The 72,089-nt window shown below is 38.6% G+C and overlaps 1 protein-coding gene across 2 annotated transcripts; it reads left to right on the forward strand.

Annotated features, from left to right (window-relative positions):
• Nucleotides 1-1,542: 1,542 nt before the first annotated feature.
• LOC126825419 (protein FAM221A) lies at nucleotides 1,543-33,615 on the forward strand. 2 transcript variants are annotated; one of them, XR_007681941.1, is made up of 9 exons: nucleotides 1,543-1,658; nucleotides 22,675-22,753; nucleotides 25,340-25,434; nucleotides 26,473-26,663; nucleotides 28,680-28,892; nucleotides 29,369-29,479; nucleotides 30,006-30,121; nucleotides 30,256-32,558; nucleotides 32,597-33,615. XR_007681941.1 is itself a non-coding variant. In XM_050555105.1 (8 exons), the coding sequence occupies exons 1-8, from the start codon at nucleotides 1,582-1,584 to the stop codon at nucleotides 30,358-30,360; spliced, it is 987 nt and encodes a 328-aa protein (XP_050411062.1). In that variant the 5' UTR covers nucleotides 1,543-1,581; the 3' UTR covers nucleotides 30,361-33,615. The 2 variants fall into 2 exon arrangements, 1 of the variants encoding a protein (XP_050411062.1); XM_050555105.1 differs by having other exon boundaries at nucleotides 30,256-33,615.
• The last annotated feature ends 38,474 nt before the right edge of the window (nucleotides 33,616-72,089 follow it).

Below are 72,089 nucleotides of genomic sequence, written 5' to 3' on the forward strand. Positions count from 1 at the left end.
CATGATTGGTTTTGAAAGATTATCAAAATTTCTTTATAATTTATGTTATAGAAGCTGAAACAAGACCCTGTCAGTGGATCTTCAATTATATTACCGTATTGTTTTTACAAGCCGGAAACAAGGCCCTGTGGTTGAATTTATATATAAACAAATAACATTATAACTTTAATATCATAAAATGATGGAAATATAACGTTGACGATAATGTCGTAAAGATTATGTAAAATACAACCATAAATCTAACCCAAAAATAACGGGTAGATTTTGATCATCAAATGACATCACTTTAAAGTGGCAAATGCAAATTTTCAAGTTATATTTTTAAAATGTATTAAAATTTAGCCTTAAAATAGATGGTATCCATAAACAGTCCTATCTTGTTAAAGAATGATCCTATTAATCGCTATTGCCAGCTGACAAATTGGCAAAAATATCATTTTTAACTTCAGATTCCAACGTTGGAAAATGGCTTCCCCATGTTGTCAATAGCAAAACAGGGGAGGTAATTGTGTTGTTATTTCCTGTGTCATAGATTTTTAAGGGTGGGAAATAATGCCCATGATCGTATAATAGTGATTTGATAACCTATTGAGCAAAAGACATAGAAATAATAATTATGTTTTGACTTTCTTAGAAAATTTGAAATTCTCGCTTTAAGGTCAGAAAATGATGGAAAAACAAGCCAACAGTGAGGCTGGTGTCCCCCGCCGAAATCCCCCCCAAAATAGATGACACATATTAATTAATTCCACATTATCTTTTTAAAAAGCATCGGGCAATCAAACTGCTATTCTGACTTCAATATGCATGTCAGAAAAGGAGTGACGTAAAGGAGCGAGTCTGGCGGATTAGAGCAGGTTATCCAGTCTAATACAAATGAGCTGTCAACTATGTAGACTGGGTAACCTGCTCTAAATCAGTAAATGACGTCGGGCTGGTTCCTACGTCACTGCGCTATTCTGACTTCAATATATGCAAGTCAGAAAAGGAGTGACGTAGAAGCGAGTCTGACGTATCAACTATGGGATTTATCGGTTAATGGGAGCTAACTCTAATTAAGAAATAGCCCTCGATTGGCCACAGATCACGATTTCCCCATTGACTTTTATGCCAATTCTCGTCTCTTAGACCGGTTCTAAGTCTAACTTTTTCTCAAATTTTCGTTGGGTAGAACGCTTTCTGCCACAGGTGGAGCAACATGTGACAAACTCTTGCCCAAAAGCATGTATGAGGTTCACCATGAAAAATTTGAGATACACAAGCTGGAAGTAGAGACAAAAAATAAAACATGCAATTTTCGGCCCTACATTTCAACCTAACCAACCTCTCAACTCTTGTATCCTTCCGCCTCAGAATCATGAATATTCACCAAAACCTGGCAGAAAATGTGTTTTCAAACCCTTTTTTCGATTCTACACCAAAAGGCCAACAAAAATCGCCATGCGAAAGGGGAAAAAAGGGAAAGGGAGAGAAAGACTAAAAATAACTTTCGCCCAGCGTAGAAATATTTGGTGATCTGTGTCCGTTTACTTCCGTTTGAAACTAAGGTAAACAATGTCAATGTAAACAGTGTCGACAAAGATGGCCGACCGACAGTATCATCTGAAGTTCGATTCGTCCAAAGCTGCTGGAGTAGATGCTTATTTGGAATATAAAAGGTTAGGATCTAAGGATACCGTCACTAAAACTTGGGTATCGTGTAGACTAATCAGGTTGTCGAAAACAAAATGGCATTGTTGTATGTACCACTAGTCACTACCAACCAAATTTTATTTTTTGAGCAATTGCTTTGAAACACAAGGCAGAAATAATTGCCCAAACATTAGAATTTCAAAACCGTTTAACAAGGGGCGCGAAGAATGAAGCTAGACATATTCCACATGTCGTGTGAAACGGTAACGGCATATTCTTATCTACTCCAGAGTGCCTTGAGGTTTCGTTCACACGTAACCTCAAGATTCCTGAATCTGTACCGGGTACTAGGCTAGTGTACTTATTTGGAGCGAACTGCGACTGAATTGTTGGCGCATCAAATAGTCACGAGCTGAAAGCGTCAGTCGATAAATTCTAAATGCATGTCCTACCTTATTGTGTGATCCATCTCTGAACAACAATGACACTTACTGACAAACAAACGTTGTTCAGTGAATTACAGGTTTATCCAATATCACATACACCAGCATTTCTTTCAGTCGCCATGTTGGAATAGTTTGACCTTTTTTGATGTCATATCCTCCGCATTAAAATTTGAGGATCTCTGTTTTACGCGAAACGAAATGCATTTTTGTGCAAAATTTTTATGGATTGCGTATACTGTTTTTGTAGAGGTTTTATATTGGGATAGAAGACGATGTTTGTTGAAGAATAATTAGGTCGCTCTTCACACGTAGTTGAAAATACACAACGTCCATTGAGAACCTAATAATTATTTGTTGCATGATTTATTAGTATTAGTAGGCCTAGATCAGACCAGTGCTTGAAATGAGGATTCTTCTACAACGGCACCAAAAATTTATAAATGCCGTAGCAAAAATTAGCTGACAAGGCACGGCTGCCTTTCTTCATATTTAACAAATATACTGTTGTCATTTTCCGTCACTGAAAGTGCAATTTTTATATTTGTAGATAGACAAACGGCCTGTGCAATGATTTTCCGTGTCAATTAATCTGGTTCTAATTGCTTTTGGTGGTACTGTCATAAGTATTTACAGATTCCTCTTGGAGTAAAAAAAGTCATCGAAATTTGTTTTCCTTTCGTGTTCGTGTTATTCGTGTTCCCAATGGTTGCCATCATGTCAACCATAACTAAAATTGATTCATCAAATTTCCCACGGCTCTGCCATAACCTTCTATAATAAGGGCACTATTTTAGAAAGTGAGCATTCTTATGAAACACTACTGGGACACTATTTACAACTAAATCTTGCATTTCTGAATAAGGGTAGGCTTGGGATACTATTTACAACTAAATCTTGCATTTTTGAATTATTGACCTAATCCCAAGCCCAGCCGCCCCTGAATGACTGTATGATATATTGAAAAGTTACTAGTACCTATGCATTTCATACGTCTACATGTATATAACAGGGGGGATCACGTGGCTAAGTGGGTAAGACGCTGGCTCGCTAGCCTGGAGGTCAGGTGTTCGATTCCTGCATTGGCCGAGAAAGTTCATCCAGATTTTCCGGCGTGGTTTCCCCCTTGTCACTATAATATCAGTGATGGAGGACGGAGGTCCTGACAAGGACAGCTGTCTAGTCCTTTGGATGAGACGAAAAACCGAGGTCCCGTGTATACATTGGAATGCACGTAAAAAATCCCTATAAGAGTAGGCGATAGTGCCGCTGCCCGGGCAAAATTTCTCTCATAGCACACTGTATGGCGTGTGCCCGTCTTCATTAGCCCAGCATAGGAGCAGAACAGTAGGACGTTAAACCCCATTTCATTTCATTTCATTTCATTTCGTATATAAAAGGCATAACTTTTTGATACGTGTACACATGGACAACAGCGCAATTTGGGCTATTTTTATTACCGTGGCAGTCCGTGTTTGCTTCAGCTTTTACTTTTTACGACAGTTTTGCCGTGGTAAATTCTAGCATAGGCGGTATGATTGAGATTATTATTTATAAAATGTTATTAAATGTTCATTACAATATAAATCCTTAAATTTGTCTGCGTTCGTAGAATGTTTCATCGCTACCGGTTGATTATGATAGCTTCTGTCTTGTCAATGTCACGTGACATTTTCCCGCTTTTTTATACACCCACATTTTCATGTGGACATATTATGCCGTCGCCCCTGTCCGCCCGGCCGGCCGTCCGTCCACAATTAATTGTGGACTCTCTACAGGTCACAATTCTTATCCGATTTCGACGAAACTTGAAATATAGGTGTATCCCCAAAAGATCTCGGCTGCTTTCGATATTGGCATGTATCGGATCGAAACTTCATGGATTATGGCCCCTGTTTGTACGAAAAATCACGTTTTTAGCTTGTGGACCCTATAGAGGTCACAATTTTGATCTGATTTTGTTGAAACTTGAAATGTATGTTTATAACCCAAAGATCTCAGTTCCTTTCGATATTCGCGCATATCAGACAGTAACTTCCTGAATTATGGCCCCTGATTGTACGAAAAATCACATTTTTAGCTTGTGGACCCTATAGAAGTCATAATTTTTATTCGATTTAAAAAAACGTTCTATTATATCACCGTTAAACCCTAAGGATGACTGAGTTCGAATTTCGTGAAAATCGGCCCAAAATTGACAGACAAAATGGCCGCCGTTCGTTCCCAAATAGCGTAAGAATATGGTATATCAAGGTTGTGGACCCTATAGGGGTCACAATTTTTATCCGATTTTGTTGAAACTTGAAATTTAAGATTATAACCCAAAGATCTCGGTTCCTTTCGATATTCGTACATATCGGACCGTAACTTCCTGAATTATGGCCCCTGATTGTACGAAAAATCACGTTTTTAGCTTGTGGACCCTATAGAAGTCATAATTTTTATTCGATTTAAAAAAACATTCTATTATAAGTTGAAAATATCTATAATAAATTATTGGATCGCGAAAGGTGATCCATAAGCGCCGTATGTAAATCCGTTTTCCGAGCATCTCAGAGAAGAAAATTCACCGACCTAATTCCGTCGTTTCAGGAGGAAAACACCGCATGATGTATGATTCTCATGTCATTCTCCAATAAAGCACAATTGTTCAGATATTAATTGCCGATTCTACCATCGCGATGTATGTTTTGTTTACACGCAGTCATCTGGCAGACTGCGCATGCTCAGTCGGCTATTTTATATAGCCGAGTAATTGATGATAGCCGTTTTGCTGTCCCGTCCCGTCCCATTTAATCATGTGTTTTTCATTTGAAAAAAATACCTATAGAGGTCAGAATTTTATCCGATTTTGTTGAAACTTGAAATGTAAGTTTATAACCCAAAGATCTCGGTTACTTTCTATATTCGCGCATATCGGACCGTAACCTCCTGAATTATGCCCCCTGATTGTACGAAAAATCGCGTTTTTAGTTTTTTGACCCTATCCTATAGAGGTCATAATTTTTATCCGATTTAAAAAAACGTATTATTATATCACCGTTACACCCTAAGGACGGCTGAGTTCGAATGTCGTGAAAATCGGCCCAAAACTGACAGACAAAATGGCCGCCCTTTGTTCTCAAATATCGTAAAAATATGGTATATCAAGGTTGTGGACCCTATAAAGGTCACAGTTTTTATCTGATTTTGTTCAAACTTGAAATGTAAGTTTATAACACAAAAGTCTTGTTCCTTTTGATATTTGCGCATATCAAATTTTAATTTCCTGAATTATGACCCTTGATTGTAGAAAAAATCGCCTGGCAGCCGCTTGTTGAAGTGATCAAGGGTCATAACTCTGGCAGAAATTATCGGAAGTCACTTAAAATCAATAGGCTTCTTCGTCTCATGACCTTAAACGCTGTGTATAAATTAAAAGTCAATCGGATATTAACTTTAGCCTGTAGAGCTTCCACACAATTTTTTTAAGTGATCAAGGGCCATAACTCTGGAAGTTAATATCGGAAATCGCTGAAAATCAATAGGCGTCTTCGTCTCATGACCTTAAACACTGTGTATAAATTTAAAGTCAATCGAATATTAACTTTAGCCTGTAGAGCGTCCATAAGCAATTGTGGACGCCAGACGGATGGACGGACAGAGTTAACAATAATATGCCCAAGTGAATGAAGGCTTCCATCGGCGGATTTAAATGATACTTCAAATTGAGTCTTCAAAGTTCTAGGAGGAAGAATTTTTGTGCTTGTTTTTTTCTGAAAAATTGTAACTGTATTAATACTATTAATGGTAAGGGATGTTTTTTCACCTCTACATTTTGGGCCTTTTAGACACTTTTCAGTCCCTGTTTCCGCAAAACCCTGTGTGTGACAATTACTTATTGTTTGTTAGGCATGGTGATTGTCTTTAGGTGAAACATCTTTTTTTTGGTTACGCGAAATAATTATGAAGATTTACACCCATGTTATACAAATAATGTTTCTGCATGTTTCAAATTTCAAGGCTCAATAATAAATCGCCCTTTGCGGGTCAGTGACATCAAAGGTGATGATTATTTATTAGGGCTTGCTATGTATAACACATTTTTGGAAAAATGATTGATTACCGTGTACAGTAATACTTTGTCAAAATCTTTGAAAATGCATTATTTTCAGACCTTCCTAATCCAACTGATCACTAAAAGCATTTGTAAGTAAGTCGCAAAGTATTGCAAAAATTGACCGACAAGGAAATATATGTTTTAGATATGCATATTCTACACATTATCCAAATTTAAATGATTTCATAACAGATTGAAAAAATTATGGATAGGCCTACCCGGTAATTGAAATTTTGACTAAGCAGAGAGAGAGAGAGAGATAGGGTTTAAGTTCCCTTGACACAAACCAGGTCATTTCGGGACGAACATATGGGTCAATTTTATTTCAATAATTCGCTTGCACATAGGGGTCTTTAGTAGTGGGAGGACCCGGCGAAAACCAACGAGGTTGGACAGGCGACCCTACTCCTTGTCACGTACAACTGGGGAATCGAAACCGTGCCAGTTGACTAAATGACAGACCTTATGATACAGCGCGCAAGTGCTAACCATTTGGCCACCCGACTCCCTTGTTCCGACAAGGAGGAACTATAGCTTACTTAGGATTAACTATTCGTAAAGCCCACAGACAATGAGACAAAAATAAGAGTGACAGAGAAGAATAAGAGAGGGAGAGAGAAAAATGGGTTTTTTCCACTGGACACAAACTAGGTCATTTTGGGACTAATTATGGTTCAATACTTCGCTTGCGTGTAGGCATCTCCAGTAGTGGGAGGAAACTGGAGAACCCAGAGAAACCCACGAGGTTGGATAGGCGACCATACTCCTTGTCATGTACAACCGGGGAATCGCAACCACGCCAGTGGACTCAATGACAGACCTAATGATACAGCGTGCACGCACTAACTATTCGGCCATCCAACTCCCTTGTTCCAAAAAGGAGGAACTATAGCCCATTTATGGTTTAAGTCTATCCCTTAATATTGGGTGAATGACTGTATTAAATACGAGATAATCCATCTATAAACATTACATAATCAAGACCCAAGTGTAGTCACCTTAGTAAATGAATGAATGGATGTCACATAAATGCTACCCCTTAACAAATAAAATATTATTAAGTTTATACACGCAGATCAGATCGTAACTTCCTGTATTTTGCCCCTGATTGTTGAAAAATCACTTTTATAGCTTGTGGTCCCTCTAGAAGTCACAATTATTATCCGATTTAAAAAAAAAAACATTCGAATATATCACTTGTTACATCGAAATGTGGGCCGAGTTCAAATTTCGTGAAAATCAGACCAAAACTGCCGGACAAAATGGCCGCCCCTCGTACGCAAATAGTATAAAAATAGGGTATATCAAGTCCAAGGTTGTGGACCCTATAGAGGTCAAAATTTTCACCCTTTTTGATGAAACTTGACCAAAGATCTTGGTTCCTTTCGATATCCACACCTATCAGATCGTAACTTCCTAAATTCTGGCCCTTGATTGTACAAAAAATCACGTTTTGGCCTGTAGTCCCTCTTGAGTAACAGTTTTTATCCGATTTGAAAAAAATGTTTGAATATATCACCGTTACACCCTAATTGCGGTTCGAATTTTGTGAAAATTGGACCAAAACTGACTAAAAAAAATGTCCGCCCTTTGAACCCAAATAGTGTAAAAGTTCAATCGCTAAATGCAATTCAAAGATTATATTCTTTTTGATAATTACGCATATCCAAACATAACTTCCTGGATTGTGGACCCGCTAAAAATCAAAATTTGTATTCAATTTTAAAAAACGTATAAATATATCACCATTACACATAAATGAATGTTCAGTTCGAATTTTGTAAAAATCTGACTGAAACTCCGGAACAAAATGGCTGCTTCTTTTACGCAAATAGTGTTGTTGTATAGATATCAGTTCTAAGCATGTATTATGGTGGTCTGTATCCTACTAAGGATACATGATTTATCTCCCACACATATTGCCTGTTGTAAGACTTGATAATTTGTATGATTGGGAATGAGCTCCCCTGAAAAGGAAGTGAATAAACATGTGCCTATGATAAAATCTTTGTTTCTATAATCAATCTTCTCCGATGAAAATATAATAATTACAGTCAACTTGACAGCACACCAATTGTGGAAACGCCAAAGAGTTCCCCTATCTAAGTATTGGACACTGAATTTTTAGTGGATGGCTAATTTTAACACAGATTTCCATGGATTGAATGTGAATTAATTGTGTTCTATCTGGCACCAGTAATTCTTGTGCGAAATTTCAGACTTTAATCTATTAATTACCGGTAATGTTTGTTGTTACGTGAAGACGTATTATGAGCGCCTCACTCAAGATTACATTGTTTGTATAATCTGTCAATAATTAAATAGAGTTATCTCTCTTGAATCAATGAGTGTTGTGGTTGGAAGTGCCCTGCTAGGCCTATATAAATCGTGCCAAATACACACGCAACATGGTGACTGGATCAGGATTTTGGCCTTGAAATGACTATGAGGACATAGTGAGTTGTACTATGCAAAAACAGTGACTTTATCTTCCCTAATAACGAAGCAATACTCTATTTTTGTGTGAAACCACATGTGAATTCGTAATCAAAATGGCGGATGGTGAAGAAAACGAGAATGAACAGCTCCCTGCAAGATTCAAGACTTTACCGGGCGTAAAAACCCCAGGTTATTCAAGCAGAAATATTGGTCAATCTCGCTACTTTCCCACGTAACTATCTGGTCGCTTCTCTACTGAATGCACTTGGTGACGAGGCTTTGAAGGTCTACAATGGTTTCAACTTTGCAACAACAGAAGGTAACAGAACAACAGAAGAAATTATTGAGAAGTTTGAGCAATTTATTGTTGGTGAAGTCAATGAGACTTATGAACATTTCAAATTTAACAGTACAAATCAGAAAGAAGGCGAATCTTTTGAAACATTTTATGCACACTTGAGAACTTTGATAAAGACATGCAACTATTGTGTGAATTGTGCTCCTTCACTACTGAGAGACAGGATTGTACTAGGTATTAGAGACAAATCAACCCAACAATTATTGCTTCGTGAAAGACACCTTACCATAGACAAATGCATAGATACCTGTAAAGTTGCTGAAAATGCAAAGGCCCAGTTTGATGCTTACAAACCTGTGTCGGAGGCTGTGAGCGCTGTTGCTAGTCGCCGTAAAACAACGTATAGATCTGGGAAGAAACCGAGACCAACCTGTGATTTCAAAAACAAGCCTGGACCACGGGATCGACATCAAGTTTCATCGAATTCCAGAAACACAATTGAATGTAAGTTCTGTGGAAATACTCATGCTATGAAGAGAAGAAATTATGTCCTGCATGGGGTGCCAAATGCAGCAAGTGTGGAGCATTGAATAATTTTGCTGTAAAGTACAAAAGGACTGACTCAGTGAATGCAGTACTGGATCAAACTGACTCTGAATCTGATGGTGATGACTTGATCTGCTCTGTTGAAAGTGTTAATGAGACAACCAGAAATTTCAAGAAACCAGTCAAGTGCCGGATGATAGTTGACAACACATCTGTAGTGTTTCTTGTCGACTCAGGAGCAACTCCAAATATTCTTCCAATGAAGGATGTAACGGGCAAGTCCATAATATCCAAAACTGATCGTCACTTGGTAATGTGGAACAAGACGCTGTTAACTCCGATGGGCTCCTATCAAGCTGTTGTTCTTAATCCAAAGAACGGACAGTTGTACTCAATCAACTTTGTTGTTGTTAAGGAAAGCTTAACACCACTGCTAGGCATTGAAACTGCCACAAAGATGGACTTGATAGACATTCAAGAACAGAATATGAAATGCAGTACTGGATCAAACTGACTCTGAATCTGATGGTGATGACTGGACCTGCTCTGTTGAAAGTGTTAATGAGACAACCAGAAATTTCAAGAAACCAGTCAAGTGCCGGATGATAGTTGACAACACATATGTAGTGTTTCTTGTCGACTCAGGAGCAACTCCAAATATTCTTCCAATGAAGGATGTAATGGACAAGTCCATAATATCCAAAACTGATCGTCACTTGGTAATGTGGAACAAGAAGCTGTTAACTCCGATGGGCTCCTATCAAGCTGTTGTTCTTAATCCAAAGAATGGACAGTTGTACTCAATCAACTTTGTTGTTGTTAAGGAAAGCTTAACACCACTACTAGGCATTGAAACTGCCACAAAAAAGGACTTGATAGACATTCAAGAACAAAATATGGATTTGGTAGATGCCATATCAGTTCAACATGATCATGCAATCGCTGAAGAATATTCACCACTTTTTGACAGCCAAATTGGAACATTTGAAGGGGACGTACACTTAAAAACCGACCCAGATGTCAAGTCTGTCATCATGTCAACCAAACGCATATCTGTCAGTCTCAAAGAGAAACTATCAGCAGAACTTCAACGTCTACAGAAGCTGGGAGTAATTGAACCGGTGGACGAACCAACTCCATGGGTCAACCAGATCGCAATCACACAGAAGCAGTCAAGTGAGATTCGTGTCTGTTTGGATCCCCAACAGCTGAACCGAGCTCTTCAACATGAACACTTTCCGTTACCTGTGTTAGAAGACAATCTGCACGAGCTCAGCATGTCCAGAGTGTTCTCAAAGATAGATCTTGCTTCTGGATACTGGCATGTGAAATTAGAGCATGAATCTAGTTTGCTGACAACATTTCAAACATGTTTTTGAAGATTCGGATGGCTGAGATTACCATTTGGACTGTCTGTATCATCTGAGATATTTCAAAAGCAACTATTGGAAAATCTACAGGGCTTGAAAGGAGTGGCTTGTGTAGCTGATGATATCCTGGTTCATGGGGCTGATGATGAAAGTCATGATCATTGCCTAGATGCACTGCTGAAACAATGTCAGGAACGAGGTATTCGTCTCAACAAAGACAAGATGGAGATTTGCCTCAACAAGATAACCTTCCTAGATCACACCATTACCAGCGAAGGACTGAGCACTGATCCTGAAAAAGTTAGAGGGATCACAGAATTTCCAGAACCTCAAAATGTTCACGACTTGCGTCGTTTCCTAGGTATGTGTAATTACCTTGCTCGTTTCATGGAGAATCCGACGGAAGAAACGACATGTCTTCGCAATCTGACGAAGAAAAATGTTCCCTGGATCTGAAGCGAAGCTCAACAGAATGCTTTCAGTAAAGTAAAAATCATGATCACCAATGCACCTGTCCTTGCATACTATGACCAGAAAGAAGAATTGTGGCTAGAGAATGATGCAAGCGAACACGGTCTCGGATCTGTGATCATACAGAATTTGAAACCTATAGCTTATACTAGCCGATCTCTCTCCGAGTCTGAAACTTGGTATGCTCAGATCGAGAAAGAGATCCTTGCGACAGTGTTTGGACTAGAAAAGTTCCATTGTTACACATATGGACGTCCAGTTACTGTGGTAACAGACCACAAACCTCTTGTGGCTATTCACAAGAAACCGCTGTCAAAAGCTCCGACTCGTCTACAATTATTTCTGTTGAGGGCGCAGAAGTATGATTTTCAGTGTACAAAACCTGGAAAAAGCATTCCCATGGCTGATGCCTTATCACGTGCACCACTGAAAGAAGCACCTGAAACAGTCTGTGACACTGAACAATGAATCTTTTTGTCCCATTAAAGCTGATCAGCTCGATCACATAAGATTTGCAACACAACAGGACCAAACACTCTGTCGTCTCATGGACACGATCATGAAAGGGTGGCCGAACAACAAGACTGAAGTTCACCCAGCAGTGATACCATTTTTCCCGTATCGTGATGAACTGACAGTTCAAGACAGCATCGTACTACGCGGGGGAAAGAGTCGTCATTCCTGCTTCACTGCGAAAAGAGATGAAAGAAAAAGTTCATGCTGGACATCTTGGAATCAATTCGTGTCTACGTAGAGTCAGATCTCTCATATTTTGGCTTATGATGACACAAGACATTAGAAGTTTCATTGAAACATGTGACGTGTTTGCAACATATGGGGCTCATCAACCTCAAGAATCTCTCCACTTAAGAGAATCACCCCAGAGACCATGGGAGACAGTAGGCTGTGATCTATTCTCACTACTGATGGCGGACCACAGTTTGCCTCAGACAGGTTTAAACAGTTCTTAAATCAGTATGGATTTGCACATGACATGTCAAGTCCTGGAAACAATAAATCTAATGGCGCAGCTGAAACCGCTGTCAAAACCGCCAAGAATGTGATAAGAAAATGTAAAGCGAGCAACGAAGACCCTTACATTGGACTACACCAACAGAAATACACCAACAGAAGGACCCGATACAAGTCCCACTCAGAGACTGTTCGGAAGAAGAACGCGGACACTCCTACCAACACTGAAATCAAGATTGAATGTTCCCAACAGCCAGAAACCACTCATGGACCAACGCAAATCTGAACTGGCTGAATCAAGACGCAACTTTGGTAAAAATCTTCCATCGCTTACAATCGGACAACATGTAAGAATGCAACCAATTAGATTGGGTGAAAAGGAATGGAAATCTGCAACAGTTCAAAAGAAACTTGGAAGCCGAACTTATCAAATTCAAGGAGAAGACAGTGGTGTGTATCAAAGAAATAGGCAGCAGATTAAACCATGTAAATCTCCACGACGAATGGACACTTCTGTAAAAACTGTACAAAACTGTGAAATTCCCGCAACACTGCCAATCAGGAATGATCAAGTGAAAAACCTAACACCAGTCAAATCAGAGAACTATGTAAGCAGATCTGGAAGAACAGTGAAACCATTTACCAAGCTCAATCTGTGAATGAACATTAATTAAATTATCAGTTAACAGTAAATTTCTACTTTCGTCCTGTAAGAAGTTATCAGAATACTAGTCAGTTTAATTGCATTGATTCTAGTCATTTGAGTTATAGTTTATTGGTTAATTCATAGTTATACTTATACTAAACTTTAGTAAGAAACTATACGTAATGTATACGTAATGTTTAAATCTCTGCATAAAAGGCTCAATAATATCCTGTAAAATAATACATTGCTCTATTGGATAATATGTACTTTCTTCGATTAAAAGAAGGAGGATTTTACGTGAAGACATATTATGAGCGCCTCATTCAAGATTACATTGTTTGTATAATCTGTCAATAATTAAATAGAGTCTCTTGAATCAATGAGTGTTGTGGTTGGAAGTGCCCTGCTAGGCCTATATAAATCGTACCAAATACACACGCAACATTTGTGACTATTCCAATAAGCAACTAGAAAACCTTGTTACTACAACAGTTTACTCAAGCTAACCATTGTTGATTGGATTTTTTATTATTACGTGTGAATTGTTGCATTATTTTTTTAGCACAAATACTAATAGTAGGCCTACTAGGCCTAACCTACAGCAGAGTAGGGTAACACTTTTAGTAGCTAAGTCTCTTACTCACTATCATCCAAAGTCTTATACACGTTGAAAACACGATTTATTTGTCAATTCAAATCAACATTGATGTTGTGATCTTACCGGGAAAAGGTAGGCTTCTGATATCCAATATTTAAGACAAAATAAACATTGTGTAACATCATTTCAACGTCATTTGTAACAAGTGACCAGAAGGAACGAGGCTAGACATATTCCACGACTCCTGTCAAACGGTGATGCCATATTTTTTCTGGAGAGCATGCGCAATAGACTGGAATAACCAGACGCTAGAAATTGTCATTGGTTGAGACTCATGCCGTATTTCGCTGGACATAACAAGGCTAGAAATTCACGCGAATCTCCAAATCTGATTCCTGATTTGCGCAAAGATTCTCGCAAGAGCTTACGTTGCGAATCTACAAGGATTCGCGTAAAAAATTTCTAAAAAAAAAAAAAAAAAATCTCGGATATTTGTTGAGTCCGACTATTGAATGTCGGTCAGTATCGCCTGTATTTTGTCGGCTTTAGCCGACTGACATTTAATCTAGCCGATTGGTAAAACAATGAATCCATCACTATGGTATCATAAATCAATCTACTTTTGGCTAAATTACAACGGGGTAATTATTACTTGTTAATAAAAAAAAAGTCAATCAACTTGCTTGTCTGCTACAACAACAGTCATACCTCATCTGGTTCTTAATCCGAGCAATTAGCACATTTAACGGTGATTTTGACAATCCGGTAAAAAAACAAAACACGCTTGCTGATAATTCATAAAAGGTTCAGTAAAATACTCCACGTGGCTTAATTTTAAAAATATTATTGAAGCTATATCATAGTTGTACGAATTTTATTTTGTAGCAATTTCAATTGTGGTTGTCACGTGATCATTGTGCCGTTTGTCTATCATCGACGAATGAATAAAAACTTTTGCAAGTTACGTGACTAGTTACGTGATGAACAAAAGACTACAAATTGTGCTATGAAGAAATGCCACGGTATAGAGCTGGGCGATATCCCTTGAAACAGATATCACGATACTTTCAAAAAATATAGCGATATAATCACTATATCGCGATATTTTATAAAATGTCAATAACATCATTTTTTTTTAAATGTAAAAAAAAAAAACATGCATAAAAAGTTGGAAATACCCCCGGAGTATTCACTTGATTGACACTTTCTAGCCAATATTATTAAAAGTCTTTTATATCTATCTATAGCCATGAAGACTTTCTAAAAATATTGGCCTATGTTGTTTATTACAATTTTAATATCCAGTATATTATGATATTTTATTTAAATTACGAATATTTACATGAAGGATGTACAAAAAACCCCATTAAAAATAGCTTGTGTTCATTTTAAACTACGGGTATGGATGCCATTCATTTACCCTAGGAATCTCGTTTTTTCTCATCCATGCTCATACCGTCTTGAAAATGCATTATGCAATGCAAAAATACTAAATTATAATATAAAACATAAGTACTATGTCAAAAAGTGTCCATTGATTTAGTCAAATATTTTTTCGAAAATTACTGCAAGAGTTATAGCCCTTGATCACTTTGAAAAATCTTGTGGACGCTCTAGAGGCTAACGGTAGTATCCCATTGACTTAAAATTTATACACAGTGTTTAAGGTCATGAGACAAAGAAGCCTATTCATTTTCAGCGATTTCCGATAATTTTTGCCAGAGTTGTGGCCCTTGATCACTTTGAAAAATCTTGTGGATGCTCTAGAGGCTAAAGTTAATATCCGATTGACTTTAAATTGATACACAGCGTTTAAGGTCATGAGACGAAGAATCCTGTTGATTTTCAGCGATTTCCAAGAATTACTGCCAGAGTTATGGCCCTTGATCACTTCAAAAAATCTTGTGAACTCTCTAGAGGTCAAAGTTAATATCCGATTGACTTTAAATTTATACACAGTGTTTAAGGTCATGACACGAAGAAGCCTATTGATTTTCAGCGATTTCTGAAAATTACTGCCAGAGTTATGACCCTTCATCACTTTGAAAAATCTTGTGGAGGCTACAGTTAATATCCGATTGACTTTAAATTTATACACAGTGTTTAAGGTCATGAGACAAAGAAGCCTATTGATGTTCAGCGATTTCCGATAATTACTGCCAGAGTTATGGCCCTTGTCCACTTTGAAATATCTTGTGGATGCTCTAGTGGCTAAAGTTAATATCTGATTGACTTTAAATTTATACACAGTCTTTAAGGTTGCAAAACATAGAAGCTCGGTGATTTTCAACAATTTCCAATAATTACTACAAGAGTTATGGCCCTTGATAACTTTGAAAAATTATGTGGACGCTCTAGAGACCAAAGTTATCATTCAATTGACTTTAGATCGATAAACAGTATATTGATTTTCAATGACTTTTGATAACTTTAACAGCTAAATTCATATTAAATGTTTCGTATACTAAACGTTACCATGGGGCAGAACTAAAAGCCAAAAAAATAAAAAATTCTAATGATTTTCTGATAATTACTTAATAAGTTGTTACTCTAAATCAGATTTTAGTGTATTATAAATGTTTCATTATGGACAATAGAAAAAATATGCGACAACTCTTGTTGACCGCCCGGACGACTTAGCTGCTGTGGGCGTATGTTTCGTTGCCTGGCAACCTATTTTTAATTAATATATTTTAGTGCATTATAAATGTTTCATTATGGACAATAGAAAAAATATGCGACAACTCTTGTTGACCGCCCGGACGACTTAGCTGCTGTGGGCGTATGTTTCGTTGCCTGGCAACCTATCTTTAACTATTATAGTGAGAACTGCCAGCTCTTTATCTAATCTAATCTCCCATAATGTATATTTAATGAAGGCTAACGTTAATAAAACAACATAAATAAGAGAAGTTTTAGGAGCCAAAGCTATTTTATCTTGGGAAAACATCATTTTAATGGAGTAAGATAGATAGGCGCTTTGGCATTTTCAAAGTATCATTGAAAGGGTCTATGGGGATAACATTTCAAATCTAGGCATCGGAACATTGGCTATTTGGTGTATTAGTTTAAAATTTGACCAAAATTTACAGCCTAGATTAGACGTTTGAGTCTCAAATATCATATGTTTGTGACAATTGTCAATACCGGTAGTTTCTGTTTTCCAAAATACCATAAAACTACGAAATGCAAGCGATTTAGTTTATCGCTACGCATTATTTCCATTGAAACCTGCGAGTTAATCAAATGCCAAGGTCACGAAAGCGGGATGCAAGTTCAATGCCAATCCACTGATACATTTCGAAACGAATAATACGCAATAAACTCATTTAATTCATCTCTCTACGACTGTCTGACCATGTGCAAACATTGTTACAACGTACGAAAAATTCGCTATTGATATTGTGACTGTTAGTTCAATCTGTCAACAGTTTTCCCTATTGTGACTGTTAGTTCAGTCTGTCAACAGTTTTCCCTTTCGAAGCACATTTGCTTACACCGAAAGGTGGTTGGGTGGATGGCCGAATGGTTAGCACGTGCGTGCTGTATCATAAGGTCTGTTATTGATTCAACTGGCGTGGTTTCGATTCCCCGGTTGTACGTGATAAGGAGTAGGGTCGCCTGTCCAACCTCGTAGGTTTTCTCCGGCTCCTCCGGTTTCCTCCCACTGCTAAAGACCCCTACGCGCAAGCGAATTATTTAAATAAAATTGAACCATGTGTTAGTACCGAAATGACCTAGTTTGTGTCGAGTGGATGTTAAACCCCATATCTCTCTCTCTCTCTCTCTGACTCTGACTCTGCTTACACCTAAGTGCCAGTAACGGAAATGTGCACTGCGCGGGTGCAAGTAATTTTAACTGAAATCTATTATAATTGCATGCTTCTCAAATCAACAACTTTGGCAGACATTCCTGTCAAGGTGTCTCCACACAGATCATTTAATTCTAGTAGAGGTGTTATTCGATGTCGGGACCTTGAAGGCAGCAGTGAGGATGAAATGGTTGAAGATCGTTCTTCTCATGGCGTCCCAGAAGTTAAAGAATTAGTGCACGCCAAGAAGATAAGGTGATTCCTACAAGCACCTATATCCTCACTTTTAATCATCCGTACATACCGAAATCAATCTAGACAGGTTATTTAAATATTCCTGTATTTCCAACCCTCTTCGCTGCTATAAATGTCAGAAATATGTTCACAGTAAGACCAGCCTGCCCAGCTGAGTTTTGCTGCGTTAATTGCAAGGGTAAGCATATTTTGTTTATTCTCGCGAATGTCCAATATGGCAGAAAGTAAGGCATTAATAAAGACGGAATGAATTGCACTTCAGGCTTAAGGTGGTTGAAACTATTTTAATACTAGATAATCAATAAAATATAAAGAATTAGCAATAGCTAGATATATATCCTTTAACGTATCAAGGAGTACATGGAAAAAAATGTTGAACTGTCTTGTCAAACTACAACTGTAAAAAACATGTATCTGCCCCATAGTTCTCGAGACCATATCTTTTTCTTGGCTTCTATTTACTGTCTATCAATTTTAGCAATATAACAATGTAAATGCAGTAAATGACGCTGAAGCGTGTACTATAGTTGCTCAAGGATGTTTTATGTAGTCTTGGCACGAAATTCGAACTCAACCGTAATTATGATGTAAAAGTGATATATATTGAAACGTTTTTCAAAATCCAATAAAAACAGTGACCTCTAGAAAGTCCACAGGCTAAAAATATGATTTTTTTGTACTATACGTGCCAATATGGAAAGGAACCAAGATCTTTGAGTACAGTATATTTTAAGTTTTGTAAAAATCTGATAAATATTGTGACCTGTAGAGTGTCCAAAAACAAATGTGAACAAGCCAACAGTGAGGCTGATATCCTCCGCCGAAATCCCAAAATAAATAGATAACACATTTATTATTTTCAAAAGTACAGCAATCAAACTGATTATCAACTATACACACTAAGTTTCATCACTCTCTATCAGATAAAATCAAAGTTATCTTGTCCCAAAGCATTGACCAATGAAATTGTTTAGCTCTGCTTAGCTTTAGCTCGAAATGTTAATCATTGAACTCAGTCAAGACATTCACCTAATGAACATCTACATCAAGTTTAAATATTCTACCCCAATTAAAGCAGAGTTGTTATGTTCCAAAGTCTTGACCAATCAAATTGCTTATCGCTCCTTACCCTTAGCAGAAAATGCCCATTATCGAACTTAGTCAAGGTATTGTTGTAATGAAACTATACACCAAGTTTCATCACCAGGGAAGTAAATGTGGTAAGAAAAATCAGTGCAGTCGGTCGCAAAATAAGAGCAGTCGGTATCAAAATAAGTGCACACTGCATACGTCACGCTACTCACGCAAAACTTTAGTATTAAATAAACATTTTCAAAAGCTGTGTTTCACTGTTATTCTGTTGTGAGTATGTTGGTCTATGAACAAATTTCTCCCAGGAAGAAAAATAGTCGGTCGCAAAATCAGTGCAGTCGGTCGCAAAATAAGAGCAGTTGGTATCAAAATAAGTGCTCACTGCATACGTCATGCTACTCACGCAAAACTTTAAATAACCATGTCAACTTATCATGTTTGAAAAAATGTTGTGTTTCACTCTTATTCTGTTGTGAGTATGTTGGTCTATGAACAAAATTTCACCCAGGGAGAAAAATAGTCGGTCTCAAAATAAGTGCAGTCACTGCAGTCGGTCTCAAAATTATGCATCGGCGACTCAATGAATTAATGAGGTAAACAAACAATGCCAGAATAGATCCCAAATACTATGTATTTGCGTGAATCTGTGAGACTAAATTGCAAACGTCACACAAAACTATAGTATAAAATAACCATGTCTGCTTGTCATGTTTGAAAAAATGTTTATCACTCTTATGCTGTTGTGAGTATGTTGTTCTATGAAATTTTTTTCCCCCATGGTAAAAAAATAGTCGGTCTCAAAAAAAGTACTCACCGCAGTCGGTCTCAGACTAAATGAATTAATGAGGTAAACAAACAATTACAAAACAGGCGAAATTGACAGATAGGCCACAAGATTCTGTCTCATTTCTAATTCTCTCGTTAGCGAGAATTTGGATCCATTTGCCATGACAATGACTAAAATTTTCAGGCCCAGTCCCGAAAAATTAAAAGCCCGGTGACATATTTGTCATGTTTGAAAAAATGTTTATCACTCTTATGCTGTTGTGAGTATGTTGTTCTATGAAATTTTTTTCCCCCATGGTAAAAAAATAGTCGGTCTCAAAAAAAGTACTCACCGCAGTCGGTCTCAGACTAAATGAATTAATGAGGTAAACAAACAATTACAAAACAGGCGAAATTGACAGATAGGCCACAAGATTCTGTCTCATTTCTTATTCTCTCGTTAGCGAGAATTTGGATCCATTTGCCATGACAATGACTAAAATTTTCAGGCCCAGTCCCGAAAAATTAAAAGCCCGGTTACATATCTGAAAATTTTTTGCGTCTGCGGCGCTCAATTCCGTTGTAGCAACATTCTTCTGTTCCTCTGTTTTCTTATACTGTCTCGGCACTGTCATATTCACGGTTATAGTGAACTACCCAGTTATACTGGTGTGTGGGTCGTGGGGCGTCAGACTATACAAATGTTATGTCAACTCTTGCAAAACAGGCGGAATTGACAGGGGGAGATCTCGAGATTCTGTCCCATTGGCTCACATTTCTGGTCCTCTCGTCCACAAGACTTTCCCCCAGCAATGACCTCAAGTGCTAGGATATTGACTCAATTTTTCAAAATTTTCTCAGGTTGCTCAGTGTTGTAGGCACAATTATCATGTATGACATAAACTTTATGTCAACTTAAATAAAACTGCTTTCTGGCGAGACAACTATCGGCTGTTATAGCCAGTATTTTGTTGACATTCATTGTGGGGTGGGATTGTGGATGGCACCCTAGATTTGGAACCACCCCCACCCCACCCCACCCCCTATTCCCAACTTCTAGATCTGCTCTGCACATGTCCCCTAGAAAACTCGCGCCTGTGGTGCGCGGCTCCTGACTGTGTCACTCGTACTGGGGTATGTGCATCAGTCGGTCGCATTTTGGCTAAACACCCCCCCAAACAAAAGCGTTATGTACACCCCTGTTCATCAATCTCACTTAATTAGAACTAAAGTACTATCGTGTCCCAAAGCATCAACCAATCATGTTGCTTATCTCTGCTTACCCTAAGCAAAAAATGCCCATCTTCGAACTCCATCAAGGCAATGACCTAATAAACACTTACACCAAGTTTGAACATTCTGGCTCATTTAGAAAGATAGTTATTGTGTCCCAAAACGTGTGACGGACAGACAGACGGACGGACGGACAGACCCATTTTAATAGTCCCCTGCTTTCTTCGAAAGGTGGGGGACAATAAAATGAAAAGAATATGGTTATATATATATACAAGAGCAGTGCGGGCCCTCCAATGGGATGCAAAATCAGCTAGCATGGACAACTGTCCCAAGCCGTTACATAAACAAATTAATGCACATAGACAAGTATAAACTGTAATTCGTATAGATAACCACAAGAATAAAAGATCAAACAATTATTTAGGCGGTATAATGAACCACGAGAAATAGGTCATAACAGTAAAAACATGATAACGACTTGTGAAATAAACTATTGTTATCTATAAGTAGTGTGTTATTTGCTTATAAAAGACATATTGCAAGCTATATTAAACAGAAAATCAATCATTTCTGAAATACTGGCCGCCATTTTGAATATTCACCATCTTGGATTTTTTTTTCAGTGCTCTGTGTTTTGGTTAATTTTAAGTTCAGTAACACTGAAATCCCTTTCAATTGAATATTACGTGTAATATCAAAATGTGAAATAACTATTATCTGACAAATCGACTATTTGAGCAACTTTTGGCCGCCATTTTGAATCTCTGCCATCTAGGATTTGGAACACTCATATAAGAGATTATTTTTTATGATCAATATTTCTGATATCTTGTAAATCACTTTAGTTGACCAAATAGTTCACTTTAGTTGACCAAATAGATAATTTGGCTTATGTGGGTCTGAACAAGATTTTTTAGTAAACTTATGAACAGATATCATGAAAAAAATAACCCCCGAAAATATTGCTGTTTTCAGATTAGTCTTTTATTTTGAAACTGATAGCATCTACCAGCCAATTCAGGATTGTATTATGAACATTTTGAGCCATTTTACATATCCATAGGTGAACCTGTTGAGGAGTTGTGGAGGTTTCCCTGACTTGCACTATTTCAAATAAAAAAAACGGCGGCCATTTTTAAAGATGGTCACGAAACTCACATTTTGCAAAGTGACCCGGATGTCCATTAACCAATTTTGGACACTTTAGACCTAAGGCTAACTGAAAATCATGGTTAAATTTATTCATCAAATTGGTAATGAAAATCTGTCTGTCACATGGACTACGCAAATACTGTAAAAACATGTAAAACAAAAGTTGTGGACCCTCTATCGGTCACAATTTTTAACCAATTTTGATGGAATCTGAAATATAGGTTTATCACATGTCCCGTAACTTCCTGGATTATGGCCCCTGATGGTACGACAAATCGCGATTTTAGCTTGTGGACTCTCTAGAGGTCACAATTTTATCCGATTTAAAAATCCGTTCGAATATATCACCGTTACACCATAATGAGTTCGAATTTTATGAAAATTGGACCAAAACTGCCGGACAATATGGCCGCCCCTCCTAAGCAAATAATGTAAAAATATGGTATATCAAGGTTGTGGTCCCTCTGGAGATCACCATTTTGATCCGATTTTGATGAAACTTGAAATACATGTTTATAACCCAAAGATCTTAGTTCCTTTCGTCATTTGGATTGTAACTTCATGAATTATGGCCCTTGATTGTATGAGGTCACAATTTTTATCCGATTTTAAAAAAAAAAAAAACGTGCTAATATATCACTGTTCCGATTTAAAAAAAAAAAAAATTTAAACATATATCATGAATCCGTTCTTAACAGATTTTTTTTTTTTTTTCAAATTCAATGTGAAGCATTGGCAAAAAGGATGAATCCTATTGATTTCCCCTGTTCTCGGTTCATCTCTTGCAAAATGTGTGCGTATCTTGGATGGCAATGGATTATTATATTTTATGAAAAATCATATTGTAGAATTGTTGGAGATGATGATGGAGGTGTTATGTTTTCACCTGACCAATATGAAGAGTACAAGAAGAAGGTCCTTCCCATGGTAACTAATATGCTCTTTTTTGAAAAAGATAATATTTATACATCCACATTTCCGTGAGAGTGTATTAAGTTGTCCAGCGATCCATTGTGAGCCTGTCAACATTTGGCTTGTTAACGCTATAGAGGTTATAGTTTCAGTTATTGATTTTCAAATTTGGTATTGGAGATGATGAACCCGGTTTAATTCAGCATTCTGGGACCTTCTGTTCAAGAGATGCATTATGTGCCCTGAAAAGTTTTTCTTTTGGATAAGCCACGGTCTGTGGCTGCCATATGTGGGCATATTTCCACACTTTGTTGTGGCTATCTTGTGTTATAAATGCCTTTGTGTTACTGTTGACATACAGATCAGATCTAAATTTGACAAAAACACTGATTATTTTTTTTTTTTTTTTTTTGTCCCAACAAATGGCACATTATGACTACACCGTATAGAAGATTGTATGATAGGAATAGGGTAGCTGTAAATCCTTATAATGAATAACTAAATAACTAACGGATAAATAACTTCACAGCTAGCAACACTATCGCCCCCTAGAATATTGTTGTGTATAATAAGAGTAACCACATATACACAAGGTTATTGCATCACGTGGAATTATCAATATTGCTACACAGTAGCACTAGAATACGGAATTTTCACAAATTTTTAGTAAGCTCAACATGTACATAGGAGAGGATTCGCGTAACTTATATGCTGTTTTTATTTAATATGACAGTTTAGATTCGAAAAGCAGACTTCATATCTGATTATTCTTTTTCGAAGATTATAATTATATTTGTTCTAGAAAATTCTTATGACACAGGGTTGATCAAATTGTCAATGACGAACAATGGACTGCTTCACACCTTTGATAAGATTCCTACATATCAATTAACTGTTATTGTTCTACTACCAGAGAGAGAGAGAGAGAGAAATGGGGTTTTACGTCCACTCGACACAAACTAGGTCATTTCGGGACTAACATATGGTTTAATTTTATTTCAATAATTCGCTTGCGCGTAGGGGTCTTTAGCAGTGGGAGGAAACCGGAGGACCCGGAGAAAAACCACGAGGTTGGACAGGCGACCCTACTCCTTGTCACGTACAACCGGGGATTCGAAACCACGCCAGTCGACTCAATGACAGACTTTATGATACAGCGCGCGCACGCTAACCATTCAGCCAACTACCAGACACTCATCATTAATTATCAACACAACACTCAGTATAATCTGTTGACAACTATGTATACAACTCTATAACACCAATCATGAGATTATGTGGCTTCTATACGTTTGCATTATTCTGCACTGGGTGAGAATTTTATAGTTACATAGTGGAGGTCGATCGTAGCCATGTTTAAAAATTGGGTTTTGGAATAAAAAGGCTTTTTTCCGGAATGCAAAATGACCGATGGGTCAGATCTAGTTACGGTCATTTTCCATAGCCCTAGGTCTTGACTGGCATATATCTCCGACGTGGAACCCATGGTTTGATGGCAGTAATTTAACTTGTCTACAATTCAGACTCTATTATCTAATTTCTTTTACACACCTGCACTAAATGATCTGAAAATAACAGATGATATTGATTAGTTAGTTAACTGGTTATTATTGCTATCAATGGATTCTGAGTGCTTTTAGTTTTACTACCGATCTTATACTTACCCTCAGTTAAGGTGGAGCCAGTGGCTCAGTGAATATTACGCTGACTTTTTAACCAACAGGTCCTGGGTTTGATCCGAGTGTTGGCCGAGAAAGGTTCTCAGGATTTTCCAGGTTGGTTTCTCATTGCTCTTTTTTCAGATTGGAGAACCTGGCAAGGTAACAGTGTCTAGTCATTTGAATGAGATGAATACTTAAAGTCCACCCATTTATTTGATGATGTGCTAGTAAAAGAATCCTTGACAGTTGGAATTTACTGAAGAATAGACCGAAACGCCGCTGTATAGGCAAAATTATCTTTTATGGCACATACTGCATAGCATATGCCCATGAACATTAGCCCAGTTGATACAAAAATGTAGGATTAAAAACCCTAGGGATGGCCTAGTGTGTCATACCTCAAGCTCCAGCTGGACAGTCATCTCTGGCTTGCGGTCATGGTTTCCATCCCTTGTGTGAGCATATGTGGTTTGGAGATAGGGGTGCCTTTTCCATCCTATTGGTTTTTCCGGTTTCCTCCTGCAGGAAAGACCTCTCCGCATGCGCTAAGCATTAATAAGACATCTTGTCAGCGATACCATCATTTGTAAGAGACAAGCCAATGAAATGACATTAGCTTGTTTACATCATTCATTCAAAGTAACGTAAAATGACAATATGATGTGATATTCCTTGCAAACAGGATAGACCTTGTCAGCGATACCACCATCTGTAAGAGATGAGCCAATGAAATGATATCTGCTTTGTTTACATCATTCATTTGTAAAGTAAAATGACAATATGATGTGACATTCCTTGCCAACAGGATAGATCTATCCAGAGGAAAGGCAAGAAAAAGGAAACAAAATAAAATTTTGATCTGTATTTTAATGTATGGAATCTATGTACCAATAATATTACCTAAAAATCTTAATTATTTTCTTTTCCTTTTTTTGTGTAGAGAATGAAAAATAGATTATTTACAAGTTTTAGTTCATCAACTGGTATGGATTGTAAACTTATTGGTCCAGAAACAAATTGCTTCTGTAAACACCGGTAAACAAATATTTTCATTTCTTTAAATGACATCTAGAAGCATGGTTAACTATTCATAACAAAACACAACACAAGGTATATATGGATATTTATCATTAACTTGAAAAGGTGACCTCTGTATGTGTTACCATGGACCGTATATAGATGGACAGGCAACAAGTCCCCTTGGTTGGATTCTCTGCCGTTCGCGCGAGACACAACAAGATCTCAATGTCAATGGCAAATCAAGCGATGTGATTTTTGACATTGTGGGATTTTATACAGATTAATTTCTCGAACTCCTCCTTAGAGTTTACGGTATTCTTATAGTTACATGGTAATTTGTCAACCCGATAAGTATTTTTATCCGGTAGTGACGAATTTCTCCAGTTTAGAACTTTGAAATTTCCAAATGCAGCAGTTCGTAGCCTATCTATGTATGGGTTGCAAAAAATATAGAGTAGCAAGATTAATAAAAAATATTATGAATTGATTTCTGTTTCTTTGTTTTTAAACTTAATACTGGTAATTGCGCGAGGGGTGGTAATTTTATTTTAGTGAAGATTGTCTGGTCTATTTTTTGCACGGCACAGAATTCTAAAGGCTTCGTGGGCGTTGCCTGTCCATGGTGTTACGAAACGTTGTTATTAAATAATAGAGAACTAGTTATATCCATATATACCTTGTGTTGTGATGTGTTATGAAAATATTTTCATCTAACTATATTATAACTGCTGATATATTGCCTTCAAAAAACACCTGCTGATATATTCTCATTAAAAAAAAATTGGCTTTAAAAATTTGCTGATATATTCTCTTCAAACATTTCTACTGATATATTTTGTTTAAAAGAAAATCCTTGTACACATTTTATCTCTTGGCCAATAACAGGGATGGATTATTAAAATATATAAAGGCCTCAGGAGAATGAAACATAAGACGTTGGCATTTGAAGTAATCTGCTGGATAAAACCAACTTATTTTATGTATGCAGTTTCAAGTTTTTGTTGGCACCTAATATTTTTAGTGTTAATAAATAATTCATTTACAAACACACAGATACAAACAGCATAAGACCGATTTTGAAAAGTTACCAACAGACAGACCAATATTATTACCATGTAAAGCTAAAGGCTGTAAATGTAGGTCATACCATTTTGTACCATTAAATGGTGGACAAGCAATCCGTTGTACATGTAAACATACAGCTGATGACCATTCTGAGATAGCACCCTTTGTCTGTAAAAAAGGTTAGTCATGATTTGAGTTATGGATATAATTTTTATACGCCCACATTTTCATGTGGACGTATTGTCGTCGCCCCTGTCTGTCCGTCCTTAATTTGTTTGTGGACTCTCTACAATTCTTGTCCTATTTTGACGAAACTTGAAATATAGGTTTATCCCCAAAAGATCTCGGCTGCTTTCTCCATGAAATACTTGAAAGATATTGTTTTTTTCACTGGATTTTGATAAAGATATATAAAATGAACAAAAATATCAATAGCAGCCATGAGCAATGCCGCCACGAACACGCGCATCACGTCTCCCGCTGCCATGACCACGTGCGGATTGCAATACCTTGTTTTTACTTTCACTTTCACTTTCATCCCCAAGTCCCATATCATTATCAATATAGTCAGTCAATAGATCTACACGTTCAGGACTCAGGAATTGCCTACGTCTTTTACGATCCAGCAGGCCAGCATTATTATCAACTTCAGAATTATTGTCAGAATCTACTGCAGACACAGGGCTATCGTGTTCACATTGGGCTTGTTCATCATGCACGGGAGACATAGCTAGCCATGGGCGGAATGTCGCCCAACAAATCACACACTTCATAATACCAATCACTGTCCTGACTACTATCATTATCAAGTAACTGGAAACGAATTATGTGTATCACCCGCCTCGAAATTGTCCACGTGTTGGTCAGCAAGACGTCATTCACGACTTCATCGAGAGTGCATCGTCTACGTTGTCACTATGCACTCCGCCATTTTACGGTTTGCCGCTTTGAAACACGTGGAAATATGTTCTAGTGTATAGAAAATACAATAGATGGCACTTGCAGTTACGGTACTAATTTTAACGAGGGCTTTACTGAGTACACGGTAATACCAGGTACGCGCATTTTACCGACATTTTATAATACCCGGTACTACCGGGTATACGCAGTGAAAGGGTTAAGGCAATATACTATAATATATATTTTTTATAATTTTTTGGGAGGGAGTCATGTTCCAACCATTGGCCCAGTTGATATGAAATGACCCAGCTAGAAGTCAAAGTTTGTACTCAGTTTTAGAAACCGTTTAAATTTAAATATTTCACCATTACGCATCAATGAAGGTTGAATTTGAATTTCTTAGTAATCTGACCGAAACTGCCAGACAAAAAGGCAAATAGTGTAAAATGTGTAAAACTATAGCTGTGGACACTCTAGAAGTCACAATTTCTATCCGATTTTGATGGAACTTGAAATGTTTGTTTATATTTTGATATTTGCTCATATCGGACCGTAACTTTGTGAATAATGGTCCCTGCTTGTTTGAAAAATCACAATTTTTAAAAAAAAAAAGCGTTTAAATTTATCACTATTACACCATAATGACAGTTGAGTTCCAATTTCGTGAAAGTTGAACCAAAACTGCCTGACAAAATGAGTGCTCCTTGTGCGCAAATAGTGTAAAAGTATGTTATACCAAGGTTGTAGACCCTCTAGAAGTCACAATTGCTATCAGATTTTGATGAAACTTAAAATATATGTTTATGTCCGAAAGATCTCGGTTCTTTTGGTTTTTGCGCATATCAGACCGTAACTTCCTGGATTATGGCCCCTGATTGTATGGAAAATCGTGTTTTTTAGCTTGTGGATTCTTTAGAGGAGTAAAGGTCACAATTTGTTATCCGATTTTAAAAAACGTGTAAATAAAACTTTCTACTTGTCACCTGAGACAAGTAAAATTTTACAAACATTTCAACCCCTGCTTTGTACGCAAATTGCGTAAAAGTATGTAATACGAAGTTTGTTGACCCTTTAGTAGACAAATTTTATCGGATTTTGATGAAACTTAAAATATATGTTTATGTCCCAAAGATCTCAGTCCCTTTCCGTACTTGCGCACTTCAGACCATAACTTTCTGGATTATGACCCCTGATTGTACGAAAAATCGCTTTTGTTTTTAGCTTGTTCTCTATCCATCTGTTGCAAAATGTGGGCCTATCTTGCCTGGTAACCGCTGGTTTGCTCTAATTTGCAGCTGCCTGTACCAAATGTATTGGTTTTAAGAGTTCATTCTCGTGTGGTTGCGGGGAACCTTTTTCTGAACACAGTATGATAGTAGAAACCACAGAAGAACGGATAGGTCGAGGTCATCCTATAGGTCAAGCTACACCATATGCTGCTATGGGAGGAATAACAGGGTTCTCATCATTAGCTGAAGGGTATCAGAGATTAGACCCCAGTGGTAGAGGTAAATCTTTTTGGGACATGTGTTGAGTGGTAGTCTTTTATAAGCAATACTAGTTAATGTAAAAGTATATAAAGTATTTTCAGTGTGAATATTTTCATACCAGACAATTTGTATCTACAAATTTTGGGAAAATAAATGAATACTCCATTCATAAAAGCTATCATTATCATGTGATTGAGAGACTATTTTTAGTTGTGTCTCCAAAAGTCTGCGACAAAGACAGCACCCTCATTTTGGTTACAAAATATGTTTATCTCCCTGGACCCTTGATCTTAACCTATTGACTTACTGTCCAGGATGTAAAAGAATAATATTAATTCTATATATAAAAAGAATCTATATTGCAACTTCTGCTTGATCGTAAATCTTCAAAAATAAGTGTAACAATTTTTCCTTATTTATTGCTATATCATTCATCATAGCATAAATCAAATAGGATACCGGTAATTGATTTTTATTTTATGACATACGTTTAGGTGCTCCATCAGAAGAATTCTTAGAACAGGCCATAACATCATCAGATAATCCATTTCTACGAGCTAATGTTCATTCTATCAAAGCTTCACAGATGGCTAGAGGTGCTGGAGGTAAGGAAACAAAACATTTCTTGTAATTAATTTGTTACACCCCCGAAACTTGTAGGGATAATGATAATATATATATACGAAAATGGTCATGTCTGGCTTTTGCCAAATTGTTATGGAGAGCCCAAAAAAGGCTTTGTTGGATGTCCTTCAGACTAAGTGATTGGCTGCATGTGGGCTTTGCATGCAGAAATTATTAGAACTGTGTGCTATAATGTCAAATTCTTTTGTGTACCGATGTCATACGTTAAGTTTGACAATGTGTGGAGGAGTTTGGCTCCATCTTCTTCTGTTCATGGTTGAATGATCATTAGCTGAACTTCGGCAGAGGATCAAATCCAAATAAAACCTTTCTATAACACCTGCATCTAACACAAAAAGTGAAACAGTAACGTTAATATATTATTTTCTAAACTTACTCCAAGTACATACTTCTATACTGTTTTGTACATACTTCTATACTGTTTTATATTTAAACAGCTATATAATATGTTAGCTATATATCTATGTATATTTTATATTGAAACAGCTATACAAGCTCCTGTTAATGATGCTGTTTTTGATGATATAACAGAAAGAGTATCAGCTATGCGAAGACCAGGAGAAGAAGATATGGACTATTTTGAGAGAAGATATCAAGAGAGGGTGACAAATTTTATTTTTAAATCCATTAATGCTCATAGTATCACTGGTTACCGTTTATTCATACTCAGATTTTTTTAAATGGTTTGTAGAGACATGCCATGCATTATTGAAATTATACATTGGTTTACTTTCAGTTAAAAGCAGAACGAGAAGCTAAGAAAAGACCAACTCCTCAAGCTGTTAAAGCTGGAACACGCAAAGCTGTAATGCAATCCAAGAGTGCAACTGGTAAAAAATAAATTTATATTTTATTATACTGTCATTATATAAGAATCTATTCATGTACATTATACAATCAGTTTTTATTTACATGTAAGAATTTTTCTTTAAATATTTTCCTGATCAGATCTTAACTTATTCTTATAATATGACCTGTTTGAAAAAAAAAAATAAACGTTAGCCTTAAAAAAAATTATTTTAGATATGATCTTTTAGATATTCGCATGTAAAATGTCAATTCACTTAGTTTTCCGTACAGAAAATCAGGTGATAATATGTGATATCAGGTTTTAATTACTTAAACCAAAAAGCATGATGTGATTATTATGTTTTAATTACTTTATTCCAAAAGTTCATTTATAGAGTAGCAGTTAACTATCTTATTGATCTGATCATATTGTGTAGGGTACACAATGTGTGAAATTATGATAGATGAAGCATTTGTTATTTTAGGACCAAAGCATTTTTATGCATTTTGTTGAAGATATTTTATTTATTTTGAATTGTAAAAGAAATTAATGATAGATATATAATATCTTTATTATTTGTTCTACATGTATGACTGTGATATTCAAAGAAATTCTTATTTTTATTGTCCACACATTTCAAAGAAAGCAGGGGATTATTAAAATGGGTCTGTCTGTGACCCTTCGGTCTGTCCGTGTCGCATTTTGGGATACATGTACTTCTAAATAAGCTAAATTTGATTGGTTGAGCACAATAAGTTTGATTCTAATTGACTGAAATGAAATGAAATGAAATGAAATAGGGTTTAACGTCCTACTGTTCTGCTCCTATACTGGGCTAATGAAGACGGGCATACGCCACACAGTGTGCTATGAGGGAAATTTTGCCCGGACAGCGGCACTACGGCCTACTCTTATATCGAATTCCAACTGTCAAGGGATCTTTTACGTGCATTCCAATGTATACACGGGACATCAGGTTTTCGTCTCATCCGAAGGACTAGACAGCTGTCCTTGTCAGGCCCTCCGTCCTGCATCACTGACAAGGGGGAACCACGCCGGAAAATTTGGATGAACTTTCTCGGCCAATGCAGGGATCAAACACTAATTGAGTGAGACTGATGAAACTTAGTATATAGTTTCAGTACATGATTAACATTTTCTGCTTAAGTTTGTTTGTCCGATGCTTTATATAAAATATGTGTTAAGAATTAACATGTGTCATCAGTTTATTTTCCCCCGATTTCGAAGAAAACAAGGGTATACTAAAATGGGTGTGTCTGTTCGTCCGTCACACAATAACTCTCTCCTAATTGAGCTAGAATGTTCAAACTTGTTGTAGGAGTTCATGTGGTGAATGTCTCGATGGAGTTTCGAAGATGAGCATTTTCTGCTTTACATTAATACCTTGACTAAGTTCAATGATGAGTATTTTCTGCTTAGGCTAAGTCAATATTTCAATTTGAAACTTTGGTACACATAATTAATGACAATAACTCTCCTTCTAATTGAGGTAGAATGTTCAAACTTGGTGTAGGTGTTTATTAGGCGAATGCCTGGACAGTGTTCAGTCATGTGCATTATCAATCATAAGCAGAGATAAGCAATTTTTATGGTTAAGAGTGATGAAAACCAGAGTCTAGATTCATTATACCAAGACCTTCGACTAATTTCGATGATGATAATTTTCTGCTGTAGCGATATGATTGGTCAAGACTTTAGAACATAACTCTGCTTTTAATTACGGTAGAATGTGTAAAATTGGTGTAGATGTTATTAGGTCAATATCTTGATTGAGTTCAATGATTAACATTATTTGCTAAAGCTAAGCAGAGCTAAGCAATTTCATTGGTCGTTGCATTGAGGCACGATAACTTTGATTCTATCTGATAGAGAGTGATGAAACTTAGTATTGAGTTCAATTGGAATAATGGGTTTTGAAAATAGGATTAAAATTATTTCTGAAAGACTTATTCCCCTCAAACTTGTCATTTTAGATCAACTCTTAACATAGAATAAGAATACAGACTCAAGTTCAATGATTAACATTTGCTAAAGCTAAGCAGAGCTAAGCAATTTCATTGGTCGTTGCATTGAGGCACGATAACTTTGATTCTATCTGATAGAGTGATGAAACTTAGTATATAGTTGTTCACTACCAGGTACTTCAAATCCTTGACGGAGTTCGATCTTGAACATTTTCTCCTTAGACTAAGTATAATCGGTTTAATTGCTGGATTCTGTTCAAAAAGGTAATTGTGCAATTAATTACTGGATTCTGTTCAAAAAGGTAATTGTGCAATTAATTACTATGTGTCCTCTGTTTATTATGCGATTGCGGCAGGGGGACATCAGCGATCAGCCTCACTGTTGGCTTGTTTTGGGTTTGGAGTGGGGGGACATCTGCCTCACTCTTGGCTTGCTTATAATGATATATTTCTTTTATTTAACAATGGTATATATTGTGTTATTTATGTTAATTTATAATATGAATTGGAAAGTTGGAAACAATAATGGCGTATTTGTTTTATATCAGACTTTTTATGTTAGAAAAATATTCATAAATTCCTGATCAATTGAACATATCTAAAAAAAAAACACAAACTTTTGTACTCTGTACTTAACGTTTTATTTCGTGTGCTAGACCCATCTTTGTCACCTTGACTTAATTATTGTTGTTCCCCTCCACCGCCTTTTGAAAAAAGCAAGGGACTATTAAAATGGGTTCAACCGTTCGTCAGGTGAAAACCTTTACTGGGTTTGTTGATGATGAGCATTTTCTGTTAAGGCTAAGCAGAGATAAACTATTTGATTGGTTAAGACTTTGGAACACAATATCATTACATTGGTTCAATGATCAGCATTTTCTGCTTAGGAGCAATAAGCAATTTGATGGGTTGAAACAATGGAAAACAATAATTGTGATAGAATGTTCAAACTTGGTTTATATGTTCATTAGGTGAATGCCTCATCTGAGTTCCATGATTTATCATTTTTTGCTACGGCTAAGCAGAGATAAGGACTTTGGTTGATACTTAGGGACTCAATAACTTTGATTCTGATTCAGTGATTTGTATCTAGTTTCACTACATCAAAACCATGACTAAGTTCAATTATGAGCATTTTCTGCTTAGGCTAAATTTGATTGCTCGAACCTTTACAAAAAGAGAAATTATGTGCAATGAATTAGGGTGTCGTCTATTTATTTTGGCATCGAGGTGGAGGACATCTGCAGCCTCATTGCTGGCTTGTTTTCTTTCATAAATTTCCATCCAAACCAAGTTGAAATAAAAATTTTTTTAAAGACAATGTTGTTTATGTGTTAAACTTCATAATCATTAATTTGGAGAGGAACTTCAGTAAATGTGGTTTAAAGGGCTGAGAGCAAGAGATTAATATATTTATACTGCAGGAGCGCAGCAATACACATTTCAGCAATTTTGACCCATCAGTTACCAAAATTTGTAGCTTACTTAGAAACACATATCCAATACAAGGTCCTCAAAGCTAAACAAACTATACATTTTTGGAAAGCTTATAACACCAGGAACACAAATCCTGAGAGTTCCAAGTAAAATGTTTGCAATACCTCGATTTAGAGCCTGATGATAGTCATCACAATTGTCATACTAATAATTCTGAAGTTAGCATAAAATTGAATTTTGGCAAAAACACCCAAAGCCTTCATCCTTGGCAAAGAATACCCAAAACATAAATGCCAAGGCTGAACAAGGAATTTTGGAAATCCATTAACGGTAATAAAAATGAGTTTTCTCCCTTTCTGTCAAGCCTTCAATTGATAACAGTATTTCGGGAGTGTGGTGACTGCTGTATAGTGCACAAGACCATGTGTGAGCACACAAGCCCAATATTTATATCGTCAATTGGGTCCCAGGGGCCTGCGAGAGTTGGTGGGCAGGAGTTTACCCAGAAATTATGGACCGGGTGGCTATAGAGTCTGATGAGCCAGAAGATTGTTTGAGTAATATGGTTATGAAGTAATGGAGATTAGAATCTATCAGTAGTACTGTTGATATAAACCCACATACCCTTTCAGTTAGACCCTACAGTATTTTTACTACATGTAGCTGTAAACTCTAGTTCAGATATGATTTAAGCCAAATTACAAACATATTTAAACTGAAACCGTATCTATAATTTTGTAATTTGCTTACAAATATAGATACAAGGCAAAAACTAATTTATAAAAAGGTTTCATCCCCCAGGGGCAGAACCATGCCCATTTTCTTAAGTGATCATCTTGAAACTTTACATACTTATGTCTTATACACTAAGGATGATCCCTATTGTTTTTGGTGCATGTCCAACCCCCAGGGGCAGAGCCACGCTCATTTCTTGTATTTGCTTGTTTGTCGTCTACAAGCCGCATTTCTTAACGTATCTTGAAACTTTGCAATACTTATTCTTTGTACCCTAAGGAACATTCCTATCCTTTGGGGTGCATGCCTAACCCCCAGAGACCGTGCCACGCCCATTTTCTTTTTGTGTGTCGCCTACAGGCCACAATTCTTAAGTGATCATCTTGAAACTTTACATACTTATTTCCTATAACCTAAGGATGATCCCTATTGTTTCTGGTGCGTGTCCAACCCCTGGGGCAGAGCCCCGCCCATTTCTTGTATTTGTTGTCTACAAGCCGCATTTCTTAACGTATCATCTTGAAACTTTGCATACTTATTCTTTGTACCCTAAAGGTACATCCCTATCGTTTGGGGTGCATACCCAACCCTCAGGGACCGTGCCACACCCTTTTCTTTTTGTGTGTCGCCTACAGCCCACAATTCTTAATCGATCGTCTTGTAAACTTTTTATACTTATTCCTTATACCCTAAAGCTGACCTCTATTATTTTTGGTGCCCGTGAACATTATATGGCGATGTTTCCAGTTGTGATTTCAATTATTAATGCTGTTCTGTAGAGGGTCAAATACCAAAGTGTACTTCCCAGAATTGATTATTTTGCGTTGTTTCTAGAGAATTGAACATTATATTGTGTTGTTTCCAGTTGTGATTTCAATTATTAATGCTGTTCTGTAGACAGGCAAATACCAGAGTGTACTTACCAGAATTGAACATTGTAAGGCGTTGTTTCCAGAGAATTGAACATTAGTGTTGTTTCCAGATATGATGTTCAATATTAATAGTGAACTATTGACGTTTTAGAAATGTTACGAAATTGTATATTAACACTTACCTGATTCTATTATTATGCATTGCTGTACTGCATGTCTGTAACTGAAAGTACATAATTCCATCGTTATGATTTTTTGCATATCTAAAAGTAAAGATTAAATAGAGGATTAATATATATTTGGAAATTTTAAATCATTACTTATAAAACGTGTCAACGTATATATACTATTCAAAAAAAGTAGGGGATATTTGATTTTGGGGGCATAATACTAAAATATGCAAATGACTACGAAAAAAGTCACTATAGAACCTAACAGAAGAAACATTTCCAGTTACATGTGACGCCCAAACGCACCAATAGCTACCGCATGGAATGCAGGTGATGCTTGGGATCATCATGGGGGTCCAACCCAAGATTTGCACGACTCTGACTTTGAATGTTACAGTCATTGTGGCATTGAATTCCAGGGTGGAAACATCAGTTTAATTGTTTTAGTGACCAGAAAACAAATTTTGATATGCGTCGGCTTACCCAAAATGAAAGGTTACGTGCCCTTGGCATGCTACAGATCGGCACAACACAGGCGGTTGTGGCGCGGACGATGAATGTTTCTCAGTCTGTCATAAGCAGGCTATGGTCCAGATACCGTGATACACAATCTGTACAGGACAGACCACGCTCAGGTCGACCAAGGGCGACAACTCAAGCCCAGGATCGATTTATCCGTACCTTGGCCTTGAGAAATCGTGTCATCACAGCAAATCAGATCAGCGCTCGTCTTCAAACAGACACTGGTGTGAGAGTGAGTGGCCAGACGATTAGGAATCGACTGCATAGGGGTCACCTTCGCGCCCGACGTCCTCGCGTGATCCCTTGTTTGAGAGATCATCACATTCAGGCAAGACGTCGTTGGTGTAGGGATCGTCAACACTGGCATAATCGACGCTGGAGCAATGTGATGTTTTCAGATGAGTCAAGGTTCACTGTTGATTTTTTGGACAGACGTAGGAGGGTGTGGCGTCGTCGAAACGAGCGTTTCCAAGACGTTAACGTCATCAGACATGATCGATTTGGGGGTGGTTCTGTTATGGTGATGGGAGGAATCACTGTTGCTGGAAGAACGGCTTTACATGTTGTTGCAGGGCGTGTTACAGGCCAGTACTACCGGGACAACATCTTGGCAGTCCATGTTGTGCCGTTCGCACGACGTCATGGCCGCCGTTTCATCTTCCAGGATGACAACGCAAGATGTCACAGGACCAGGATCGTTACAGGTTACCTCCAACAACAGAACATCACCACATTACCTTGGCCAGCACTGAGTCCCGACCTCTCCCCATCGAGCATGTCTGGGACATGCTTGGACAGAGGTTACGTCAACGTCAACAACGTCCTGCCAATGTCCAAGAACTTGCTGCTGCGTTGCAACAGGAATGGGACAATCTGGACCAAAATGACCTTAGACGTCTCATTAGGAGTATGCCACGTCGGATCAATGCTTGTTTGGCAAACAGAGGAGGATTTACCCGTTACTGACTTGGTTGTGATGCTGTGGTAACTTTGCTGTTTGACCCCGGGTATCATTTTACCCTTATAATGGTCAGTCTGTGCCTTACTTAGTCTAACGATCATTTGGAATAAATCGATGAATGTGAACTTCATTTCATTTTGTCATTTGTTTCTTCGTCAGTTTCATTAGGTGACTTTAATAACACTTAAAAATCAAATATCCCCTACTTTTTTTGAATAGTATATCTATGAATTAATGTTTTTAGTTTAACGTACTTAGTTGTAGTCTGTATTGACGACGCCCACTTTACCATAACATGTTGAACTCTGCACAATCTGGCTATATATACTGAGCGCCATGGAAAACGCATCACTTAGTTTTTCGTATAACAAAATGATCCTGTAAACATCTTATTTATTTTGCTTCTTATTGTGAACAATATTCAAATGGGAACACATCAATAACAACACATTTGTACACTTATGGATGTTTAATCTGTAATCAAGGGTACAAAGTCAGAGGGGTCAAAACCAAAAGTACGACACAGATGTCAGTAGCGCGTGTGTCCTCCACGGGCCATCATCACGTTAGGCTACAGCATTAACGCGACCCCTGCAAATGTGTAGGGCGGTCCGGGGATGAAATGTGAAGCCTCTCCACACCATTACACTTCCCAACCCATCGATTCGTTTCGAAGACGCAGCAGATGAGTGACCCGGATGTAGCGGTCTTGAGCCTGGATTGTAACGCGTTGTGGACCAGGACGTTGATGTCACGTGTTGATCCAGTAACTCGAACACGTTCCACCAACCTTACAATAGTGGACTGATGACAATTGAAGTGTCTGGCAATAGCACGTGTAGACACGCCAGTCCTGGACGTTCCCATGGCTTCATTCCGTTGATTTTCAGTAAGTCTCGGCATCTCTAGCTCGATTCCTTCACACTTCCAACAACATATAACAGATTGACGTTTCACAGTTCATGTACTGCACATTAAGTTGAAAACATGCTTTTAAAGGGCTCACACACAATGCTGCACGTGAATATTGGGTTTTTCATGTGCATCTCGTGCATTTTTTTTTTTGTGGACACGGACCGATATTTTTTGCGTTTGGGAGCATTGTGTGAAACAATAGTTCATAGTATTATACATACAAAACCACCTAGTAATAAAATATTTGGGGAAAAAAAGTGATGCGTTTTCCATGGCGCTCAGTATATCTAAAGTGATTTGCCGATTACAGGAGAGTTGGATAAACTTACGCTTATTCTTCTCTGGTAGATATCTATTAATCTAGGTCTACTGACGTCTCAAAATAGCTCCAAGTGTCGTTTGCGACCTCTGATCAGACACTGGTTTCTTATATACACCTCATGCACGTGCATCTCAAATCGAGTCTGCATTTGGGCGACCCGTACATGACCATGAGTTTAGGCGTTCTCTGGATACAGTTGAGTTTGGGCGAGCCAAACCAACTCTAACAGTAGAAAAGTGTTACTGTGGCTGAATAGGATATAAATCAGGTATGTTATTATCTAAACCGTATCACAAAACACAAAACACCTCCCAGTTTTAAAAGACCCCATAACAGGTTAGGGCTAAACCCAAAAAGGTCTGCCCAAATAAACTCCAACTTTAACACAGGACATAAATAACCCTTCAAGATCGGGGATCACGTGGCTAAGTGGGTAAGACGCTAGCTCGCTAGCCTGGAGGTCGGGTGTGCGATCCCTGCATTGGCCGAGAAAGTTCATCCAGATTTTCCGGCGTGGTTCTCCCTTGTCAGTGATGCAGGACGGAGGGGCTGACAAGGAAAGCTGTCTAGTCGTTCGGATGGGACGAAAAAACCGAGGTCCCGTGTACACATTGGCGTGCACGTAAAAGATCCCTTGGCAGTTGGAATTCGATATAAGAGTAGGCCGTAGTGCAGCTGTCCGGGCAAAATTTCCCTCATAGCACACTGTATGGCGTATGCCCGTCTTCATTAGCCCAGGTTAGGAGCAGAACAGTAGGACGTTAAACTCCATTTCATTTCATTTCACCCTTCAAGATCAACTGTAAAGAATAACCAAAACATAAAATTAATCAAAATATAAGAATCATACTTTGCGAGATTTTTAACCTGCCCCTCAAAAAACTATTTCTCTTTTATAGGAACTTGAACCATTGACGGTCTTCCGGTGATAGCATATTTATTGCTACCACCAAGATCCGCCAATGGAACAAACAGGCAAAGCTGTTAACTGGAGATAGCTTGAACTCAAGAGGAATGGGCCATTTAAACAGGCGACACGCCCGCTCCATTTCCCCAATAGCCCCAGGTGACCTAATTATTAAACTCCACAGGTTAGTTAGGGAGCCACCGGCTCGTGATACTCTGGCCGCCAGAATTTTTACGACCTCCCTTTTCCGATATAATTCTTCATCTGTGGAATGTCCGAATCCAAATATTTTTGGTAGATGATTTAGAATTACATGTCGTTTTATATATTTTGACATGAAGCGACATCCGTTAACGGGACAGAGCTGAGCTCGTCCAAGCCTATTATTCCTACTTCTACCTTTTTCTAATTCCTTACCCCCCACGTCCAGCAACTGAACACCCTTCTTAGAACTCCCCTCAGTTAATGTCTTCCCCCAGTCCGATTCTGCTCCATCAAAATCATTTCTTAGCATTGGGTTAACTGGAATTTCTTCTTCCGGTTCCTCTATCTCCTTCTCCTCCTCCTCTCTGACCACCGTCTCCTCCTCTCTGACCACCGTCTCCTCCTCCTCTCTGACCACCGTCTCTTCCTTTGTCTTTCCCGCAACCACCATCCTTCTTCCTACCGCCAACGAACCAGTCGCTTCTTCCCTTATATCCTTCCCCACAGCCAATAATGGTCCAGATTGGACCTTTACACGCTTACAGGCGGCTGCCCATTCTAGGAAAGCGTCTACCTCCCCTTCCCCTTCTTCTGGGGTGACCGTTAGAAGGTCATCCTCCCAATCCTCGATTTTCTCCATCTTTCTCTTCCCTTTCTGCTTGATAATTTTATACCATCCATCCATCTGAAAAAATTATCCACAAAGAACAAAACCAGACGTTATTCCTTACCTAGGCTGGACTATATTCATCCGCCCCTTAAGGAGGATTATCAAGTTACCATCAAACCCCTTCGCAATTCGGACATTTATAGATGTCCATGTTCTCGGCCTCCTGGGGGGTAATGTTTACACAATGACCGTGAAACAATTCTAAACAAAAGTCACATTGCAAACCAAATTTATTCCCCCCAGGGTTTTCTACATACACAGTAAATCCTTCTACCTTGGGGGTCCCTATCCGTTTTATCTCTATCTCCCTCAAGAGCTCGTCTCCGTGCCTGAATTGCCCAAGAAGGAGCATTCGTATCCGGACAACTCTTTATTCTATCATGATGCATAACAGACAAGGAACTCCTAGTTTTCACCCGATACAAACCAGCAGCTAATTTCTCCATCACTACTCCCGGGCCCCTCCAATACTTCATCAATTTCCGAGCTTTTCCTTTGGGAGTAGAAGTATCCAAAATATATACAAAAGTCCCCACTTCATAAAGCCGTTCTCTCAATTTTATATCATAGTCCATTTTCATGCGCTTCTGTGCCATCCCTAGATTTTCCCTAGCAATCTCATGTGCCAGTGTTTCAGATTCTTCCAAATCAACCAAATATTGATTTGCCGTTCGTATATCCCCATTCCCTGGACTCCCAAACATAAGATTTACTGGAATATTTATTTCCCTGCCTAGCATTAACCGATTTGGGGCAAATCCGGTCTGTCTGTTTACCGACGACCTTAAAGCGCCAGCTAATTGAGCTAAATGTTGATCCCAATTATCTTGTTTTTCATCCACGAAACATCTAACCGCGTCAATTAGTGTTCTGTTATACCTTTCCGCTTGCCCATTCGACGAAAGACGACACGGAGTAGTCTGTGCTTTATGGATTTGCATCTGATGACACAATTCATTAAACAAGTCACTTTGAAAATTCCTACCTTGATCAGTAAAATTTGGAAGGGATTCCCAAAACGAGAGAAAAATTGATCTATGGCGGCTTGTGCAGTTACTTCTGCTGTTTGCGAGGATAACGGAACACACTCTACCCATTTTGTAAACTGATCTACCATCATTAGAATATGTTCATTACCACGAGTTGACTTTGTCAAAGGTCCAAGAAAATCTAAATGTACCCTTTCCATGGGAAAACCAGACTGATAGGACACTAAACCTGAGCGAGCATGAAAAGTAGCCTTTTTACAAGTACTACAAACTTTACAGTTTTGAAATTAAGCTGCGACACCCTTGGACATACAGTACCAGATATAATCCATTCCAATTTTCTGTTGAGTTCTCTTTAAACCTTGGTGTCCTGCGGAAGGGAGATCATGACACAAAGCGATAATTTCTTGTATACAATTTTTAGGCACCACTAATTGAGACGACCGTTCCGCGGGATCTTTCCTAAACAGAATTCCTTTGAATCTAAACAGAGTTCCTTATGAATCCAATAATATTTAGCGACAGGGCTACTAAGGATTAGCTCCGCTTCTAATGGGGAACTCCCATCCTTAAGCCAGGCCAGGATGAATCTGAAGTTTGAATCCTTATTCTGATTTTCTACCATTTCCTGTTCAGAATTCAGGTTACCTAAAGTAGTTATTTGTCTAAAAATCTTATCTTTTTCCTTCTTATCCTCTGATGCCCCTTTTCTAATATTAATATTATAAGACTCTAACTGACTCGAATTATCCTCCCAATCCGAGAATAACTCTTGTGACAATATTCTATTTACAACCGGTTCCTCAGGAATCCTAGATAAAAGTACCGATTCCTCTACTTCTTCTATAAAGTCAGCCCAGTCTTCATAGGCCTTACAACAATATTTACACTCCCCACAAGGCAAAGCTTCCGGTAGAATTTGTGTCTTGAAATCGGGACAAGGGCGTAGCTCGGGCGAGCGCGTTAAGAAATCAGCATTCACGTGTTTCGCTCCGGGTCGATGCTTGACTGTCATATCGTATTGTGACAATTCTTCTAACCATCTCGCTCGTTTTCCATTCGGTTGTTTAAATCTTAGGAGCCACGTTAAACTACTATGATCCGTTCGTAACGTAAAATTCCTCCCCAACAAATAATGCCTATATTGTCGGGTGAACCTAACCACTGCCAGAAGTTCTTTCCGAGTCGTGCAATAACGCCTTTGCTCCGGAGTTAGGGAAACACTACTATACGAAATTACTTTTTCTTGTCCATTTTGCACTTGACTTAAAACAGACCCTATAGCCATATTAGACGGATCTGTATCCAAAATGAAGTGATCCTGGGCGTTTGGAAGGGATCAAACCGGAGGAGTTATCAAAGCCCGCTTAATATATACTATTCAAAAAAAGTAGGGGATATTTGATTTTTAAGTGTTATTAAAGTCACCTAATGAAACTGACGAAGAAACAAATGACAAAATGAAATGAAGTTCACATTCATCGATTTATTCCAAATGATCGTTAGACTAAGTAAGGCACAGACTGACCATTATAAGGGTAAAATGATACCCGGGGTCAAACTGCAAAGTTACCACAGCATCACAACCAAGTCAGTAACGGGTAAATCCTCCTCTGTTTGCCAAACAAGCATTGATCCGACGTGGCATACTCCTAATGAGACGTCTAAGGTCATTTTGGTCCAGATTGTCCCATTCCTGTTGCAACGCAGCAGCAAGTTCTTGGACATTGGCAGGACGTTGTTGACGTTGACGTAACCTCTGTCCAAGCATGTCCCAGACATGCTCGATGGGGGAGAGGTCGGGACTCAGTGCTGGCCAAGGTAATGTGGTGATGTTCTGTTGTTGGAGGTAACCTGTAACGATCCTGGCCCTGTGACATCTTGCGTTGTCATCCTGGAAGATGAAACGGCGGCCATGACGTCGTGCGAACGGCACAACATGGACTGCCAAGATGTTGTCCCGGTAGTACTGGCCTGTAACACGCCCTGCAACAACATGTAAAGCCGTTCTTCCAGCAACAGTGATGCCTCCCCACACCATAACAGAACCACCCCCAAATCGATCATGTCTGATGACGTTAACGTCTTGGAAACGCTCGTTTCGACGACGCCACACCCTCCTACGTCTGTCCAAAAAATCAACAGTGAACCTTGACTTATCTGAAAACATCACATTGCTCCAGCGTCGATTATCCCAGTGTTGACGATCCCTACACCAACGATGTCTTGCCTGAATGTGATGATCTCTCAAACAAGGGATCACGCGAGGACGTCGGGCGCGAAGGTGACCCCTATGCAGTCGATTCCGAATCGTCTGGCCACTCACTCTCACACCAGTGTCTGTTTGAAGACGAGCGCTGATCTGATTTGCTGTGATGACACGATTTCTCAAGGCCAAGGTACGGATAAATCGATCCTGGGCTTGAGTTGTCGCCCTTGGTCGACCTGAGCGTGGTCTGTCCTGTACAGATTGTGTATCACGGTATCTGGACCATAGCCTGCTTATGACAGACTGAGAAACATTCATCGTCCGCGCCACAACCGCCTGTGTTGTGCCGATCTGTAGCATGCCAAGGGCACGTAACCTTTCATTTTGGGTAAACCGACGCATATCAAAATTTGTTTTCTGGTCACTAAAACAATTAAACTGATGTTTCCACCCTGGAATTCAATGCCACAATGACTGTAACATTCAAAGTCAGAGTCGTGCAAATCTTGGGGTGGACCCCCATGATGATCCCAAGCATCACCTGCATTCCATGCGGTAGCTATTGGTGCGTTTGGGCGTCACATGTAACTGGAAATGTTTCTTCTGTTAGGTTCTATAGTGACTTTTTTCGTAGTCATTTGCATATTTTAGTATTGTGCCCCCAAAATCAAATATCCCCTACTTTTTTTGAATAGTATATATTATCCTTATTATTTCGGCAATAATCTTATATGTTACGCTAGGTAAAAATTTCGAAATTTCAGTCAGAAGTAATATAATGACTAGATGGCTTGATTTTTAATATCGTACGGGTTGAAAACGGTTATTGTCCCCTGCCTTTCGAAGAAAGCTGGAGCCTATTAAAATGGGTTCGCCCGTCTGACTGTCCGTCCGTTTGTCTGTCTGTCCGTCACATTTTTTGGGACACAATAACCCTCCTTCTAGAATGTTCAAACTTGGTGTAGGTGTTTATTAGGTCCATGCCTTGATAGAGTTTGAAGTTGAGCATTTTCTGCTTAGGGTAAACAGAGATAAGCAATTTGATTGGTTGATGCTTTGGGACACGATAACTTTAGTTCTAATTAAGCGAGAGTGATAAAACTTAGTGTATAGTTTCATTACATCAATACCTTGACTAAGTTCGATAATGAACATTTTCTGCTCAGGATAAGCAGAGCGATAAGCAATTCTAATTGAGGTAGAATGTTCAAACTTGGTGTAGGCTTCCATTGGGTGAATGCCTTGACCTAATGATGATAAACATTGTCTATTTACGGTAAGCAGAGATAAGCAGTCTGATTGGTTGATGCTTTGGCGCACAATAACTTTGGCTACAATTAAGTGAGAGTGATAAAACTCCGAGTATAGATTCATCATTGCCTTGACTAAGTTCGATGATGAGAATTTTTTATGCTTAGGCTAAGGAGCGATAAGCAATTTGATTGGTCAAGACTGCTTTTAATTGAGGTAGAATGTTAAAACTTGATGTAGATGTTCATTAGGTGAATGTCGTGACTGAGTTCAATGATTACCATTTCGAGCTAAAGCTAAGCAGAGCTAAGCAATTCCATTGATCAATGCTTTAGGACAAGATAACTTCGATTCTATCTGATAGGGAGTGATGAAACTTAGTGTATAATTGATAATCTGTATGATTGCTTGATACTTTTGAAAAATATAAATTTGCGATAAATTAATATTTGTCATCTATTTATTTTCGGATTTTGGCGGAGGATGTCAGCCTCACTGTTGGCTTGTTAAGTATTGTTTAATGGCCCGAGTGTTTTTACAATATATTACGCAGTATTTTAAGCTCGAGATCATTAAACGACTTAAAATACAGACACTCCGCACGTGCTTTTACAGTGAAATACGTTACGCGAGTCCAATATTTCACTAGTATAAATAATGTATGATTGGCAAGTTGCCCGTACGATTATTTGAAATAATGGTACGCCAACATCAAAGGTGACGTCACATCTGTATTTTAAGTTTAGATATGAGATAAATGTTACCTTAAATGAGGGTTGATATGTCAAATATTTCACATATCGACCGAGGGTATTAGGGTAATATTTGCCTTACACACCGACATCAATGTTAAATCTATCCTAATTGATTTCACCTATAAGACAATGGTTTAGCCCATATCGACCCTGCGACTGATATGACAACATTAAGAAAACAAGTCGTAAGTTGCACGTGCATTACATTTTAGTAACCACGTGTTCACAAACTAGCATTAATTTTGTGCAATGTTGTCAATGAGTCCTACTTCTCTTAGACGACGTCTTACGGTGTTGGCACTTACTAGTCCTTGTCTTCCGACGACTGCTGCACCTGTTCGAGTCGCTGGGCGGAATCTGTCACGCAGATGAGTGACCCGGATGTAGCGGTCTTGAGCCTGGGTTGTAACGCGTTGTGGACCAGGACGTTGACGGCCACGTGTTGATCCAGTAACTCGAACACGTTCCACCAACCTTACAATAGTGGACTGATGACAATTGAAGTGTCTGGCAATAGCACGTGGAGACATGCCAGTCCTGGACGTTCCGATGGCTTTATTCCGTTGATTTTCAGTAAGTCTCGGCATCTCTAGCTCGATTCCTTCATACGTCCAACAACAAATTACGACAGATTGACGTTTCACAGTTCATGTACTGCACATTAAGTTGAAAACATGCTTTTAAAGGGCTCACACACAATGCTGTGCACGTGAATATTGGGGTTTTCATGTGCATCTCGTGCAATTTTTTTTTTTTTTTTTGTGCACACGGGCCGATATTTTTTGCGTTTTGGAGCATTGTGTGAAACAACAGTTCATAGTATTGCATAACATTATACATACAAAACCACCTAGTAATAAAATATTTGGGGAAAAAAGGTGATGCGTTTTCCATGGCGCTCAGTATATAAGTAAATACAATTGTCTTGTATTCCGGTTTTCTCAAAGTGAATTCCGGCGTTTTCAAGTAATTTATTATTAATATAAAGTATAAGTAAATACGAATGTCTAAAGTGCGAATTCCGATATTTTGAAAGTGGATTCCGGTGTTTATATGTTTTCAATGTGAATTCCGGTGATTTAATGTGTTGTAAAGTAATTTAATATTAATATATTAATGGAAAATGTAAGTAAATAGGAAGATTTTACCGGCGAATTCTGATATTTTTAAAGTGAATTCCGGTGCTTGTAAGTGAATTCCGGTAAGGGCTATCTGCTTAACAATAGAATGATAAAGTTTTATAATTACTCTAGATAGCAGGGATTCAGTACAGAAAGTTTTTGTCTTATCCCACACCACGCGCGTCGGGCTTTTTTATGTGTCATCTTTATTTTAGGATCTACCCCACCCTGGATCTTGGCGTGTTTTTCTTTCCTTTTTAGGTGTTGGGGGGGGGGGGGCACATTACAGTCGTTGCTATTTGTATTTTAGAGGGGAGCCGAGAAAAACTCCCCTCAATCGACAAATTGAAAAAATCGCTCCCCTAAGAAAACTCTGCCAGTTTAGAAAAGAAGAGTGATCTATTATTAAGGAGAGTGATTAATTGTGTGTATGTTAAATGATTCTGAATATCAATAACTGCTTGTAAGGGGGTCATTCCTGGTTTCATAAATTAACCCCCCCCCCCTCCCGTGCTCGCAATGACTTGTAAAGTAGAGCGATTTTCAGTTTTAAGGGGAGGGATAAAACCTCAGGTGCGCGGTAGGTGGTCGTGAGTGATTGCTTGCCTTAAAAAACAATGACTGACATTATGATAATCGCTATCAGTATCATTTATTTGACTCCGAATAATATAATTATATTACGTTGTAATATGCACGATTGTCACGCCCTGATTAATTAGATTTACGAGAAGTTATTAACTTTCATTATTAATGAACATGTTGATTGAAACATTGGTCTTCAGTTTGATACTTTACTGTCACGCTATGACATAGATTGGGCGTAAAGTGATCAAGTATAAATCATAGCAAATCGTCGTGCAATGCCATACATATTGCGAAATCGGAAGCTCCCATTTGTTTTTGACTGAATTCAATAACCCACGATCTTCTCACAAGAATGGTGTAAATAAAAAGGTTAAATAATAATAAAAAAGCACATTTATTTGGTTCCTGGTTTCTAGAACAATAACATTCCGGGTTTAACTTGTATTTTGAGAGAGATCATTCACAACGAAAGTGCAAGCTAACGATTATATGAAAGACATTCTGATACTTCACATTTATAGTTTACATTTATATATCATACATCATCTTGTGTAATTTTACCAGTAGACCTATTCCCACATGAAGTGCATGCCATAGCAGCTTATTATACGCCCATATTTTCATGTGGACCTATTATGCCGTCTCCCCTGGACGTGCGTCCACAATTTGTTTGTGGACACTCTACAGGTCACATTTTTTATACGCCCACATTTTCATCATGTGGACGTATATTGTCGTCGCACCTGTCCGTCCGTCCGTCCGTCCGTCCGTCCACAATTGTTTGTGAACACTCTACAGGTCACAATTCTTATCCTATTTTAACGAAACTTGAAATATAGGTTTATCTCCCCACGATCTCGGTTCCTTTCGATATTGGCATGTATAAGACCGTAACTTCATGGATTATGGCCCCTGATTGTACGAAAAATCGCGTTTTTAGCTTGTGAACACTGTAGAGGTCACAATTTTATCCGATTTGGTTTAAACTTGAAATGTATGTTTATAACCCACAGATCTCGGTTCGATAATGGCGCATATCGGACCATAACTTCCTGAATTATGGCCCCTGATTGTACGAAAAATCGCGTTTTTAGCTTGTGGACCCCACATAGGTCACAATTTTTATCCGATTTAAAAAACCGCGTGAATATATCACCGTTACACACTAAGGATAGTCGAGTTCGAATTTCGTAAAAATCGGACCGAAACTGACGGACAAAATGGCCGCCCCTCGTTCGCAAATAGTGTCAAAATATTCCGTATCAGGGTTTTGGACCCTCTGCAGGTCACAATTTTCATCTGATTTTGATGAAACTTGAAATACATGTTTAGAACCAACAGATCTTGGTTCCTTTCGATATTTGCGCATATCGACCAATAACTTCCTGAATTATGGCCCCTGCTTGTACGAAAAATCGCGTTTTTAGCTTGTGGACCTCATAGAGGTCACAATTTTTATCCGATTTAAAAAAAAAAACGTTTTAATATATCACCGTTATACTCTAAGGATGGATGAGTTTGAATTTCGTAAAAATCGGACAGCAACTGATGGACAAAATGGCTGTCCCTCGTTCGCAAATAGTGTCAAAATATTGTGTATCAAGGTTGTGGACCCTTTGGAGGTCACAATTGTCATCTGATTTTGATGAAATTTGAAATGTATGTTTATAACCCAAATAGCTTGGTTCCGTTCTATTTTCGTGCATATCGAATTGTAACTTCCCGAATTATGACCCCTGATTTTACGAAAAATCGCGTTTTTAGCTTGTGGTCCCTCTAGAGGTCACAATTATTATCCGATTTAATAAAACGTTCGAATATAACACCGTTACACCGTAATTATGTCTGAGGTTGAGTTTCATGAAAATCGGACCAAAATTGCCATACAAAATGGCCGCCCCTCGTACGCAAATAGTGTAAACATCTGGTATATCAAAGTTGTGGACCCTCTAAAGGCCACAATTTTGATCCGATTTTGATGAAACTTGAAATGCAAGTTTATAACCCAACGATCTCGGTTCCTTTCAATATTCGCGCATATCAGATTGTAACTTCCTGAATGATGGCCTCTGGTTGTACGAAAAATCGCGTTTTTAGCTTGTGGTCCCTCTAGAGGTCACAATTATTATTCGATTTAAAAAAACGTTCGAATATATCACCGTTACACCGTAATGTTTGTTGACTCCGAATTTCATGAAAATCATCGGGCCAAAACTGCTGGACAAAATGGCCGCCCCTCATACGCAAATAGTGCAAACATCTAGTAAATCAACTTTGTGTACCCTCTAGAGGTCACAATTTTGTTCCAATTTCGAGAAACTTGAAATACATGTTTATAACCCAAAGATATTGGTTCCTGTCGATATTCGCGCATATCGGATCGTAACTTCCAGAATTATGGCCCTTGATTGAACAAATTATCACATTTTTAGTTTGTGGTCCCTTTAGAGGTCACAATTTTTATCCGATTTAAAAAAAAACGTGGGAATATATCACCATTACACACTAAGATATTGGTTCCTTTTGATAATCGCGGAAACTCGAACTTTACTTCCTAGATTATGGCCTAGAGGTCACATTTTTTTTTTCCGATTTTAAAAACCGTTTAAATACATTATTCCACCATACTGAAGATTAAGTCGTATTTCGGGAAATCGAAATGAAACTGTCCGACAAAATGGCCGCTCTTTGTATGCAATTGTAATACGAAGGTTGTGAACCCTCTAGAGGTCACAATTTTTATCCGATTTTGATGAAACTTAAAACATATCTTTATATCCCAAACATCTCAGTACCTTTTCGTATTTGCACATTTCAGGCCATAACTTTCTGGATTTTTGCCCCTGATTATACAAAAAATCGTGTTTGTTTTTAGCTTGTTCTCTATCCATCTGTTGCAAAATGTGGGCGTATCCTGCCTGGCAGCCACTGGTTATCCGATTTTGACAAAACTTGAAATAAAGATCTATCTCCCAAATTTCTCGGTTCTTTGCATGTATCGGACCATAAATTCATGGATTATGGCCCCTGATTGTACGAAAAATCACATTTTTATACGCCCACATTTTCATGTGGACGTATATTGCCGTCGCCCCTGTCCGTCCGTCCGTCCACAATTGTTTGTGGACACTCTACAGGTCACAATTCTTATCCGATTTTGACGAAACTTGAAATATAGGTTTATCTCCAAACGATCTCGGTTGCTTTCGATATTGGCATGTATTGGACCGAAACTTCATGGATTATGGCCCCTGATTGTACGAAAAATCGCGTTTTTAGCTTGTGGACCCTATAGAGGTCATAATTTTTATCCGATTTAAAAAGAAACGTTTTAGTATATTATCACCGTTACACCCTAAGGAGGGTTGAGTTCGAATTTCGTGAAAATCGGACCAAAACTGCCGGACAAAATGACCGCCCCTCGTACGCAAATAGTGTAAACAACTGGTATATCAAGGTTGTGGACCCTCTAGAGGTCACAATTTTTATCTGAATGTGATGAAACTTAAAACATCTTTACATCCCAAAGATCTCAGCCCCTATTTGCGCATTTAAGACCATAACTTTCTGGATTTTGGTCCCTGATTGTACAAAAAATCGCTTTTGTTTTTGGCTTGTTCTTTATCCATCTCTTGCAATATGTGGGCGTATCCTGCCTGACAGCCGCTGGTTTTAACGAAAGTTTCGCTTTAGCCACCAAATTAATTCAGGAATATTATTGACTGTTGAACTATATCTTCTCACGAAAGTTTCGCTTTAGCCACCAAATTAATTCAGGAATATTATTGACGTGAACTTGAAGCCGGCACGTGAATTAAGTATTGTTTAATGGTCGAGAGCGAGACATTAAGTAATATATTGTAACAACAAGAGGGTCGTAGGCCCGAGTGTTTTTACAATATATTGCGCAATGTTTTAAGCTCGAGACCATTCAACGTCTTAAAATACAGACACTCCGCATGTGCCTTTACAGTGAAATACCATATTTCTCTAGTATAAATAATGTACGATTGGCAAGTTACCCGTACGATTATTTGAAATAATGGTACGCCAACATCAAAGGGTGGCGTCACATCTGTATTTTAAAGCATATTATTATATTCGTCTACTCAGAATATGACATTCTACATAATAAATGATAATAATAATAATATTTATTTCTTATTATACACATTACATCTTAAAAAACAATCACACTGCGTAATGCAAAAACATCTAATAGAAAGAAAAAAACTTAAAGCGATACTTTTACTTCTTTCTGAACCTTCCTATTTTATAAACGGATTTCTTTGATTATGAACAAACTACTTAACTTTGGTTTTTATAAACTCACCTGTGTGTTTGAAATTGCCTCCGGTTAAATAAAATCCATTGTACAGCTAAATATCCCATCGAATAAATAAGTTCTCTCTTGTAAAAATTGAACTCATCACAAACTTGGACATCGAAAAATACAAACATGGAAGCTAATTTCGTCACTTATCGGGATAGATCATTTCGTACAAGGAGGTCGAAACAAGATTTGACAAATCGGCCCCGTTTGTCGCGACGTAGGAGCGCCATCACGTAGTGATCTCTAAAACTATTATGGCCACTTCCGCCTTCATTTCTATCGGGTTTGGAGCTCAAAGTACGGCAATAAACTCGCTCTAACTTGACTGAATGAAAAATCTAACATACCTTTCGACTTTGTGGAATAACAATCTATAATTCTACTGATCTTTTTTTGAAAATCTTATCGGATTCCTGAGAACAGATGTAGGCCTATTTTCTTCATGATCACCATCAAAACATTGAAGAATCCATTATGTCGTAAATTTTATGTTAATTAGATTGCCATTACTTAGATTTTCCTTTTTCTCACTGTTTTATTGTCGATTTGGGATGATACGAATATTTAGTATATATTAAAGACGTCTCTATTCATTTGACCTCATTTGACGTTTAAACCTATAATGTACATGAATTTTAGGTAATATTTTTTTTTGCGGATGAATACAGCTGTTCTGTATTGTATTCTGTTGTAGACTGTGAAAATTTTGGATCCATGTGTCGACGCTTTAAATCACATGGATCCATTAAACCTTCTAACTGTTTAATTCCATTTTTTTTCATTGAAGATTCTTATATTACAAATCTTTCCTTACACTAGAAACGTAATCACTGGTTTATCGTAACGGTGTTTGGCTCTTTTACGACAACATTGATTATGTGAACGCAATATTTTATTTACGATTATACGTGTAATCAGTGATATATTCATTGTGAATAAAACTTAGTAGACTGACAATCAATTAATTGTTTCCAAATTAATATTATTGTCTTCAGTTGCTAATCTTGTTGCCCAAACTCAAACGATCGAAAGGGACGTGTGCTGCTTTGATAGCAACACACGTGATTGTCAAAATTTGTCAATCTATAACCCCCTTCAAAATATTACGATGGGTTAGCTCATCACGTGACAAGTGCAATGTTGTGATGGAGACTGTCGAAAATACAAGCAAAAACAAGAGAGAACTTTTTTTTCGTTGGGATATTTAATTGTGCCATAGATTTTATTCAACCGGAAGTGATTTCAAACAGATAGGCAAGTTTTTAATAACAATTATTCAGTAGTTTGTTCACAATCGAAGAAATCCGTTCAGATAGTAGTTGAAAGAAGCGAATCATTCAGTGTAGTTTTTTCGGAAAAGATGTATGTTGGGGTGTTTTTAAAGGAGTCTAGGAAGGAAGCATTGTGAATAGAAAGGGGAGAGTGTTTCACAGTCGGTGGGCGGCATTAGCGAAGGCAAGCTTGTCGTTCGTCAATTGGAGGAACGGTCGCGCTGGCTCAACAAGAAGGATCTCAGCTGAAGAGCGGCTCCGTCTCTGTGGAACTCTCTATGTTACAAGATCAGAACGATAGGGTGGTGCTAGCTGTTTTTATAAGTGAAAGTGAGCATAGGCGTAGGGGGCCAATTTAGTGGTAGGGGCTGATCCTATTTGCCCCAAAATTTTCTTTGTCACCCGAATTTTCAGAGTTTTCCACAGAACTCCACTTAGGTATTATAGTATTCAAAACGTAAACCGCGAGCGATTTCATTTTACAATAATACATTTATATGATATGATATATGATCTCATTCTCGAATGTTTGTGCCCGAAAAACGGAAATACATTGCTCGAAAAATCCCCCTCCCCCGGCTCCCACACCTATGAAAGTGAGAATTTTTAATCCGGTGCGCTTACGCACAGGTACCCAGTGGGGATCGTGAAGAATTGGGGTGATGTGCTCATTTTCACGAGTGCGCGTTATGAGTCGTGCAGCAGAGTTTTGGATAGATTGGAGACGTTTAGTTAGAGAGTTAGGATAGAGATGGGCCCACCCCTGAAAACAAAGTAGTAACTGTACTTATATTAAAAATTCGACCTCTATAAGTAAATTTCAAACTAAAATAATTGATAAAGATATATCTCTCTTGTAGTGACCTAAATGGGCATAAAATTTTTAAGGCATATTTCGGACAGCACCGAGTGTGATAGCGCTCATTCCTTCGAAGATACCGATCATTTTCTTTTACATTGCTCCTTGCATTCTGATGCACGCGAAAATATCTAGAAATTTTTTACCACCGAATTTTATTAAAACACATAATCTGTTATACGGTGTAAGCAACAGTCATATTTCGTTAGCCATCTTTGAAAAGGTCCACATGTTTTTGACAGCAGCAGAAGGTTATAAGATCAGTGTAACATCTATATCGATCAAAATGCGAACATGAACAAATATGTGTATATAAAATGTTGTTGATCAAGTATTCATTTTATTGTTTTGTTGTTTACTCACTTATTTCTTTTACATATCCATATTAATTCTTGTATATAGGAGGTGGGTCATATTTAGGCTAGGCCTGTTCCTCAGTCCCCTTCAATTTCTGAATAAAATATTGTTTTAAAAAAATTTTAGAGCAACTTGCCCTAGGTCAAAATTGCCGTAGTTTGGCATACATGTCTGGAGAAAATGACGCGGGCTACTGTTTTGAGAGATTTATTATTTTATTTCGGGATCCAACATCTAATCCATTTCCACCAGGCCCGAATTAAGCGTGGTGCTGACCGGAATGCAGCCAGGGATCCCCAAATTATAGTTCTCATGATTTGCCAAATAAATATATCTAGTCAACCATACTGACATAAAACTTGCATTTGTGTGTGTCACGGACAATGACCAGAATAAGTGGACGTATATTGTCGTCGCCCCTGTCCGCCCGTCCGTCCACAATTGCTTGTGAACAGTCTACAGGTCACAATTTTTATCCGATTTCAATGAAACTTGAAATATAGGTTTATCACCCTAAGATCTCGGTTCCTTTCGATATTGGCATGTATCAGACTGTAACTTCATGGATTATGGCCCCTGATTGTACGAAAAATCACGTTTTTAGCTTGTGAACACTGTAGAGGTCACAATTTTTATCCGATTTGGTTTAAACTTGAAGTGTATGCTTATAACCCAAAGATCTCGGATCCTTTCGATATTCGTGCATATCTGAACGTAACTTCCTGAATTATGGCCCCTGAGTGTACGAAAAATCGCGTTTTTAGCTTGTGGACCCTATAGAGGTCCTAATTTTTACCCGATTTAAAAAAAACGTATTATTATATCACCGTTATACCCTAAGGCCGACTGAGTTCGAATTTCGTGAAAATCGGCCCAAAACTGACAGACAAAATGGCCGCCTTTCGTCCTCAAATAGCGTAAAAAATATATTATATCAAGGTTGCGGACCCTATTGAGGTCACAATTTTTATCCGATTTTGTTGAAACTTGAAATGTAAGTTTATAACCCAAAGATCTCGGTTCCTTCCGATATTCGCGCATATCGGGCCGTAAGTTCCTGAATTATGACCCCTGATTGTACGAAAAATCGCGTTTTTAGCTTGTGGACCCTATAGAGGTCATAATTTTTATCCGATTTAAAAAAACGTATTATTATATATCACCGTTACACTCTAAGGACGGCTGAGTTCAAATTTCGTGGAAATCGGCCCAAAACTGACAGACAAAATTGCCACCCCTCGTTCTCAAATAGCGTAAAAATATGGTATATCAAGGTTGTGGATTTTGGTATATCCGATTTTGTTGAAACTTGAAATGTAAGTTTATAACCCAAAGATCTCGGTTCCTTTCGATATTTGCGCATATCGAATTGTAATTTCCTGAATTATGGCCCTTGATTGTAGGAAAAATGACTTTCGTTTTAGCTTGTTCTCTATCCATCTCTCGAAAATGTGGGCGTATCCTGCCTGGCAGCCGCTGGTTCACTATTGACACTATTGACATTAATCCTGCCACCAGTACCCTTGGCCAGGCTTAAAGTAAGCTTTTTACGCGGTGCCACGATCGGTGTCTAAATCTTGATAGTCTTCTCGTTCTTGGAGTTGTATCAGTTTACTCTTAAGTGCCCTCCCCCCATCTCATTAGCGAACAGAATCGAATGAAACTGGCAACTACCCTTTGTAAGGAATATCAGTCCTTTTGATGGTTGTTTTTCTTTACTCGTAGGTCATTTAGATCTAGATTGTTGCTTTCTATGTTCGTGTTAAGATCCTAATCATAACCCCTCAACCAAGAGTCAATGTAGTTCAGCTCTGAACGTAGGTCTCATTACACTCGCCCTGTACGTTCAGGAACCGTCCTATTGAACTCTTGTCGCAACTGAAATCGCTTGCCAGTCAATTTTACTGGGCAACTTTTAACTGCTAAACGGTGGGTTGTCAATCCGTGTGAACGCCTGTACAATGTAAAGGAACATCTTAGTGACAAAATAAGACCTTGCTTACCTCGCTAGAGTCAGTATGAGCGACACAACACGCTGTTAAAAAAATACGTCCCGTCTTCTAACCGACTTGCCGGACTTCGTTGAAATCTAAATATAGGTTAACACACAAATTTACGACTGGTTGCGGCTGCTTTCCAATTTTCTCTGATTTCGATTTTAAAACGTTTGCAGTTTGCAACCATTTACAATCACAACTCCGCTTTTAGCTCCACAAAAAAATGTCAGGGAAGGTCTGTGCTTCGTTGGGCTCCTATCTCGGTCAAGACTATGTGACATAACGAGAAAATGAAACGAAGTGGGCTAATATACTATTCAAAAAAAGTAGGGGATATTTGATTTTTAAGTGTTATTAAAGTCACCTAATGAAACTGACGAAGAAACAAATGACAAAATGAAATGAAGTTCACATTCATCGATTTATTCCAAATGATCGTTAGACTAAGTAAGGCACAGACTGACCATTATAAGGGTAAAATGATACCCGGGGTCAAACAGCAAAGTTACCCCAGCATCACAACCAAGTCAGTAACGGGTAAATCCTCCTCTGTTTGCCAAACAAGAATTGATCCGACGTGGCATACTTCTAATGAGACGTCTAAGGTCATTTTGGTCCAGATTGTCCCATTCCTGTTGCAACGCAGCAGCAAGTTCTTGGACATTGGCAGGACGTTGTTGACGTTGACGTAACCTCTGTCCAAGCATGTCCCAGACATGCTCGATGGGGGAGAGGTCGGGACTCAGTGCTGGCCAAGGTAATGTGGTGATGTTCTGTTGTTGGAGGTAACCTGTAACGATCCTGGCCCTGTGACATCTTGCGTTGTCATCCTGGAAGATGAAACGGCGGCCATGACGTCGTGCGAACGGCACAACATGGACTGCCAAGATGTTGTCCCGGTAGTACTGGCCTGTAACACGCCCTGCAACAACATGTAAAGCCGTTCTTCCAGCAACAGTGATGCCTCCCCACACCATAACAGAACCACCCCCAAATCGATCATGTCTGATGACGTTAACGTCTTGGAAGCGCTCGTTTCGACGACGCCACACCCTCCTACGTCTGTCCAAAAAATCAACAGTGAACCTTGACTCATCTGAAAACATCACATTGCTCCAGCGTCGATTATGCCAGTGTTGACGATCCCTACACCAACGACGTCTTGCCTGAATGTGATGATCTCTCAAACAAGGGATCACGCGAGGACGTCGGGCGCGAAGGTGACCCCTATGCAGTCGATTCCGAATCGTCTGGCCACTCACTCTCACACCAGTGTCTGTTTGAAGACGAGCGCTGATCTGATTTGCTGTGATGACACGATTTCTCAAGGCCTAGGTACGGATAAATCGATCCTGGGCTTGAGTTGTCGCCCTTGGTCGACCTGAGCGTGGTCTGTCCTGTACAGATTGTGTATCACGGTATCTGGACCATAGCCTGCTTATGACAGACTGAGAAACATTCATCGTCCGCGCCACAACCGCCTGTGTTGTGCCGATCTGTAGCATGCCAAGGGCACGTAACCTTTCATTTTGGGTAAGCCGACGCATATCAAAATTTGTTTTCTGGTCACTAAAACAATTAAACTGATGTTTCCACCCTGGAATTCAATGCCACAATGACTGTAACATTCAAAGTCAGAGTCGTGCAAATCTTGGGTTGGACCCCCATGATGATCCCAAGCATCACCTGCATTCCATGCGGTAGCTATTGGTGCGTTTGGGCGTCACATGTAACTGGAAATGTTTCTTCTGTTAGGTTCTATAGTGACTTTTTTCGTAGTCATTTGCATATTTTAGTATTATGCCCCCAAAATCAAATATCCCCTACTTTTTTTGAATAGTATATTTTGAGAGATTTTTTAAATTTTAATTCTTGATCCAACATCCAGTCCATTTCCACCATGCCCGGGTTAGGCGGGGTACTTACCGGGCTGTAGCCGGGGTCCACAATGTTAAGGGGTCCCAAAAATAGTTCTAAGATAATAATTTATGACTTGATTTATAATTTTGTGCAAAATAAATCTATCTATCAACCACACTGACATACAAATTGAATTTGTGTGTGCAACGTTTATCACTGTTGATGCAAGGGCCTCTGTGACCTTTCTAACCAAGGGCCCCATGAAAGCTTAATTCGATCCCGATTTCCATAGACATGGCAAGGTTTGGGGGCGTTTGGAAAAGTGGACAATGAAATATTTATGAAACATTTCCTTTTTATTTCGCTGGAACAATAATAGTTTATCCTATCATCTTGTAAGATGTGGGGAAAATATATTCTACAAAATATATTAATCTGTGGTGTTTTTCACCACAAGCGTTCCACAAGATATTGAACTTAGAAAACAAAATCATTTTTTTTTTTCAAAAAATTTCTTCTCAGACCTCCCTATATGCCTGTGTGGTACTACATTCCACAAGATTTTGGTGAAAAGTTCCACACAAATGCCCCCAAACCTTGCCATAGATGTATTTCCATTGATGGTTTCTAGATTAGAATAACAACCGGATTAATATTTCTGTAATATTAAGAATCAATTAATCTGTATTTGCTTTATTTATTTCGCTACATGAATTTAGGAAAATAAAAAAAGACTAGATCATTCATTTTAGCTGTTAGCATACTCAAAGCCAATACGCTAACCGTTACCACGAACCCTATTGACATTATTCTGTCATCAGTAACTTCCTTGGCCAGGATTAAAGTAAACTTTTTACACCGGTGCCACGGTCGGTGTCTAAATCTTGATCATCTTCTCGTCCTTCTCGTCAAGAACAGAATCGAATGAAACTTGGCCAATACCCTTTGTAAGGCATACCAGTCCCTATGCTTGTTTTTCTTTACTCATAGGTTGTTTAGTTCTTGATTGCAGCTATGTTCATGTTCAGATCTTCAGGACCTAATCATAACCCCCCTCCAAGTGCCAATGTATGGTTTGTCATGGCTCATATATAATTATTATTATTATTACAACATATTTTATAACATATTCAGGGGCACTTTACAAAGTGACAATGTAATCATAAATAAACAACAAGATTATGGACATGTTAACGATTGTATACAGAGTCAGTTAAAAGCCTGAATAAATAAATGTGTTTTAAGTTGTTTTTAAAAAAAATATAGAGATGTACATCTTAAACTAAATGGTAGATTATTCCATAAAACAGGTGCTTGATAACTAAAAGAGCGCTGACCATAAGAGACTAGTTGAACAGTTTTGGGCTTTAAAGGTAGTTTATCTGATGTACGTAATGTTCGGCCAGGTGTATAAAGTTCTAAAAGATCCGAGAGGTAAACAGGAGCTACATTATTTAAACATTTAAAAGGAAAGTATTAAAATCTTAAAATCAATTCGATATTTAACAGGTAACCAGTGTAAATTATATAAAATTATATAAGTCAAATCGATTCTAGCATGCGCCACAGATCTAAAAGTTTCCCGGTGATGACACAAAGGTTCGGATTGTTTTCGTACAAGGATGATGCTAAAGCTGACAGCTTATGTCAGATAGAACGGACATTCCAAAGTGCAACAAATAAATTATAGCTGTCATCAAATACTGAATGAAATCCTTGTAATCGAAACAAGATTTGCAAAACTTACACTTTTACTACATGACTAATTACCAAGAATTACTTTTGTTTAAGTCTGGCTATGTTAAAGGGAATAAGGGCCGGTTCGTTTCAAAATGGTTTAGGAACCCTGATATTGACCATATTGATGTTCCAAGGTAAGATCATTAGTAGAACTTGGCCCTCCAGTTTTGGATGATGTGGGTGGATCGATGAGCCAAATTGGTGGACTGACGGGTAGCTTGGCCCACCAATCAAAATGTAAAGAAAATGTGAAAAGCAACATTTTGTACAGCGTTGGTCCTCTTATTTTGTTTTTATGACCTCTGGTGTTAGGAAGGGAGGGCTTATCTAATTTTTCAAAATTGTCTTGTCCATTATCAAATCAGGGCTCACCACTTTAAAAATGACCCGCAGTACAGTGTCTGGCAAAAAAGCAAAAACCAAATGGTCGAAACTGAATCCCTTGGAGAAAAAAGTGTACAGGGGTTGCTAACAAACAAATATATGTACTAAATTCTATTTGGAACTAACTGTACTCTATAGCAAGCGGATTTAAGCTTGAGCACGCCTGGGGTTTTTTAAAATGTATAGACAATAGTATTAGTTTATGTAAAGGGTATTTGGACGTAAAATATCAGATAAACGTTCAATAATGTACTACAAAATATGCTACTATTTTATTTGTGAATGGGCAGTTATTTCGCAGGTCATCCCATTCTCATGCGCGTGAGGGGGGTATTTTTTTTTAAAAAAAATAGTATACTATTTCAGGCCTATCAGTGTTTAATTATTATAACATTATTTTATTTGCAGTATAACTGAATTACTCTAATATGTAAAGTCACTCATACATTTAGGCATAGTTTGTTCTCACTTAGTTTACATTTTCCAGATGGGCCTACTTATAAATTATATAACTTTTATTTTAAACCCACATTCTTTATTACTTCGGGTTATTTCTAGGTATTGAGTTAAAATAATAAACCGTTTATTTGAACAACTGAACGTGCTGAAAAGCGTCGCATAAACATAATGAACCAAGTGTCCGACTTCCTTAATACCGCATATCTCCATTGTGTTGCTAATCTAGCAAATCCTAGTACTAATTTTATGTCAAATATGTCACGCCTTTGTTGGCTTATAGCAGTGATGTGTTCAGAGACGACAGCAATGTCCGTTACCCATTTTAATTTGTTTACTTAATTCGGGTTTCATTTTATTTGGTTGCATTTCTCACAAGGTTTTGCTGGAAAGACCCTGTCCATTGAAACATTACTGTTGTCCCCTTGACACGATCACAAGAAATACGGAATATTACGGAAGACCATTAGGATCAATCAAATGAAAAAAGAAAAATTCTGATTATCTTGTTATTACGGAAGACCATTAGGATCAATCAAATGAAAAAAGAAAAATTCTGATTATCTTGTTATTACCTTGATAGCCACCTTGTTACAAGATAACCATTTTCTATAACTATCTTGTTATTACAAGATAACTATCTCGTTATTACAAGATTATTATCTTGTAATTTACAAGATACGGAGAAGTCCATTAGGGTAAAAAAAAACGTTCAAAGTAATTTATATCTAGGTCGCCATAGACTGATTTATAGGATAGCTATCCAACGAAGTACATTTTATACGCCCACATTTTCATGTGGACGTATTATGCCGTCGCCGCTGTTTGTCCGTCCGTCCGGACTTCATTTTGTTTGTGGACACTCTACAGGTCACAATTTTTATCCGATTTCGACGAAACTTAAAATATAGGTCTATCTCCCAAAGATCTCGGCTCCTTCGGATATTGGCATATATCGGACGATAGCTTCATGGATTATGGCCCCTGCACATGGTTGTACGAAAAATCACATTTTTAGCTTGTGGACACTGAAGAGGCCACAATTTTTATCCGATTTTGATGAAACCTGAAATACATATTTATAACCCCGAGATCTTGGTTCCTGTTGATATTCGCGCAAATCAAGTCGTAACTTCCTGAATTATGGCCCTTGATTGTACGTAAAATCGCGTTTTTAGCTTGTGGTCCCTCTAGAGGTCACAATTTTTATCCGATTGAAAAACGCATTTGAATATTTCACCGTTACACCCTAATGACGGTTGAGTTAGAATATCGTGAAAATCGGACCAAAACTGCCTGACAAAATGGCCGCCCCACGTACGCAAATAGTGTAAATATATGGTATATCAAGGTTGTGGACCCTCTAGAAGTCACAATGTTTATAACCCAAAGATCTTGGTTCCTGTTGATATTTGCGCATATCGAATCGTAACCTCCTGAATTATGACCCTTGATTGTACGAAAAATCACGTTTTTAGCTTGTGGTCACTCTAGAGGTTCACAATTTTTATCCGATTGAAAAAAAGAAGCATTTGAATATTTCACCGTTACACCCTAATGACGGTTGAGTTAGAATTTCGTGAAAATCGGACCAAAACTGCCTGACAAAATGGCCGCCCCACGTACGCAAATAGTGTAAATATATGGTATATCAAGGTTGTGGACCCTCTAGAAGTCACAATGTTTATAACCCAAAGATCTTGGTTCCTGTTGATATTTGCGCATATCGAATCGTAACCTCCTGAATTATGACCCTTGATTGTACGAAAAATCACGTTTTTAGCTTGTGGTCACTCTAGAGGAAACAATTTTTATCCGATTTAAAAAAAAAAACGTTTGAATATATCACAGTTACACCCTAACGATGGCTGAGTTCTAATTTTGTGAAAATCGGACCAAAATTGCCGGACAAAATGACCGCCACTCCTACGCAAATAGTGTAAATATATGGTATATCACGGTTGTGGAACCTCTAGAATTCACAATGTTGATCCGATTTTGATGAAACTTGAAATATATCTTTATAAACCAAAGATCTTGGTTCCTGTCGGTATTCGTGCATATTCCTGAATTATAGCTCTTGATTTTACGAAAAATCGCTTTTTGTTTAGCTTGTTCTCTATCCATCTCTTGCAAAATGTGGTCGTATCCTGCCTGGCAGCCGCTGTTATGGGATCGGCACATTCATGTCATGCTTCCATTAATATTATTCCTTATTTCATGTCCTCATTAAAAAACATTCATTAAATTCATACTCCCATTAATATCATTCGTTGTTGTTTATTACAAATTTAACGTCCAATACATTAAAATATGATATTATTATGGACAGGTTGATTTATTTAAGTTATTTACGTTTAAAGACGTAATATATATACATAAAAGAGAATGGGTAAAATCACACAATAAAAAAGTTCTTGTATATCAAAAAGTCACATTAAAACACAGTTTTTTTATTTAAAAAAATGGCTGTTTTGAGAAGAGAGGGTGCGTCATCTTTTCCTTTTGTCATGATGATAAAAAGTTAAAACAGGAGATCCATGTGTTCGGTGGTTGGTGTCATCACTGCGGATTGGAAAAAAAAGAAATGTGGGAAAACAACCCGCTTGCTTTTTTTTTCATTCTGCCATTAAAATCATAAAGTTCATACTCTCATTAACTCCATACTCCCACCAACTTCATACTCTCATTGAAATCATTTATTAATGATTCATTAATTTCATGCTCTTATTAAAACTAAGAAATGTCATTTACATTTTTCAAAATATTTCGTTAATCCACGCTAGAATGTATACGAGTTGATTATTAAAGAAATCAAAATCAAAGATAACAACGATAGATAATGTCCAGGCTTTGATTTAATCGAATAAGATAGAGGCGCATCGAAGAGGTTCAGCGAAGCGTAAAAATGACAACGGCTTGTTTAATAAAGATATTGACGAAACGGTGCTAATCTAAAACGACCAAAACTTATATAACTGTGTAAATTTAAAACGAATGAAAATAAAAAATGGCAAAAAATGTGATAAAAATTTACCTTAATATAAGTCAGTGGGTTCTTATTAACCGATCGGTTTGATTTTATGGCCAGTTTACAGTCGTTTTGAATAAAAGTTATGATTTAACTAGTAAGTTACTGTATTGTACTTGAGATTCTGTGTTCAATTAGTATTGAGCTTGATTTTGTACACCATGGCGAAATGAGAACTTTGAATTAAATATTCTCCCGTATCGACGAATTTATGACGAACGTGATAGGTGGGATGCCTTATAATGACAATATATGATTGTCGTGTCGTACATAATGCATAATGCCGAGTAAGATTGGTTGCGCCCCCACAACTTGATCAATGGGGCCCAAATCAGCAAGATTTGTGGGGTGCCTCATCCCGCAGGGGCGTCCATAATGCCGAGATTGGTGGGCCGCCCCTGACGAGATCATGGGCGCCCCTAATGCCGAGTGAGATTGGTTAGGCGCCCGATTCCGATCTTTTTCTAATAAATTATTATAGGTACGTTAAAATCGTATTCCTTCCTTCAAATTTTTATAATGTTCATATCAAAATATCATAATACGCCAATATTCCAAATTCAGCCTCAAATTGAAATTTTCCGTCATTATCAGGTGCAAACCCTATTTTCCAAAATTTTCTGAAGGGAGAGCAAAAGCCTTTGCCCCCCCCCCCCCCAACAATTTTGGGCTAGCTACGGGCCTGCATAAACTGTCCATGCTAAAACATGATGTGAACCGTACCATTTTATTTTTCTCCTAGGAAAATGCGAATGAGACTATTATGAACTTTGACCCTAATCAAAGTGAAAGGTATCACAAGTAAGTAACATGTAACTGGTTAAGTAATGGTAGTTAGTGTCCTGATGTATTTGTATGAAATATTAAAACACAAATGCATGCTATTATGTGATGACCACAGAGATAACAACAGAGCACAAATTTCAATCGCATTTTTCTCCAAACTGAAGAATCTCGGGTTCGTCGGTTCGCGAGAAACTTTGGGATTTTTAGCCGTTTTTTGTTTTCGTTCGTTTTGACTTTGCACAGTTTTTAATTTTCTACAGAATTAAAAAACAATTGCTAAACTCAGCAATTTCTGCAGATAATAAAAACTGTGTAAAGTCAAAACTCACTGACCTTGACTTTGAATCCGTGACCTTTGCCTTGACCCCGTGATCTTTCACTGAGTGACCCCGTGACCTAGTTCAGTCACCCAGGACTCAAATCACCCACCTGGTTATCGTTATCGTAAGACATTTTACAGAAAATGGCTGCCGTTTAACAGAATAATGAAGAATTTCGACTGGACCAGCGCCTGTCCATGAGTATCTGTCACGTATGCCTTCTCGATGGCAGAGGTAGCGGTAAAACAAACGTGAAGAAAAGACACTGCGCTAATTTCGACGAGTATTTAAAGAAAAAGAGATATCTCGTCACCATCAAGAATACCGACGAACTGCGTTTCCAGGGAGACATTGTCGTCGCCCGTCACTTTGCGAACAAACAGGAAACGCGTGAATGGGAAAGAGAAAAAGGAACAGACTACAGCGTAGGGCAGAACCCCAACAGGCCCGTAACCAGGGGGGTGCAGAGAAGCCACACACACCCCCCTCCCCACCCTGTGAACAAATTTTCGACCATAAAAAAAAGATATACATTGTCCATCAATATTACAGCACCCCAACAAGGATACCAACCCAACGTTTACTCTCGAGCCATCTTTGGTAAGGCGATACATCGCGGAACAAAATACGTCACCGGAACACCAAAACATCTGAACCTGTATTTGCACGACAGATATTACGACGTCATCTCATCCATGCCCGCCTTTGTGGAAAGGTCGTATTTATGCGAGACCTGTCAGGTGGGATAAGATGGTGCCGAGAAACATTCGTGTCACGTCATGTGCCAAGGATGCAAGAAAGTGGGCCCACCCTGTCCACCCGATCCCAATAAAAAGATTTGTTACCGATGTCATCGCGTGTTTATGAGCCGGCAGTGTTTCGACAACCACCGCGCCCCCGTTCCAGAGCCAAGTACAGTATATGTCATCGCTGGAAGAAATACGCAAAGAGCCAGAAGGAGTGGGACGTCATCAAGTCCAAGCTAAATTTGGAAGAGCACCGATGCGGAGAACACGAGCAGTTTTGTTACATCCAACTGCTAAAATCACCCATCGACATGAATTGAGACAGGGAGACACACATGGACAAACAACAGAAGACAACGTTGACCCACTTCGTCTTCTTTAACTTTGAATGCCAGCAAGATTCCGGTGAACACATTCCCAAACTGTGTGTCCTGCAGGCGTGCGGTCACTTTTGTATTGAAGCCCAAAAACCCTGCGAGCACTGCCACACGTATTGGAATCACCAGCGGGAAATTGTTTTTAAAGGCCAAGACTCGCTGAACGATGTGGGAAAATGGTTTTTGCAACTCGCTGCTCACGGTAGGAGGTCGGAAAATTGACAAACACGAAACGAGTCCCGTGATCGCCGTGGCTGACAACTTCAAAGGTTACGACGGACTGCTGATTTTACAGGAGCTGCACAAACGTAATTATGAATGGTGGGAAAGCGATGATGATCACTGTTGGCGCGGTAAAATTCGTCGATTCCCTCAACTTCTCACCTATGCCTTTGCCGGATATGCCCAAGAGGTTATTTCCCTCACCACTTTAACAGACCGGAGAATGACGGTTACGTGGGCGCCTATTCCCCAGGCACCGGTTACAATCCAGATGGCATGAATGTATCGCAACGAGAGAAATTTTACGACTGTATAGTCACGACGCCTTTGATTTTCTTTCGCCAGGAAATTCTCGCATACTGTCGAAGCGACGTGGATGTCTTGCGCCGGTGTTTAGCAAAATATTCCTCACGGACGCGGGAATCGATCCCTTCGAGAAGAGCCTGACCCTGGCCTCCGCCTGTATTCGCGTGCACGCACTACTTAAAGAAAGGCACGCTCGTCGTCATTTCGCGAGCCTTGATGCAAGAGTCAAAACCGGATAAAGACAACAGTGCAACAAAGCAATTCGACGGTTAGAGCGGGAACAACACCGACATACCATGACAGCTTTCCGAAACCATACCCCTCTATCAAACATTCGACACACCCACAACGGCAGTTAATGTCGTGTCAGACCTTAATGTTTGAATGGTATGGACACGGTCATGAGCACGGTGTACGAATTTCACGGGTTTGCCTTTCACGGTTGTCCCACATGTGTTCCGTGTCCCGTGCAAAATGTTCAACATAAACATTCCTACGATTTGTACCAGAAGACCCAGGAAGGTCACCGTCGACTCTAGAAACAGTACAGTATGCAAGACCATCCGTGTCATGTGGGAATGTGAGATGGAGGAAGAACGGTGCCATGATCCCGAGATGGACGAATACCAAGGAAATGACCAAGAGAAGAAACAACAGAGCGATTACGAAGGTCGACAGATGATGCGCCAAGGGGCCGAACAAAGGGGTCCGTTCGTTTCTTTCAAGAAAGACAACACCAACGATAGTGTGTATCTGAAGATCAATCGCGTGCAGGCGCTTTTCTACTTTGATGTGTTGCCGAGAATCGATCTCCGCCTGTGTGGACCCGTCGTGTCCATGTTAGTTTGGACTAGAAACGAAATGTTGATTACCCTGCCGTTAATAGAAATGACCGGCGACGATGACCAAAGTCTCCTGCCTTTCTACGCCAACCACACCACAAATCTTCAAATCCAGTACGATCTCTATATAAGGAACGGAATGGGAAAAGCCGTGCCATTTCTCGACGGTAAGGTGGTGGACCAACGTCATTTCCGCCGCCGATGATTATTCGAGTGTACAAAAGCAGAGTGCTCAGACAGCGGTCGGGATTGTTCAATGCCGTCAAATCGGTCGGAAAGAATCTGTAGTCGGCCAACAAAGCGGTCGTGAAAAAATGTGCCCCAACTGTTACCCAAAGTGAGACAGAGCGTCCTGACATACTGAAGAACGTGGTTGATCACCTGGAGCCCATAAAAGACCCCTCACGATCCCCATCCAATTCGTATCGTGCGAAGAGGAAGAAGAAGACACAGGTCACCTTTCATTAACGACACAAACCAGATATATTCGATCATGGCTACGCAGGTAATGCGCAATGATTCCTGTTTCTGCGCTCGAGACGAATGGCAGAATTTGTTCAGTGTACCCGCCACGCAGACAGTCATACACAAAGTGACCAAAATCAGAAAGTATCCTCTGACGCCCGACTTGAACAACGACGGACCCATCGAATTTTATATTTCCAATGCCACCAAAGATTTCATCGATCTGGCAAACATGACCCTGCACTTGGCCCTGAAGGTGACCAAGGACGACGGGGGTAAACTTGATGCGGACAGTCAAATCTCACCCATTAACAACCTGTTTTTTTCGTTGTTCAAAGACGTCAAACTACGCCTGAGAAAAGATGCCGAAACCTTGGTCACCACCTCTCTGCCCAACTATCCCTACCGGGCTTACTTGGAGAATTTGTTGAGTTTCGGTAAGGGAGCCAAGAACGATCACCAGTCGAAACAGGTCCTGTGGGGAAAAAGACACCGCCGGTCAGTTCGATTCCACGAGATCCGTCGCCACAGATGGGGCCGATGGACTTCAGGTCCCGAATATCAAAGGATTGAAACAACGCCAGAAAGTCGTCGCTGCCAGTCTCACCTTTGAACTGAAGTCGCATCTATATTTGGACATGTGTCTACATGATCTATATCTGCTTAACAACGTGGAACTGCGGTTGAAATTGGAAAACAATTCCCGGCGACGGCAACGATGCAGAAGACTACAAAGTCGGGATCGCCAAATCTTATCTGGATATCCCGTTCATCACTTTGGCTTCTAGTACTCACACACGCGTGGAAGAGCAACTTCAATCGTCCAATGCCAAGTATCCTCTAAAGCGCGTGGATGTCCGAGACATGGTCATTCCCGACAATCGCACCAGTCACGTCCTAGACAATCTGGTCGTCAACGTAAGCCTGCCGAAGAGATTGGTCGCACTACGACGGAAAAAAAGCAGAAATCCGTTCCAATTCCAACACAATCAATTGGAAAACATCAAACTGGCCAAGAACGGGGAAATCGTGGACGAATACGACGTGAACTTTCCCCAGCGACAAGCCATTGTACCCTATCTGGATTTGATGAAAAGGGTGGTCGTCTTAAACACCAGAAAAGATCTGGACCTCCGTTTCGATTTGATCAACGACCACGGAGCCGACGGTAACTACTTTCATCCTAAAGAGGCAGGTTACCTGTCTTTGGAACTCAAATTCGGTTCAGCCCCTACAAATCACCCCAGTCTTTATCTGTTTTGGAAATCGACGCCAATGGGCAAGTCATCACGGATTGGTGAGGCTCTCTCCAATAGACAACTGACAAGAGCTTTAGAAAAACATCTCCCCTCTAGCGTTTTCGGGGGCGCGCGGGCTCGTAATCACCTGGATATACTGCGCCCGACCTCGTACCCCAAAGCCTCCGTCATCAAGACCAACCGGGTGAAGGGCCAGATCACGTTAACTTCATCGATTCCTATGGTTGTCCCCCTGATGTCTATGGAGAACCCTTTCGACGTTTCGTCCGAGATCTAAAGCTCCGACAGTGACCTAGTCCCTCTACAAGCGCCTATACTATTGCCTAGCTATTCGATATTTTAGTTTATGGCGACCTTAAAATAAATTACTCATGGGCTTCTCCGTATCTTGTAATTACAAGATAGTTATCTTGTTATAACAAGATAGTAGTTATCGTGTAATAACAAGATAGTAGTTATCGTGTAATAACGAGATAGCTTATCTTGTAATTACAAGATAATCACAATATTTTCTTTTTCTATTTGATTGACCCTAATGGTTTTCCGTAGAATATCACAACGCACATCAAAGGGCACAGATATGCGCGAATCATCCTTTCTCTGATCAGTGCCCAAATACCAGCTCTTTTGATACAAGAGTCTTAAACGTTACACAGTACAGACACTTTCATTACTCTGCTTCAGTAGTTATGTGAGATACGCCGCACAATGTCCCTCATTCAATATTGACGTTTGGACAATGGTACATATTTGTCCAGGTTGTGTAGTGGACACGTGAGGTCCTCGCATAGTATTGATCCTTTCAGCTGAAATGAAATTATAATGATAAATGAACGATGTAATAGGCACACACCAGTAAACGATATACTTTTTCAAATCTGATTGTCCAGTTTGTCACCACTCTGTTTATTTGCATATCGTCATAATTTTTCCACTCCTGCAAAAATATTTAATACTTTATGAGTGACAGCGTATATGAAACTGACATAATTATTATATTTACATGAGGGGATCACGTGGCTAAGTGGGTAAGACGCTGACTCGCTAGCCTGGAGGTCGGGTGTTCTATCCCTGCATTGGCCGCGAAAATTCATCCAGAATTTCCGACGTGGTTCTCCCTTGTCAGTGATGCAGGACGGAAGGGCTGACAAGGAAAGCTGTCTAGTCGTTCGGATGGTACGAAAAACCGAGGTCCCGTGTACACATTGGCGTGCACGTAAAAGATTCCTTGGCAGTTGGAATTCGATATAAGAGTAGGCCGTAGTGCCGCTGTCCGGGCAAAATTTCCCTCATAGCACACTGTATGGCGTATGCCCGTCTTCATTAGCCCAGTTCGGAGCAAAACAGTAGGACGTTAAACCCCATTTCATTTCATTTCCTTATATTTACATGAAATATACTCGTATACATATGTACTAATAAAGACTAGAATGTTTGGTGCAAGATAAGCTATAATATATTTTATTGCATAAAAACGCTCACGGGGAGCAGCATACGATTTCATAAATCACATTTAATAGCACACACACAGCATAGGCCTACAATATTAAATCACATTAGTATCACAAACGTAATGTAAACAACAATAAAACGTACGTATATATAAATGAAGCTAGTTAATTTTGATTAAAGGGGCATTAGGTGAGATTAGATAAAGAGCTGGCAGGCCTCGCTATAATAGATAAAAAAAAAGAACATGATGAAAAGAGAATATGCTAAAAAAAATTTCAGTCAAATTACCTCACTCTGAACCTGGATATTAGCGATTCAATATCCAGTTTCGATTATCCATTTTTACGGTTATTTCACCCAACACAAAACGTATTCAAATCCACTAAATATCACAGGCATTCGATGGCATCGAGAGGTGATCATGGCTCTTGGTAAGCTAATTAATGTCTAATTAATAATTTAGATAACATTTAAGGTCTAATGAAAACCCTGCAATAGGCAGATTTAGCTCTAGCAGAAAGCATGTTTAAAAAAGGCGATAGCAAGGGGAATGATAAGCCCAAAGATTATGGTTAATAAACTATTACACATACTTATGGAAATACAATTACTTGATTTCGAATGCTCTTTGAAATGTCGCCCAAATAAATTAAATAATTGTTCTTTCATAAGTATTAGAGATGGTGTTTAGCGTCCACTAGGTCATTTTGGGACTAACATTTGGTTCAATTTTATTTCAAACATTCGCTTGAGCGTCGGTGTCTTTAGCAGTGAGAGGAAACCGGGGGGCCAGGTAAACCCCCACGGGGTTGGCCAGGCGACCTTACTCCTTGTCACGTACATAGTGAGAAATCAGAACCGCGCCACTTGACTCAATGGTAGACCTTCTGATTCAACGTGCACGCGTTAACCATTCGGCCACCCACCCCCCTTACGATGGAAAAGGCTTAAACATACATTATGCAAGAGCTAACTCTGCCTATTGCAGGTCTTTCTTTAGGCCTGAAATGTTATCTAAATTATTAATTAGACATTAATTAACTTATCCAGACCATAATCAACTCTAGATGGCATCGCTAGCCTGCGATCTTAAGTGGATTGTGATCCGATTTACTGCATAACTTTCCTTCTCGATTAAACGATTAAATGGATAATCGAGACTATGCTGTTTAACGTACTGACTTTAGTAATGATGACCGAGGCTAGGCAGAAATTTTATTCGCTTAGTTCTCGGTTCATAGTGGATCAATGTGAATGAAATTTTCAGCAAATTGCCTTTACGTTATCTAGTTTTTAATTATTACAGTGAGAACTGCCAACTCGTTATCGAATCTCCCATAATGTATCTTTAATTAACTTATCCAGAACATAATCAACTCTCGATGTCATCGCTAGCCTGCGATACTTACTGGATTGGGATCCGATTTTCTGCTCAAATTTTATTCATGATTAAATCATTTGTAATGGACAAAGAAAAACATATCCTACAAGACAATGCAGTATAGTAATGGCTGATTCACAAACAACAAAATTATAATTAAAAAAAGGTGTAGAATGGACTCGAATGGACTGTTCACGTATTTCATCGAATATAACTGATTAGGAATTACAATACTGTTCATAAAAGTTGAATATATAGCCTATTACGTATACATTCATTATTACATTAATATGTGCTTTTATAGGCCTATCCATTTTCGTCTATTTTATGATTCCAAAGAATAGAGCCATATACGCCCTTTAATGACTCGTCGTGAAAACGCCATCCCGTTAATAGAACTAATTATATTGACTTTGTTAATTATAGCAAATTAGAGATATATTATATCCACGCTGTAACTAATGCAGGTCGGGTCTACTGTTTATGTGTTGTGTTTGGTTACATATGTGGTCAATCTAGATATGGCGTAAATAAATGGTCAAAACAATACATCCGTAAATTTTATTTTTAAACTAACACAGTCATTTTTATTTTTATTTTACATAGGCTTATAGTTTTCAGTATCAATATGTTAACACGCTTAATTCGTTGTAAGCCCCACATACCATACCGAATTAGAACCTGTATGCTGTACTGGAACAGTCACCGCACAAAAGGCACTAG

This window comes from Patella vulgata, chromosome 6 (assembly GCF_932274485.2).
Source record: "Patella vulgata chromosome 6, xgPatVulg1.2, whole genome shotgun sequence".
Lineage (NCBI taxonomy): Eukaryota > Metazoa > Mollusca > Gastropoda > Patellidae > Patella > Patella vulgata.

Excerpts from the sequence above, each read along its gene's own strand:
- LOC126825419 (XM_050555105.1), top strand. The coding sequence starts at position 1,582 with ATGGCCGACCGACAGTATCATCTGAAGTTCGATTCGTCCAAAGCTGCT. Across the intron at positions 25,435-26,472 it reads AATTGCTTCTGTAAACACCG|ATACAAACAGCATAAGACCG; the intron begins GTAAACAAATAT and ends ACAAACACACAG. Across the intron at positions 29,480-30,005 it reads GATGGCTAGAGGTGCTGGAG|CTATACAAGCTCCTGTTAAT; the intron begins GTAAGGAAACAA and ends ATATTGAAACAG.